General features: G+C 33.5%; 4 protein-coding genes and 1 long non-coding RNA gene across 7 annotated transcripts; 4 read left to right on the plus strand and 1 right to left on the minus strand.

Annotated features, from left to right (window-relative positions):
* The first annotated feature begins 336 nt into the window (after positions 1–336).
* On the plus strand, positions 337–6,937 carry LOC122294509 (putative disease resistance RPP13-like protein 1). Of its 3 annotated transcripts, XR_006237664.1 has the most exons (5): positions 344–3,777; positions 4,123–5,031; positions 5,366–5,505; positions 6,161–6,416; positions 6,675–6,937. XR_006237664.1 is itself a non-coding variant. In XM_043103298.1 (4 exons), the coding sequence occupies exons 1-4, from the start codon at positions 624–626 to the stop codon at positions 6,167–6,169; spliced, it is 4,212 nt and encodes a 1,403-aa protein (XP_042959232.1). In that variant the 5' UTR covers positions 344–623; the 3' UTR covers positions 6,170–6,576. The 3 variants fall into 3 exon arrangements, 1 of the variants encoding a protein (XP_042959232.1); XR_006237665.1 differs by lacking the exons at positions 6,161–6,416; positions 6,675–6,937 and having other exon boundaries at positions 337–3,777; positions 4,123–4,829; positions 4,906–5,031; XM_043103298.1 differs by lacking the exon at positions 6,675–6,937 and having other exon boundaries at positions 6,161–6,576.
* A 6,190-nt stretch (positions 6,938–13,127) lies between these two features.
* On the minus strand, positions 13,128–24,380 carry LOC122294639. The gene is made up of 10 exons (XM_043103542.1): positions 23,922–24,380; positions 23,782–23,842; positions 22,727–23,641; positions 19,341–22,633; positions 18,494–18,764; positions 18,329–18,425; positions 18,110–18,234; positions 17,959–18,037; positions 17,269–17,389; positions 13,128–13,403 (listed from the first exon to the last, which is right to left on the minus strand). Exons 1-10 carry the CDS (start codon positions 24,378–24,380, stop codon positions 13,128–13,130), a joined length of 5,697 nt encoding a protein of 1,898 aa, XP_042959476.1.
* Positions 24,381–50,899: 26,519 nt separating this feature from the next.
* Positions 50,900–56,562, plus strand: LOC122294640 (protein FAR1-RELATED SEQUENCE 5-like). The gene is made up of 5 exons (XM_043103544.1): positions 50,900–51,642; positions 51,820–52,934; positions 53,082–53,269; positions 53,561–53,639; positions 56,243–56,562. The coding sequence occupies exons 1-5, from the start codon at positions 50,900–50,902 to the stop codon at positions 56,560–56,562; spliced, it is 2,445 nt and encodes an 814-aa protein (XP_042959478.1).
* Positions 56,563–59,334: 2,772 nt separating this feature from the next.
* Positions 59,335–61,775, plus strand: LOC122294519. Its single transcript, XR_006237668.1, has 4 exons — positions 59,335–59,587; positions 59,698–59,764; positions 61,047–61,062; positions 61,147–61,775. It is a non-coding gene; the product is annotated as an uncharacterized LOC122294519 (long non-coding RNA).
* Positions 61,776–64,660: 2,885 nt separating this feature from the next.
* Positions 64,661–68,865, plus strand: LOC122294641 (putative disease resistance RPP13-like protein 1). Its single transcript, XM_043103545.1, has one exon. It carries the CDS (start codon positions 65,143–65,145, stop codon positions 68,863–68,865), a length of 3,723 nt encoding a protein of 1,240 aa, XP_042959479.1. The 5' UTR covers positions 64,661–65,142.
* The last annotated feature ends 375 nt before the right edge of the window (positions 68,866–69,240 follow it).

Consider the following 69,240-nt stretch of genomic DNA (forward strand, 5'->3'; position numbering starts at 1 on the left):
TTATTTATGCATCCATTATCTACAGCTCATCATGTATTTCAATTTTCCTAATTCTTGTCTCCTCAATATGATAGCTGCTCATTTCTTTCATCCAAGAAAATATGATATGGCTGAGGTTGGACTAGCATTGCTCTTTTCCTCCCTTAATTGGAGCGTTAATAGACAAAATGGCATGTCACAAGGTCATTCACAGAAAGAAAATTTGGTTGGTTGGATTGCCATCTCTCTCATTTTCAAAAGCAATGTTAAGTGGAAGCCAGTAGGCCATCTCATGAGTGTCAGGACACGCATTTTTCAACTTTCTGGTTGGCTACTCTGCATCGAGACAGGGTACCTTAGAATTGATGAGTCTTGTGAAAGAGTAATGATCTACACATAATATATTTTCACAATATACTTCATAATAAAATTATAAAATGAAGATGTTTTTATAAATTAATATTACTTTTATAAGGTATTTTATAAAAATACCCTTCATTTAACACATTATTGTAAAAAATATTGTGTCTAAATCATTTCTCTTTTATTATAGTAAGAATTTTCTTGCAACCTGAGCTTGCTTTGCTGTCTGCAAAAACCTTCCTTCATTTCCCTTGATTTCTTTCATTCCAAAGAAGAAAAACATGGCTGAGGTGAGCTTGGCATTTCTCTCTGCTTCACTCGGCGTGTTGTTTGAAAGAATGACATCTCGTGAGGTGCTTCACTTCATGAAGGGAAGAAAACCAACCAAAGTGCTCTTATGGAAATTGAACAATGCTATGCTGTCTGTGAAGGCTGTGCTTGAAGACGCGGAGGAAAAGCAACTTACGGATTCTGTTGTGAAAGTCTGGGTTGATGAGTTGAAGAATGTTATATACGACGCGGAGGACATCTTCGATGAGATTGCTACTGAAGACCTGCAAAGAAAGCTGCAGGACGCTGAATCTCCTACCTTGGGAGGAAATTTACGAAACTCCTTCTCTGCTTTGCTTGAGCCTTTTTTCAAAAAGGTAGATAAAAAAGTTGAAGAGGTACTTGATAGACTTGAAGATCTAACAAAGCAAAAGGATTGTATGGGTCTACATGAAGTAGTAGGAGTTGGAGGAAAACAATATCCAGAAAGGTTGTCCACTTCTTACGTCTCACAGTCCGACACTTTCGGTAGGGATGAGGACAAGAAAAAAGTCATTGACTTATTGCTCTCGTCTGATGCGAGTGGCAATGAAAGGTGCGTGATTACCATCATTGGCATGGGGGGAATCGGCAAGACTACCCTTGCTCAACTGGCATACAATGATGGTAGGGTGAAAGAACACTTCAACCTTAAAATATGGTTTTGTGTTTCAGAAGAATTTGTGGTACCCAATGTAATGAAATCCATTATAGACCAGTCTGCAACTTCGTCAGCTCCTTCTACTGAGGATCCAGAGCAGCTTCAAGTTATTCTAAAGAAGAATTTGCAGGGGAAGAAATTTCTCCTTGTTTTGGATGATGTTTGGAGTGAGAAACCCTGTCATCACGAGTTCCTAAGCCAACTCTTGTACTATGGGACTCGAGGAAGTAAGATCATTGTCACCACAAGGAATGAAAGCGTTGCATTGGCCATGAAGGCAACTGCAACTCATCGTCTAAAGTTCTTAACAGATGATGATTGCCGGTTCCTTTTTGAAAAACATGCATTTCGTGATGGTAGCTCCAACGCAGATCCAAAGATAAAAGATATAGGTGAACAAATTGTGAAAAAGTGCAAAGGTCTACCTTTAGCAATCAAAGCCATTGGCGATCTCTTGTGGTCTGAATCAAATGTCGAGAGATGGACGAATATATTGAAGAGCAATTTATGGGATCTTCACATGGAGGGGACAAACATTCTTCCGGCTTTGAGGTTAAGTTATAAGTATCTCCCCTCATATTTAAAAAGATGCTTTGCTTATTGTTCGATATTCCCAAAAGATCATATTTTTAAAAAAGATCAATTAGTTTTATTCTGGATGGCGGAAGGTTTCTTGCAACAAACCGAAAAAGAAACTATGGAAGAAGTTGGAAATCGTTATTTCGATGCTCTTGTATCAAGATCATTATTTCAATATGAATCACCTGAAACTAAGTCAAGTTTTGTAATGCATGATCTTGTAAACGACTTGGCAAATTTCGTGACTGGGCAATTTGGCTTTATGCGGTTGGAGGGTGATAGTTCAAAAGAAATTGGGAAGATGACTCGCTATTTATTGTATTTCGGTGGAAGTTCAGATAACTCTGAGAAGATTGAAAATGATCTTTACAAGGCCAAGCAATTGCGCACTTTCCTAGCATTAGATTGTAAACTAGGGAGTGAAATCGAAATGCCAAGGGCACGGTGCTTATCCGGGTTAACTAAGTTCTCTGATTCAATTAGCAAAATGAAACATCTACGTTATTTGGATTTTTCTAATTGCAATATTAGCAGATTGCCCAACTCCATATGTATGTTGTGCAATTTGCAGACGTTGAAGTTATCACGGTGTAAGGAGTTGGAAAGATTGCCAAGAGATACGTGTAAACTCATTAATTTACATCATCTTGAGATTGATGAAACTGTCAAATTAAAGGAGATGCCGATACAAATGGGTAAACTTAAATGCCTTCAGACGTTATCCAAATTCATCGTCAGCAAACATGACAGTGGGTCTAGCAATATTGGAGAATTGGAAAAACTAATAGATCTTCGGGGAAAGCTTTTAATTCAAAAACTCCAAAATGTTAGATCAGCCAATGATGCTTTGGATGCAAGCTTGAAGGATAAGCGTTATCTCGAGGAGTTGGTGTTAGAATGGAATCCTCCAGAAGAAGTACTTGGTATTTCGGAAAGTCAAAAAGGTGTTCTTGAAAATCTGCAGTCACATGAAAAATTGAAAAGTCTCACCATTAACCACTACGGTGGGGAAGGTTTGGATTGGATAGGACTGGGGCTTCATTCATTGTCTAGGTTGAACTTAATTGATTGCAAATATTGTAGTGCCTTGCCATCTCTTGGGCAGCTACCTTCTCTTAATGAACTCTACATTGCTGGGTTTGATAGAGTTGTTACTGTGGATCAAGAGTTTTATATAAATAATTGTTCTTTTCGGAATCCATTTGGAAGACTGAAACTTCTAAGGTTGGAGCGTATGTCGAATTGGGAAAATTGGTTTCATTTGAATGTCCAAAATGAAGTCAAAACTTATTCTCAACTCGAAGAGTTGTATATTAAGAAGTGCCCCAAGCTAAGAGGAATGTTGCCTATACATCTTCCTTCGTTAAAAAAACTTGGGATTTCTGAATGTCGACGTCTCAAGGCTTCGCTCTCCATAGAATCTTTCCAAGTACTTACCCCTAAGGGAATAACAGAGTGTGGTAATTGGGAATTATTTGCACTTCCTGAACAACATAAACATGATGGAATAGTGGATTTTAATAATTGTCTTCAAGAATTACGAATCCGTAGGTGTTCCTCACTTGTGTCCCTTCTCAAGGAAGGTTTACTCTCTCCATTGGAAGTACTTGAGATCGATGATTGTGATTCTCTAGTGTCCTTTCCATTATACCTATTCTCAAATCTGAAGTATATTCAAATCAAGGGGTGCAGTAATTTGAAATCTTTGGACAAGCACATGCCAGAAGAGAGGTTCCCAGCCTCCCTTCGTTTTTTAGAGATAAGGAATTGTCTTTTGTTGGAAGAAAAGTTGAAAAGGAAAGAAGGAAAAGAATGGCTCAAGGTGGCTCGCATCCCCAACATAATCGTTAGTTACGAACGAATTCAAGGAGATGAACGGTTTCCAGGTGAGAGCCCCATGCATGCAACCTCATGAAGGCTTTTAATTGAAGTTATAAAATAAAATTTTGTTAAAAATTAATAAAAATAAAAGTAAAAGAAATATGAATTGGCATTATATATAATGTGTAAGTTGATGTGAGCATTGGGAATTGTTTTGCTGATCATCATCATGACTTAACTCTTTATTTTGTATCCAAATATAATCAAATGCATTTTTTGATTTGTTTTTAATATATAATATATAGATCCAATAATATCCCTCTCATTTCTTTTCGATACATATTATATATACTCAAATTAAGTCTCTTTCTTAATTTGTTTTGTAACTCCCTCATTGTTTTCATTCACAGCTTCCAGAAGTCCGGATGATCAATTTAGTTCAATGGACACGGAGTCCTCCCATGTGGTACCGGACCAATATGATCGTGAGTGGGACAATTGTATTGTCAAGTTGGTGGATGATGGAATAGTGGACTTTAATAAATGTCTTCAAGAACTACGAATCTATAGTTGTTCCTCGCTCATGTCCCTTCTCAAGAATGATTTACGCTCTTCATTGAAAGTACTTGAGATCAATGATTGTGATTCTCTAGTGTCCTTTCCATTAGACCTATTCCAAAATCTGAAGAGTATTCAAATCAAGAGGTGCAGGAAATTGAAATCTTTTGATTTGAATACTCCAGAACAACATGGTGATCATCATTTAGTGAAAGGTGGGATGCGCATATTCCTTCAATCTCTTTGTTATTTGGAATTAGTAGATTGTCCAGAAGTTGAGTCGTTTCCAGAAGGGGATCTGCCTTCCAATTTGAAGCAAATTGTGATCTGTCGGTGTAAGAAACTCATTGCAAACTGGAAGGAACGGGATTTGCAAATACTCCCGTCTCTTGAATGGTTGGAAATAATTTGGGACGACAAATTAGAAGATGATGTGAAGTCCTTTCCTGAGAGATTGTTGCTGCCCACTACTTTGACCAATCTTAAGATCTCTTCATTTGGAAATTTGGAATCTTTGGACAATAAGGGGTTTGAACGCCTGGCCTCCCTTGTACAATTGGTAATCCATTATTGTCCAAAGCTCAGGTGCATGCCAAAAGAGGGGTTCCTTACCTCCCTTCGTTTTTTACATATAGGGAACTGTGGTCCTATATTGACGAAAGAGTTGCAAATGAAAGAAGGAGAAGAATGGCTCAAGGTGGCTTCCATCCCCAACATAAGAATTGATTTTGAAAGAATTCAAGGAGATGATGAATGGCCAGGTGAGAGTCCCATGCAACCTCATGAAAGCTTTTAACTGAAGTTATAAAATAAAATTTTGTTAAAAATTAATAGTAAAAGTAAAAGAAATATAAATTGGCATTATATATATATATTAATGTGTAAGTTGATGTGATCAGCATTGGGAATTGTTTTGCTGATCATGACTTAATTACTCTTTATTTTGTATCCAACTATAATGAAATGCATTTTTTGATTTGTTTTTAATATATAATATATAGATCCAATAATATCCCTCTCATTTCTTCTCCGTGTACTCAAATTAATTCTCTTTCTTAATTTGTTTTGTAACTTTCTCATTGTTTTCATTCACAGCTTGGAAAAGTCCGTATGAATCAAATGGTTTAACGAACACGGAGTACTCCTCCCATATGGTACCGGGCCAATATGATCGTGAGGGGCTGGACAACTCTATTATTGGCGGGATTGTGGATGCATTAGATAAAATCATATCCGTACGTACGACTTATCTTAATAGAGGGTCTCTTCTATCATCTTAGTTACTTAAAATTCACATGACTAATGAATTACTTTTATTTTTCAAAAACAAATGCAATATTATATATATATGACTTTTCTTCTTGATTTTGGAAAAATCGTGTCACTCATGATTTGGTTGCTTTTTTTTTTTTTTTGCAATCTAGTATTGATCATGATCATGATCATATTGATATTATAATCTGATGTTATCATAGAATCCCCATATATAAATGTTAATATTTGTGTACGTATGTTGTCAAAATTAAGTTCTTTCACTAATAAAACAATTTATCTGCATGCAAGCAGCCACTACTCATTTTTCTTTAAATTGCACCATAAACTATTAAAATTGGCAATTTGCATCATAAACCTGACGTGCAATTTGTACTACTCTCAGCACTAAACATATATAATATTGCGCGCCTATACCTATACCTATATGATCATGAATATGTTTATCACGTACGTAATTGATGCATGTTACTAATTAGTGATTATTGGACTATATAACTCTTGAGTACTTTTAAATTATTTATATATATATATATATATATATATATGTATAATTGAATTGGGGTAATTCGTATTTGAATCTGAATTGATATTAATTGAATTGTTTTTATTTAGCAGGGTGCGTAAATTAGATTTGATTCATGAGAAGTGAAGATATTTGGCATTTTGAGATCAATCAAGTTTTCCGTGAAGAGAATGGTTTGGTAAATTTGGGAGCTGCTAGCTGCTAGATCATGTGAAACCTCCCTTGCTTCTGTTGCACAACTTCCGGCTAAATGCTTGCTAATTCCATTACATTGATAAATGGGACTTCAAAAGTGAATCATGGCCGCATGGCTAGCTAGTTTTGGATGTGTCATTAGAAATCATGATGGTAAGTAATTTGTTTATGGTTTTTCTTGCCATATGATTCTGTTTTGAAATATGGACGTTTATCATTATGCTTTCATTTGTAAACTTAATTTAGAATTAATAAAGGAGACAGATTAATCATACTTACAAAGAATAGAATAGTTTGGTTGATGCTATAGCAACTTAAGAGTTATTGCTATATATAGATGCTTCTTTTTACTCAGTTTTTCACTTACCAAAACGTACACTTATATTGCATTTTATGTTTTGGATCATGCAGGACTCCCTCTCTTTAAACACTAGTTTTATGCTTTTCTGTTATGATAAATAGTTCGAAAAAGAAGTATTAATGTATGAATTAGTTTCTAAGACTATATAGTTCTTGCAAGACCTTGGGTTTTAGATTAATATAACCGGCCCCCAAAGTTCTTCTCTCGATTGTAAAAAGTATTCATCCGCCATAAGTGAGGGTTATCAATAAAATTGGAGATACCGTCTCTCTTATGGAAAAAAAAAATCATGTTTATTGACCTCAATTTTGACATTAGATTTTATTATTTAATTAAGAATAATACTTATTTTTCCATGTAGCTACTGCTCTGTAATGGTATCAAGCAAAAAGAATAGTTATAATTTTAGAAGGTTTTAATTTTTAGGACTTAGTAATCTCTCTCTCTCTCTCTCTTTCTTTTTAAATAATTTATGGCATTCTTTTGTCGCAAATAAAAAATATCAACAAAATTTCTTTTATAATATCTATTGTAGTTCTACACTAAAAGAGGTTATAGCCTCATGAATTGTGGATTTTGTTTGTTTTTACACTATGCCTAATTACATTTTTATCCTCTTAGGTCATCATTAAAAATATAGGGGCCGAAACATGCATAGGCTTTTTCTCTTGACTTTTGTTGCAATTCTTTCAATTTCAAAACTCATGATTAAACCAAATTTTTGCAATAAAGATATTCATATCCTAAGTTTAAAACATTCTTAAAACATCCACTAAAATATGCAAATCATCAACACCCAACTTTTTAGAAAAATGATCCAAACTTTTTATCTAAAAGGCCAAACTCTTGAATCATATGGTTTGATCTATTTGAAAGCATCTCCAAGAACTTCAAAAAATCCAAATCTTTCTTCTAATATATTCATAACATATTTCTAAGAATAATCATATTTTGAATCATCAACAAAAGTTATCAAAATCACTAAAACAATACTTGAAATTTTCGGTTTCATCCTAAGTCCAAAAATAGATTTTGTTTCTAACTTGTTTTGATCAACCTTTTGATTTATGACTTATAAAAATGTGATTTTCAAACCAAAACATCACATGGTTTTAAATTAAAAGGTGTCCTAAAACAGATTTAAGCTTCAAACTCAAGACCACATGATCAAAAATCAACAAAAACATAATTTTAGTCAAGAACATCAACACTTTGGCTTATCCGAATATCTCATTGCATAAAAATTCTTATCTTTGAATCTAATATTAAATATTTTCAAACTAATATTCTAACATGTATATAAGAGGTTTAGGATCCTTCAATAAAATTATCAAAGCCATTGAAATATTTTTAAACCACAAAAGATTTAAACTTTCTCATATCAAAACAGAAACTGTTTTTCCTTTTATAGTTTCTAAGTTTCTAGATATAAGAAACTCTTTTATCAAAACATTTAATCATGCAACAAATCCTCAACCAATAATCATATATACATGTTAACAATACTCCATAAAAATTTTGGATCAAGATGTATCCATTAGCTCGGTCAAAAACTCCAAAATATAACATACTCTCCAGTTTATCGCTCAGAATGACCTTTCTGAGGTTTAAACAATATTTGACTGATCAAACGATCTTCAAATAGAACAAATAAGATATCCACGTAAACTAGACTAAAAAATGAATAACTTTAATATAAAAACTTTGTGAGAAAACACTTGCATAAGTTTTGAAACGGGCGTGCAAAAGAACTTTGAAAAGCTGTCCAAGATAGTCTTTTATTTTCTTTCTATGGAATGTGGGACTGTAGCTAGAAAGAGAAACCCTGACTGCAGCTAATGCCATCACTTTTAAACTTGCATGTGACATGGCAAATTGAACTTTTAAGTATGAAATCCGTTTTTTTGCAATGACCTATTTCTCAATTAGAAATGTATTTGCAATATATGTGCGACACGATTGTCTCAAATTGACATGCAGTATCAAGCATCTATTATATGATAGTAACATCTTTCACTTTTGGTGTCTATCAGCATATAATTTCTCTAGGGCATTCTCATAGCACAAAAAAGTTTTGTTTGCAATGGCATACTGTGACCCTTTAACCTTAGAGTTCAGATTAAGTGAGATAACACTTCTCTTTTTGATAGGTAAGATTAAAGTGTGATAAAACTCTGAAGTTCTTTCCTTCTGCAAAAAGATGTTACCAACATGAATTGAATAATAATCTATCCTCAACAAATCCCTCATTCAGGCCATAAACTGACATAATAGGAAGCAGTCACCCTGATTGTTCAACTGAAAATGATACGACTAAACAACTGCAGTCTCCCCCTTTGGGAGATGCTTCCATCTCATCTCAATATCCAAACACCACAAACACAAACACAAACACTTTTCAATTTCAAATCTTCAACTTTTTTATTTAATCATTACCTAATTACACCACAAACACAAACACAAACACTTTTCAATTTCAAATCTTCAACTTTTTCATTTAATCATTACTTAATTATTATAACCTTTTCAAATCTCATAACAAAAATAATATTAAAAAATAATATTCTAACAATATTTTAACTTTATAATATTTTTATTCAATTTTTTCTCTTTTCTTTCCCAAAACCCCATAAAACATTTTACCTCAAACCATTTCTAACTCATCTAATCTCAACTCAAATATCTCACTACTATTTACAAACCATCTCAACTCGCTATCCAAACCAAGCAGTGCAGCGAGTTAACCATGGGACACAATTTTCCATAACAACGACATAACTAGGGTTAATCAACTCATCTTTCTCTTTACAGGAGAATGGGCCTCATTCCCATAAAATCTGCATTCTGATGAAGGTGGTATTTGATGCCAAGCCTCCATGTTAACAAGCTGCCAAGCCTCCATGTTAATAAGCTGTAGACTTCACTAACAAGTTACTCGCTCCATTTTGGTCTCATCTTTTCAATATTACTGTACAAAGCTTAACAAACGCTATAATCTTCCAGTTAAATCATAGAACACCAAAGCTAATGGCTCCACTTAGAGCAGTAGTCCATAGTGGAAGTATTTTTATATGACTAATAAGACTTTGCATATCAGAATAGCACTTTCAAAAATTCTATTTGCCCAGTCCAGCCCCGTCCGTATTTCTTCATGTCGCTTTCTTTCACTCCATCCATGAACTATTCCTTGCACCACACAAACTAACTTCAACTCCTATTTTTCACATTGAAGTACCATTTGAATCTGAAAAAAAAGTCGTGAATACTTTTAAACTCAAGTGAAATTGGGATTCTATTTCCAAGAGAGAGAACAATTCCACTTCAAGTCGATCTTTCCTGATTCCCTATTCCTTTGGAACGCGTCCCACATTCAGCCTGTTCTACGAAAACTACCGCCTAAGAGGGCACTTAAGTTTAAATTACAACTACATATAGAATAGAATAGAATTTGAACATGAAAGAAACCCATTGGATTTTCGCGCTGTTGCTAGTCAAAATTTTCAGCAGCAGTAAGGAGAAATTAAAAAAAAGGGATATTTTTTCGATTAATTTCCTAATTGTTTCAGCAAACAGTGAGCTTTTTGATAAAACATCAAGACATGTTTTATAGCTTTGACCAAATAGATTACAGCATTTTGTTACCAAATATATGACCAAAGACAATTCCACAAAAAGTCTACACATAGAAAAAAAAAAAAAAAAATCCTTCCACGACTTGAGCAGAACAATCTAAACATACCCAGAAAGCAAGTTTTCATCTTTAAGCTCAAATTCTCGTACACAAAAAGCAAGTTTACATCTTTAAGTCAACATCACCAAACTATTAATTGCCAAACTTCAATCTTACCGCCGGATAGAATAACATAATTTAAGACAAAAAATTGAGGAAAATTGAGAATTGGGTTACCTCATCATCGTTCCAATCAAACATCTCTGAAAAACCGGGAATAAATCTCTACGCAGAAACCCAAATCATAGCCGCGCACGTAGATTGACTCGCACATTTACCAAATTCCCTGTAGGAGAATCAATCTAAAATCATCCGATTACTCAAGAAGTTTAAGAAACTCAAGAAAAGTTCAAGAACACAGATCGAGAGAAAAGCTAATCTTTTGTGAAAGTAAAATGTATAACTAAAGAATGTACAGAGTAGTTCAACTATACATACAAGGAATGAAATACATGTACAGCGTATGTGCAATAAAGTAAATTGACAATTAAAGGTTTTGTAAAACTAGCTATTTACAATAACTGTTTATATACTTCAATATTCCCCCTCAAGATGGAGTGTGAATGCATATGCTAGTTGATGTTGAGAGCTGACATGTAGAGTTCTAAACACACCAGATTGTATCTTCTCTCGAATCAAGTGGCAGTCAATTTCTATGTGCTTAGTTCTCTTGTGAAAAACAAGGTTTGCTGCTATGTGAATTGCAGCTTTACTATCACAAAATAGCAAGGCTGGAAAATCATGAGTAATCCCAAAATCTTGAAGTAAAGCAATTAGCTAAGTTAGTTCACAAGCAGTGGAAGCCAAGGCTCTATATTCAACTTCAGCTGAAGATCTGGAAATAGTATTTTGCTTCTTTGATTTCCAAGAAATCAAATAATCACCCAAAAACACACAAAATCCAATCACTGATTTTCTAGTGTCTGGACAGGTCGCCCAGTCAGAATCTGAAAAAGCCTTCAGTTCTAGCGAAGAAGAAGATGGCAAAAAAATTTCCTGACCAGGTGTACCTTTGAGATACCGTAAAACATGATATGCTGCATCCAAGTATGTTTGAGCAGGTTTATCCATGAATTACCTCATCATCGTTACAATTTGTAACATTTGACACCAAAAGGATAGCCCAGAAAAATACATTTCCTAGCTCTAGAATCAAATTTTGATATTTGAAAAGCAAGAGTGCTAACATAGCATAAACAACCAAACACTTTTAAACTAGAATAATTGGGCTTTTGAGAAAAAATGGGCTTATAAGGAGATTTGTTAGACAGAATAAGAGTTGGTAACTTATTTATTATGAAAGCTGCTGCAACTTCTAGTAAATGCCTATGTTTTCTTTATACTACCACATTCTGTTGAGAAGTGGCTACACAACTCTTTTGATGAATGATGCTTTTAGCAGAAAAATATGAAGACATATCAAACTCTAAACCATTATAACTTCTAAGAATTTTAACCTTAGAACTAAATTGTGTTTCTACAAGAGCAATGTAAGAAATGAATTTGGTTCTAGTTTCAGATTTGGTTTTCATTAGATACACCCAACTAGCTCTTGTAAAATCATCAACAATAGTAAGAAAATATTGAAAACCATCTAGAGTAGGAGTAGAGAATGGGCCCATATATCACAATGGATTATTTCAAAGGAACAAGAAGTACGAGATTCACTATGTGGAAAAACCAATCTTGATTGTTTTGAATAATGACATATATCACAATTTGTATGTCTAGAAGGAGTTACATCATAAAAGGATCTATGTATCAGACTTTGTTTCAGAAAAGAAGCATCAGATGTAGATGCTTTATGGTGCAGCAAATAGTAAAGTCCACTTCTTTCTTCACCTAGACCAATTGTCTTCCATGCATACAGGTCCTGAATGAAGCAAAATTTGTTTAAGAAGATTAGACAACAATTAAAAGAGTGGGTAAGTTTACTAGCTGAGAGGAGATTAAAGGAAAATGAGGGAATACATAGGACATTGTTAAGAACCAAAGAATATGGTCAATAGCTCCAGTGTCAATAATCCATTGAATATCAAGATATGAATGATACTTCTTAGCAGAAAACAAGTAAGGATTGAAAGTCAGATTGGAAAGTGATTTACCTGATTGATTGAAAAAGGACTAAGGATTTTGTCGAGATGTGGTATCTACTAAATGAACTGAAGAAGATTTGTCAGCTGAGTTATGCATTTCAAGCAAAGAAAATAACTGTCGACATTGTTCTTGAGTAAATGGTAAGGAAGGTATCTCACTAACTTGTATGTCCTGTGAAATATTACCAGACAAATTACCATCAACAGAATTGATTCTAGGTTTATTGTTCTTGTAGCTAGGAGGATACCCATGTAGTTTGTAATACTTTTCTTTTGTGTGTCCTATCAGTCCACAATGACTACAAATGGGCTTCGATTTTTTAAAAGACTTGAATCTTGTACCAGATCTATGAGAATCATGTGTTGTAGAAGCCAAAACAGTGGGGTCCAGATTAGAAGATTTTGGAACATGAAGACTACGATGACGTTCCTCTTGTAAAACTAAAGAGAAAACTCTGTTTATGGGTGGCAAAGGGTCTAGCAATAGAATTTGGGCTCTAACATTAGAATATTATCATTAAGCCCCATCAAAAACCGCATCACAGATTCTTGTTGTTGGTATTCTAATACTACTTTCAATATACCACAATTGCAATTAGGACCACAACCATAATTCAACAATGGTCTAAAACTCGACAATTCATCCCATAAAGTTTTCAACCGAGTGTAATAGTCACTTACAGACATATCCTCTTGAAGCAAAGAGGAAATTTCTTTCTGAAGTTGAAAGATCCGTGGTCCATTTGACTGTGAGAACCGTTCTTGAGATCAACCCATAGTGCAGCAGCCATATCAATGTAGATACAACTTACTACAATATTCTTGGAAACAAAATTCAAAATCCAAGAAAACACCATATCATTGCAGCAGAGCCAAGCATCACGCGTAGGGTTAGGCGAATTTGGAGCCAAATTCAAGCTACCGTCAATAAACCCTAACTTGTTCTTTTGGATCTGCTCCAAGAATTGTAATTATCACCAGTGAGCAATTGAGAAACAAGGAGAAGGCCTGGATTGTCACCATGATGAAGAAAATACAGACTAGCAAAATTGTCTGTGAGGTTAACACTTGGAGGAGAAACAGATGACTCAGTGATTGAAAAAATAATCAAAAATGAAGAGAAAAATTCTTCTAATACCATGTAGGAGAATCAATCTAAAATCATTCGATTACTAACGAAGTTCAAGAAACTCAAGAAAAGTTTAAGAACACAGATGGAGAGAAAAGCTAATCTTTTGTGAAAGTAAAATGCGCAATTAAACAATGTACAGAGTAGTTCAACTATATATACAAAGAATGAAATACATGTACACCACACGTGCAATAAAGTAAATTGACAATTAAAGGTTTCATAAAACTAACTATTTATAATAACTGTTTATATATTTCAATATTCCCCGGGAAAAGAAGAAGCTTACAAAGAGAGCATCAAACTCCCAAAGAACAAAAACAACATGCAAAGAGATTGTCTTTTTAACTTCTATTGCTGATGTTGTTGTTGTTGAAGTTGTAAGGGCAAGCTCAGCACCAACGGAGTAAAGCGGAGTTTCGTAGAGTTGGGGAGCACGTGACGTCAAGTGGGGTTTGTGATTTGCGGAGTTGGGGAGCGAGTTGAGCGACACGTGTACCGGCATATCTGAACTTGTGGCCAGGAGAGAACGATCTAATGCTGGAACGTGATTGGCCGGAGCAAGATTTGAATTTTCATTTGGGTTTGGATTCATTTTGGGTGGGTGGATCTAGTTCGTGATGGAGGTTTCTTTCAGTTGGGCCTCCGTGGGCCTGGTGCATGGCTGTTGCGTTTCTCTCTTGTTTATATCCCAATTTTTATTTTTCCTTTTTCGGGGGCGACAAAAAGGCCATTTTTGGGATTAATTAGTTGAGGTGGGGGCCCAATGAGGAACATGAAATGATTATTTATCAGAGGTCTGTATAGTCACTTTTAACAAAGTGCAGCCAATTGCATCTAGAGTTTTTAATTTTCCAGTAGCTTATAATTAGAGATTTCGTTTGATAAATAACGTTTGTTTGGTCATGTTGGGTATGAGATTAAGTATGGGCAGTAAAGAAAGTTTGAAAGGCAAACAAAACTAAACGACTCCACCGGAGATCGAACCCGGAAGCTCTGGTTCAGTAGACCAGCGCCTTGGGCCATGGAGTCCTTGATGAAAGTTTCCCTCACAAATGTCTTATCAAACTTCTTGAATTGCTCCCCGGAGACTTTAGGGTTAAATTATTATTATTATAATTATTTGTTATTTCTTTCTGTAATAAATGAATATTTCTTTATGGGTGAAGTGCAGAATTAATTGGTGTTCAAAGGATTCTATAATGAATAATACTAACTGTATCTAATAAAAATAAGTTTGTACTTAAAACTATAAGCAAAATTGTTCCTACTATAAGAGAAGGCCGGCTTAGTCCCAAAAAAGCTCATTTTCACATAGCTGGATTGGAAGTGTTTTCAAGCTATAAACATCATGATTGCAGTCTGTTTTCCTAGCTTGATATTACGGTGGCCATGTATACTTGAGGGGAGGAATGAGATATATGGGTAGTTTGGAGTTTAATGTTGTTGTATTATCGTACGTGGTCCTCTTTGTTGGACCTTTTTTTTACTAGGTATCCTTATTTTCCCGCATGGTCTCGTCTTGAATTTATATATATGGTACTATGCACACCTACTATATATGTATGTAAATGTTTTTTTTTTTTTTTTTTGGCTAGTTGATCTTTTTATAATGAATTTGTTAGGACATTTATTTAAGGTTGCATGTAGGGGTGAAACTTTAAACTAGAAAATCAAAAAACTGGCCCGGCCCAGACCCATTGGTCTGGTTTTGAAGTGGTCCAATTTGGACTGGTTCCTCCATTTTAAAAACAAGTTAAATCTAGTCCAGTTTTGATTTTTGGCTTTTCAAGACCGGACCGAACTGATTTATAAAATATATAATTAATTTTTAATATTATATCAAATATTATATATATATAATTTTTATATATAATATATATAATTATATATGAAATAATTTTATATTACAATTTATAACATAAAAGTTAAATCTTAAATATGAATATTTATTTGATCATATGTTATTAATATACAATATATATTAATTATATTTTATGTCCTAATGCTTTAACAAACTTAAGAGTTATATATATATATATATATGGATGCTTCTTTTTACTCAGTTTTTCACTTACCAAAACACTTATATTGCATTTATGTTTTGGATCATGCAGGACTCCCTCTCTTTAAACACTAGTTTTATATTTTTCTATGATGATAAATAGTTCGAAATAAGTATTGTATGGATTATGATGCAAAGAAAAAGAAGTATTGTATGGATTAGTTTCTAAGAATATTATATGGTTTTTGCAAGACGTTTGGTTTTGGGATTTATATAACCTCCAAAGTTCTTCCCTCATTTGTAAAATATATTCTTCTGTCATAACTGGGAGTTATTAATAAAATTAAGAATACTGACCCTCTTATGTGAAAAAAAAAACAATTAGATTTATTGACCTCAATTTTGACATTAAATTTTATATTTAGTTAAAATAATACTTATTTTTTCATGTAGCTACTGCTTTGTAACGGTGTTGAGCATTTTAGAATGGTTATAATTTTAGAAGGTTACAGCCTCATGAATAGTAGATTTTGTTTGTTTTTACACTATGCATAGTTACATTTTTATCCTCTAATTCATCATTCAACATATAATAAAATTTTTTATTATTATAATATTTGTTATAATAATAATAATAATAATGAACTTACAAATAATCTAAATTGAAAGATTTTTGTTTCTTTTATATATGAATATATATTTTATTTCTTTTATTAATGTTATGAGATCTTTTTATATCAGTAAAACTTCTCTTAAAATATAAACTATATATCTATATTTTATCTTTAATGTCTTTATATATAAAAAGTATCTATTTAACAGAAAATTGTTGTTTAATAGTTTTTCTTATTTTTCTGTTAAAATTAACACCATTCATTTAAATCCACGTGAATGTATCAATATATCGGACGAATGGAACGAAGGCATAAATATTAAGAGAGATAATATCCAATCTTTATATAAGACAAAAGATTACGTGGAGGGATAAATATATTACTCGATTGGAACAAAGAGCTTTGAGAGTCGTGCGATGGAAAGTCAAAGGGCTAAAATCAAAAGGCTAGAAAAGTAAGGTATTCAAATAGATATGGATGGCTGGGTGACCACGTGGTATGGGCAGCCGTACACAAATTTTTAATGAAAGACATAAACAAATTTTATATTGATCATAAATTTTATATTAAAAAGCTGCATAATTTTTATTTATTTAATGTTAGTTTAAAGCCTAGAATAATAACAATAGAAATATATATATATATATACTAGTCGAGGTGTAACGTGCGATGCACGTTTGCTTCGTTGCATTGTTTGATTAATTTATAGAAATTTGTCAGCAAAAATATTATACAGATATACACAACAAAATAAGTTTGTTTTTTTGTTTTGCTGTTATTCTAACTCAGGGCCGTATTGGATGGGACTGATTGAAATAACATTGAAGTTTTTATGTCTTTGTTGGTTGAACACTTCTGGGTCTACAGCAACTTGAATCATCTATTGATTTTCTGAACACTCTGCTGCCATTTTTTCTATAAATGGTAAATGTTCCTGTGTATTAAAACAGTATTATTTGTTATTGTTATATATAGTTGAATTATTTTAGGTATAATAAAAGATATATTTTAAAGGAGAAATAATATTTTTTTGTTTAAAATGAAAATATAGTAAAAATAAAAAAAGTTACCTCTCCAGTATGATTCATGAAATCAATGGCTGAATGACCTAATGCTTCTTCTGCAAGTTCACCGAACATAACAGCTGGTAATTTTCCTGTCTCATCGTCAACTTCAATATATGCTCGACAACTATAAAGAGTCAGAGTATCATTTTTTGTAAGTATTGATAAAATTAATATATGAGAAAATTTTGAAATGAATTATAAATTGTTGAAATGTAAAGAATGTGTACCGTGGTTCAGCAATACTTTGATGTTTGCAGTGATAACAAAGGAAGTTTTCATTTTGCTTATGGCCAGTTCCTTTGTTACAATTGGTGCATGACATATAGAAGAAGATTTGTTGCAAATTTATGATATTTATCTTTCCTTTGATCCAGAATTTTGCTTTCTATATGATATTAAAAATGATATTTTATATGATAAGAAGGAATATAAATTTAAAGATAATGTTAGGAAAAGTTATTTACCTCCATTGGTTGTAAACTTTTTAATAATGCAGCAACGTCGCAATTTTTTGTTATTTGTCGAATGCCAACCGAGGATAAAGGTACAGGTGGATATTTTAATGATCTTGCAATTATAGTTTCAAGTCTTGAATCATTAATTGCAACCCTTAAGAAAGAAAAAAAAAATTATGATTGGAATGTTTATAGTAGAGATGTATGAATGAAAAATTTTGTAAGTAATATGAATTACCATCTTTGCAGTGGTTTTGCCTCGGGAATAACAGGGTTGATTGTAAATGCACTTGTTGGTCGAGATGAAAGAGACAGTCCTGTTTCATCAACATAGATAATTATTAATTAAAAAATATAAGATTTAAAACAGTTTGAATTATTAAAATTACCATTGTAAGAGCGAACTTTTAGTTTTGTTGCAAGTATAATCGGTTTTGTTTCGATTATATCTGAAATTTTTTGGCATTCATCTTGAACGAAACGACCCCACATAGTCAATGAGATTGGATTGAAGCTATGACATAAAAATGAGGAAAATCAGTAAAAAATATATAAAATGAAAATTATAAAGTAATTATAAAAGATTAAAGATGGAAATAATTTTTTACCTTTGATCTATGACATACATTTCTTGAAGAGTAGCTGGTCCATTTGTTAATGTTATTTCTTTAGGGGCTTTTATATGAAGGGCAACTGCTAAGAGATCTGATTAAAAACATTTAAATTATTAGTTATTGATGAAAAAAAGATTTTAAAATAAAATAGTAAATTACCTATTTCTGCAATTGAATCTTTATAAGCATCCAATTCATCAATGGGAATCAGGTTGTACTTTGGTATTTGAACCTGATCTTCATTTTCTGGTATTTCTTCAATTATTGTTTTTGCGTTTATAACCCATTGATATTGATGTGAGTCCATTCTATATTTAGGATCCAGTAGCTTTACATATGCATTAATAATATAGTAAGATTGAAAAATATGCAAAGTGTCTTCCCTTGAATCAACATCATTTCCAAATATTGTTGCTTGCAGACGATTTCCCTGTGCCATATAAGAAAGTGTAAGTTGTTAGTATTTATAATAAGCAAGAAATTTGTTTTTTAAAAAAGTAACAAAAAAATTTATGATGAAATATAATTATATCAAAAATGTAAGAAATGGTATATAAAATGTGTGTATATATGGTAAATAGGTAAAAAAGTGTTGTACCTGTTCATCAACCAACATTAAATTTTGGTACTTGACTGATGAGTGTTGGCTAGTTCGTTTGGGAGATTTTTCAACTACAAGCATTTTGATTTTCCAATCCCTTGTCTTTGGAGTAATATCTTTGATTGATGTATAAGTGGTCCGCATTTTGAAAGCTAATAAATTAGAAATAAATGAAATTTATAAGTATAAAGAACAAGGAATGTAATTAAGTAAACAATGGAATAAAAAGTAAAAAAAAAAATTGATATGTATTAATTACTTAATAACAATGGAGTAGTAAAAGATTCAAAATTCAAAATTGAAATTATAACAAATATTTAATTTATTTATAATAGTTAAAATTAAATTTTAATATTTTATTTTTTTACCTGTGTAACATCAATCAGAGGAGGCTAATGTTAATACTTCTGTGTAGACAATATTTTTTGTGTAGTTTTTTTCTGGTTGATCAGTTGAGATTGGTCGTATCAAAATCTTGACTGCAGAAATAGTCTTAGCTCTTGATAAAGCTACATATAATTGTCCATGTGAAAAGACTGGATGAGGTAAGTATATTCCAACAAAATCCAATGTCTGTCCTTGTGATTTGTTTATACTCATTGCAAAGCTTAGTTTAACAGGGAATTGAGTTCGCTTGAATGGAAAACCGCTGTTTTCATCAGGACTTGGTAAAAATGGAATTCTTGGAATAAAAACTTTTTTCCGACTGTGATGACCAACTGCAATTTCTGCGTGAATAACATTACGATCAAAATTGCGACAGATTAGCCGTGTTCCATTGCATAGTCCTTCTGAAGGATTGATGTTTCTTAATAACATGATTGGGCAATTTTCTTTCAATAGTAACTCATGTGGAGGAAGTCCATTTGGTGTTAAAGTATGTAAGAAGTCTTCCATGATTGCCTGCTCAGATGCATCAATTGATTCATCAAAACTGTAATATTGTTTTAACTCCCCAGGAAATCTTTGGATCAGCAAAGTGTTTATTTCTTCAACATAATTGTTCTTTGGTGTCAATATAGCTCGATTCATCATGTTTGAAATATTTGTTGAATAGTCAGAAATATCATGAAACACAGCATCTATTAAACGATCCAAAGAAGCAGCATCATTTTCATGTGGAATTAACATGGCTGTAGGAATCTTGACATGTTCATTAATTGTAATTGGTGGTAGCCCATTCCCTAAATCCAATATGTATCTTGAAAAGTTTGGATCTAGTCTTGCTCGCATATTTTCAGTCAAATAAATTTTTGTCAATTTAGGCCATATGTAGGAAGAAACCAAGCTAGCATCAATTTGTTGTTGTCTTGTTCCTTTTGGGACCACAGGTAGAATTTGACGAAAATCTCCACCAAAGACAATAACTTTTCCACCAAAAGATAATTCTGAATCATTAATATCTTTTAGCATTTTATCTAATGCTTCTATGGATTCTTTTTTAGACATTGGAGCTTCATCCCATATGATCAACTTCGCTGTTTGTAGTAATCTTGCAAGTCCACTTTGTTTACTGACACTGCATGTTGAATTTTTGTCGACATTTAATGGAATTTTGAATCGTGAATGTGCAGTTCGACCGCCAGGTAAGATTGATGCTGCAACACCAGATGAAGCAGTTGCAACAGCAATTAGTTGTTTTTTTCTTATTGTAGCAAGGAGTGCCTTGTATAAAAATGTTTTTCCTGTTCCACCAGGACCATCAATAAAGAATGCAGCAGCTTGATTTGATAAAACTTTTTGCAAGATTGAATTGTAAGCATGTTGTTGTTCGCTGTTAAGCAGTGTTGATGCATGAAGATCTTCTTCTGGTATTGGAATAGCCAATTCGTCGTCAATTTCTCTAGATAGAAATCCATCTTCATCAAAATCAATGTTTTGGTCAATAAGATGGAAGGAATTAATGTCTTTACCCATTGATTCAAGGATTGTGGAGATAGAGTGTAAAGTTTCAGTTCTAACATTTGATGAAGAACATCCAATTAATTGGAAATCAGCAGACATATCTCGTTCAAAGCGTTCCCAAAGATCTCTTGGATTTGTTGGATTGCAATAAACCAAAATTGTTGCGAATAGTCTTCTTAAACTGAAAGGCATTTGATAAAAAGAGGCTTCATATAAGCATTCTTCCAAGCTATTATCTCTTTCCAATAAACCATGCATGGTTGCTGCCTCTCGAAATGTGGGAGCCAAAATACTATTTACAGTCTTAAGATGTTGAAATGATAGAGGACCTCTTATATGATTTAATAATATTCGCAGATAATACCTTTCTCCTTCAAAAGGATTTGCTGTAACAATTCGGCCTATCACAATTTGTTTCTTTCGAACAGTCCACATTTTGTATTGCTGACTCCAAACATAGAATTCAGGGAATTCTCTATATAATAATTTTCTTGCATTTTGATCAACTTGATTTGTTGCGAAGAATTCTGTTAGCATTGATTTTGCTGAAAGATCAGAGTTCATCACATTTGTTAAGTTTTCATGAGCACGGAAAGTCACCTGGTGTTGATTTTCAAGATGTAAATGTAGACTATAAACTGCAGGATGAACTTCATTGACAATAAATCCAAATATTCTCCACATTGCCTCTGGTGGGGCAATCCATCGAGCTGATTGAAATCGTTCAATTTCGTCAATTTGATGAATGCTTTGTTCAGGAACTAAATTGAATGCAACACGATCATGGCCTTTATAAATGTATTTGTAGAGATACTTGACAGCTTTAATTGTAGAACATATCTCGACATTGATATGGCAATCAAACATTGCAACTAAATAAGGGTTATATGGAACAACCCAACGATTATCCAAATCATGGCCTCTAATTCTGGCTGTTCTTCCATTGTTGGAGCGTCTGTATATCGGAAAGCAATCATTTCCAATAACAGTGTTTGAAACAAAATGTTTTGGGTAATTATTTTTGCAACAACCATTTTTTTTCATGCATATATTTGCTGGATTTAGATCTCCGCATGGTCCATGCATCATATGTTTGATAACAGCTGTATAAAGATGTAAGTTGTTGTCTTTGTCAGGTAATTCAGCAGATACGATCTCATCAAAAGATTCTGGTGTATATAATTTCCAATCTTGACGCAATATAATCAGAAAATGAGCATGTGGAAGTCCTCTCTTTTGGTGTTCAATAACATATACATATGCTGAGATTTTTCCAAATATTTCTTGCTTGAATAATTGATACTTCAGGTCTTCTAATTTTGCTTTAAAAACTCGAGCAATTAAGTCAGGCCGATTTTGAGTTTCTTCATGTGGTTGCAATTCATTTGAAATCTCTTTCCAGTTCGGATTGCAGGTCATTGTCAAAAAAATATCTGGTTTGCCATATCGTTGAACTAAAGTCATTGCTTCCATATATCTTTTCTTCATATCTCTTGGGCCTCCGATAAAAGATGAAGGCAAAATTATACGCTTGCCAATTCTAGAAGCATTTGTTTCTCCAAGATCGATGCTATCAACAATACCTTGATATAATTCAGATCGAATGTGTTGTTGATTGCAGCGAAAATAATCTAGTCTTGAAGTTTCTATCTTCACGTACATATCAACAACAAATTGTTGAAGAAGTCGACCAGAGATTAGAAGAATAGATTTCAACTTTTCTCTGATTTGTAACTTGTAACAATAATATTCACGGCAAGAAACAGTTGGATCTTTTCTTTTTCGGTTTAAAACTACAGGAGTGATAAGAAATTATTTAAAAAATTGTATAATAAATATGCTAATAATAAGTTTTAACACAAAAAAGATAGTGTAAAAAATTTAACCTTGTTGTTCTCTTCTGAGTAATTGTTCTGCTGATGTTGATTGGTGAGGATTGAGTAATTCAGCTGTGGAATTATTGGTAGATACAGATGCACTTCTTTTGTTGATTCTTTGTATGCCTTGGTGCCATCCAATATCACCAAAAGGAAATAGCAATGGATATTGAAGCGGATCATAGCAACCAAAATAATATTGAACTAAATGACTCCCACCAATATGGTTAAATACAAAGATGTCACGAGGTGTTGAATGTTCTGAATCATCGTTTTCAACCCAAATTGCTGCAACTTCTGATGATGTTGGGGCGTTAAACACCCGTTGATCCAAACCAGGATTTGATTTTATACAGATTTTTTGATACTCTAAATTTGGTAAATCACCAATAGATCGGAAAAATGTAGAATATGGATTTACACGAAGGATATCCATAAGTTGAGCAATAATAGAAGGATTCATTCTGATTGAATCAACAATGCGATTCTCAAATTCATGTTCAGTGTCATAAAAATATAGCTGCAAGTTAGAAGGTTGACCATCTGAAGGAACTAAATTGGGAAGATAATGATAAATCTGGCCTTGAGCTCGAAATGTATAGATTCCTCTATTTCTTTGGCATAGATTTCTGTCAAACTTAACTCCAAAAGATGTGAAAGCAAATTTGTTGTTATACGTCCGAACATATGTCCAAAATTGTATAGATTCAGCAGTATTTGAAACGAACAAGTTATAAAGTTGATCTGGAACATCATTTGTTGCCAAAGAAATTGATCCGTCGGCACAGCAGAAACTATTTGTTTCATGAAAGAATCTCTTTGCTTTGCAATGTTTACAAGGTGGCACATTTGGTAAAAAATTAGCTTCAACTGGAACATTTTGTAATATTTGTCTATGCACAACATTATGACGATGTGATCTGCCTATTAAGTTGGGGTAAAAAAAAAAACATAAAAAATTTCAATAAAAATAATTGAATTACTAAATTTCAATCAATATTATATGTGTACATAAAATTGAAATGTAACATTATTAAGAAATTAATTATATTTTAACTTCTTACCAAAAACAGATCTTGGTCGAACTCTTTGAGAACTTGATTCTGATTGATCAACAAGAACTGCCTATTTTGTAAAAAAACTAATTATTTAATAAAAACAGTAAAATAAAATATATAAGGAAAAATAAATAAAGTTTATAAACCTGTTGCAGTGTAACTTGTTTGAAAAGTTGAATTGTCTCTATTGGTGCATTTGTTGATGTTTCTTGCAATAAATCTACAGAGCAGTTTGACGTTGCTGAAGAATTGAATAAGATATTTGATTCTGCAGATTCTTCGGGACTTCCACCAACGATATTAACGTTTGAATATACGCTAGTTTCTTGGGAAGAGGTCATTCTAACAATGTTAAAATTACGGCCAGAAAGTCTGGGTCTTTTTCCATGAACTTGTTGAACATTAGAATTTTGAATATCACGAATAGATTGGAGATGATCATCTAATGTATCATCAACTGATATAATCATTTGATCAGCATCAGATGGTATTGAATCTTCTAGACGAATGATATTTCTTTTACAACTTTGTTTCTGAATACATTTTTCTTTTGTTCTTTGTATGAATTCAGCATTTTTGTCTTCTGGAAAATCTTCAGATGACATTTTTGTTTGTTGATTGTTTCTGAAAAAGAATTTTATTTAATTATTTGTTTAAGTAAAGATTTTATAATTAACAAGTATAATTTCATGATAAATTATGTTAACAAAGCAAATCATAAATTGAAAATTTTATATTGCTACAAAGTAAATAGTAAATTAACGAATAATTAGAATTTAATCTAAAATATTTACAAAGTGATCTAATTTAAATTTTCCTAAATATTTGTTAAATAAAAAATAAAAGAATATATAATAAATATGTTTATGTGTATATATTTTATATCAATAATTATTATGCAAAATAACAAACAGTTAAAAAAAAAGACGTAGTTTAAAGCATGAATTAAACAAAATAAAGAATTTTTAATATGCATAACAATAAATACTTACAGTTTCTTTAGCTAGCACAAAATAAGATTTGCTGAATTTGTATCTTTCAGTTGATAATGTAATCCCTATGTTTGATAAGAAAAAGAAAAAGTTATGTTATTTTTTTGAAATCATCACTTTTTATAAAATTTATAAAGGGAACAAAATGTTTTAATTTGTTGTGATTTATTTTGATGAAAAACAATATAATAAGTGTTTTTAAACATAAATATACAATAATTAATAAAAATTATTGCTAACAAATTCTTGATAATTTCATCTGTAATTTTAGACTATTGAATTATATGAAATAAGTTATGGAAATTTCTATTGTGTATTGACTTTGTATTTATTTTAATTTATTTTTTTAATTGGTAGATTTGTTTTAGATGGTTAAATTGAATAAATGTAAAATTTAAAGAATTTGTTTCATAAAGAACATAAATATATAATATTTTATTTTACAAACATTAACCATTAAACAATTGGCCATAAATATTTTTTTGAATTTATGGCTATATATTTTTAAGCCTGATAAATTCAAGTTTGGATAGAAATTAATGTCTAAATGTGGTAATATATTTAAAATTACTATTTTTTATAGTAATTTGCAAACACCATCATTTAGATTAAAGTCTATATCAAAATTTTTGTTGGCCATATGTCAAATGAAAAAATATTTGTAAAAATAAATATCTATATAATAATTAATATGATATTATCTTTGAATGAATTAAAATATTGTTGAGCGAACAAAATATTCAAATATTAATAGATAAACATAACCAAAATATTTTTTAAGAAAAAAAATAAAGAGACTTATGATTTTGTAATAAATATGTTAAAATAATTTGCAATTTATATATTATATTGAGATAATATAATATTTTATAACTGTTTGTATTTAATTCTATTATATAGAAAAACAGAATATTCACCCTTGAACAAAAATCCATCCAGAACCATAAAATTTGTACATGGAAATTTTATATTTAAATATTACAGTTTAATAAAGATGTTTGTAAAATGTAAGATATTTTAGATTTACAAAAAGCAAAAAAAAAAAATATACTTCAAATAACTTTTTATTATGAATTTTTTATGCTAAAAATTGTTTTGAAAATGAATAATATTATTAAAGTTCTAGATGGATTGATGTTCAAGGGCAAATAGATGTTTAAGAAAATACAAACAGTTAATAAGTGTAATAATTAAAAGATAAAAATGTATAAATTTAGTTTTAGCATGAAAAAAAATTTAGTAAAAGAAATATTGTGTAAATTTATTGATTAACAATATATAGAAGGTAAAAAAAAAATAGGAATAAATATGTAACATCAAATATACATTTATAGAAAAAATAAATTTCTAATATTTCTAGAACAAATAAATACTTATAAATTTCTTAACAAAAGATTACAATATGAGTTGAATTTTGATCTTACTGTTGATTAAATTGCCCTTATTTTTTATAACAAATAGTACATTACATTTTTTTGATAAAAATATAGTTAATAGGCAATAATATATTATTCATTTATGTAAATTACAATAAAGAAGTATAAAAAAATTGTGGTAAATTTTAAATTAGATGCCAGTGATTTATTAAAAATAAAAAGTAAAAATATGATAAATGAGTTTTTGGTGTTTTTTAACAAGAAACAAGATATAGCCAAAACAAAAAATTATTAGAAATAAACATGTTTGATCAAAAAGGTGTTTATAGAAAAATTAAATTTATAACATTTATAAAATAAATTGTTACTTACAAATTTGTTGTCAGAACGTCACAATGATATTTGATTTTTGATGCTCCTGCTGATAAGAGAGGCCCTAATTTTTATAACAAACAGTACATTAGATGTTTTAAATAAAAATAGATTTATTTTAAATAGGCAAATAGTATATGATTCTTTTACACAAATGATAATAAACAATTATTAAAAGAAATGTCTTAAGTTTTATTTTAAATTAATTGAAACTTTTTAAGTAGCAAAAAATTGTTGTTATATTGCTCATAATAAATTTTTTTAATTAAATTTTTTATGTTTTTGTAAAAGTTTATAAATTTATTTCAATTTTAATAAATCATAAAATTTTTATGAAATTGTTATATATTATAATAATTTTAAGTACAGATTTTTATTATCAATTAGAAGCATTTTTTTCTTGTGTAAAATTTTTTTGTTTGACATACTTTGAAATGGAAAATAGCATATTATTTTTTATAGTTTAGTTTTTAATGTTTTATACCATTAAAGAGAGATTATTAATTAGATAATGAAATAAATATACTTTTTTATATAATTTCATTTCAATAAATATATTTCAATTCAAAAAAAAATTTACTTTTTGAGCTAAACACAATTTAAGGTAACAATTAAATAAATTAAAAATACTCCTAATCATAAATTTGAATAAAATCAAACTGAAATTGGTAAAAGACTTAAATATTAACTTTGTTATATTATTTTTTTGAAAAATGGAAATTAATAAATATATATTTAAATACATAAATAAAATATCTTGTTTTTAAATATATTTCAATAAAAAAAATTAAAAAACATTGAAATTCAAAAGACAAAATACAAAAACAAAATTTCAAATTTTCGTTAAGAAAATGTGATTTTTAATAATGTAAAATTAAAAACTTTGGAATTTAACTTGATTAAAAGAAAAAATTAAGATATTTAATATTATAATTATTTATATATACAAATATAAAAATCAAAATATTTGTTAAAATTTGAAAGAATTTCTGTAGTTAATGCTTAAATTTTTATTTATTATTATTTACTTTTAGACTTTTACTTGTTATTATTTATATCTACACTTTTAGTCATAAATGTCATTTTTTATGCTTTTTTATTTTCTTAATAACTGAAATTTGTTAATTTTTATTTATTTATTTTTTAATTCTTTTATTTTTTGTTAGCAAAAAAAAAAAAAGATTTGCTTAAATGAATTTCCAATTAGAGCTAATTTAAAAATATTGTTAAAATTTTTCAAATGTTAATTCTATGAATAAATCAATTTATATTTAATTATTAACTGCTAATCATATACACAAATTTTAATTTTTTTTATTAATTCATATTATATAAAACATTCATGACATTATACCTACCTCACATAAAATAATATTTTAAGTGATATTTAAGTTAAAAAATTATTTAATAAAATTGTATTTAATTAAAAGTTTGTTTGTAACAAGAAGATAAAAATATAAAATTTTGTTTTTGCTGTTTTTGTGATTATCCATTTTTTTATATTTTTCGATAATTAAAATATAGCTTAATAGTTAAACAAAGAAAACGGGAAAAAAAAAGACAGAATTATTGTTTATGGTTGGTAACAAAATAGGATTTAATATAAAAATTATATGAGTTTGTAGATAATTCTAACAAAATTTTTTGTTATCAGAAAAACATTAAATATTCTTTATGTCATTTAAACAATAAATTGTTTTTTTTGATATTTTTACATAATAAAATTAAAATTTTATAATGTAATGAAAATAATAGCTATATTATAATAAGAAGTCAATTTAATTAACAAATTTTTTTTAATGTATTTTTTTGTCAAAAATCATTTTAGATAAGACTGACTCTTAAAACATTGATTTGTTGCTAACAAGAGGTTGTTTTTTAATTTATTTGAAGAAAAAATATCTTTAATTGTCAGCTTTTAATTAAGTTGTTTTTGTCCTTATTTGAGAAAAAAAAACTTTAGTTCTTAGTATTTTTGATTACTTTTATATGTTTTTGTGAATTTTTGGGTTTTGCTTTTCAAATTACCATTCTTTGTATGTTTAACAGGGTATTAATTTTGGATTTTTGCTTTATTTCTGTCGTAGGGGTTGCGGTAGTTGAAAAAAATTAAAAATAATATTTCAATTTTATTCTTACATGGAAAGAACGGTCTAATATGTTTTACACATTTACATTATAATTTAGCTTTTTAGATTATAAAGTAAATTTTGTTTAACTAAAAAAGTTAAATATATTTTTAATACCAAAAAAAATTATTTTTTATTACAAAATAGTTAAATTTAGTTTCAAAACAAAATAAAAAGATTATTAAGTAAAATCTTAAACATGAATCGGAAACAAGTAGATATGTAAATATTTAGAATGAAGATTTTGTTCTATTGTATCTAAAGACAGCTAAATAATAACAAAATAAATTACAAAAATATTACATGAAGATAACGTTACTAAAACTAATTTACAAAAATATCACTAAAATTACAACGCTTCCACTGATCTGTACAAAATAATGCCCTGAAGAAATATGGCCCACCTAAACAATTAAAATAAGAATAACAAAACAAATAAAAAATTTAAATATATTTCTTCCGTAAATAATACACATAAAATACAAAAACAATAAAAATTGAAAAACAATTAAAATTTAGATGTCAAAAAATAATGCCCAAAAAATTTACACCGTACTTAAACATTTAAAATATGAACAACAAAAGAAATAAAAAAATTAAAATTTAAACATATGAGTTCAATAATTTTACTCTTTTGATTACAAATAAAATTTTAAATATTACAAAAGATTAATTTGAAATAAAATATATATCTTAAAAGATTTGGAACTAAGATTTTTTTCCATGGTATTCAATGAGACAGAGCAAAATAATAACAAAAGAATTATTACAAAAATATTATATAATCGGAAAGCCACTACAGCCAAAAGAATTATGTTTTATTGAGTTATTTACAAGATGAATAACAATAGATATAAAAAATTTAAACATATGGCCTCCATAAATATTATACATATAAAACAAAAACAACAAAAAGTGGTCAAGTACAACTGTTGCTTTTATGTACAGATCATTGAAGCTTAACATGCAAGTCAAAAAGTTAAAATTGAAATTAGAATAAAAAAGATAAACAATAATATGCAAACTTAGATGTATTAACAATAGTATGCATACTAATTATATTTCACACTATATAGTTTAAACAAATTACATTTGTAGTATTAAGGTATTGAAGTTTACTATATTTTACGTATAAAAGAAATAAGGCATATCACGGAAATCCTTTACTGTTAACAAAACTTGTGTTTTTTCCATTTTTTTATTTGTACTATAAAGGTATGGAAGTTTAGTACATTTTATGTATAAAAGAAATAACCCTTGCCAATAAAATAATTATTTTATTTTTATATATACATAAGTATGCTTTCAAGTTTTTTAGTTTGAAGAAATGAAATATTTAATTTTTGACTATATACATTTAGCTTAATGTATGTAAAAAAACGAATTTACTATCAAAAAATTAATAAGTTTTTTTTTTTTATATATATTTGTAACAAATTTATTTACTTTTTTAAAAACAAGCATACAACTTGTAAAACAAGCTGGAAGTTTTACAAAAGTAACAACATATTTAAGCAAACAATAATCTTAAGTTTTACAAAAGTATATAAAACAAAGAATATAATTTGTGTGAAATTATTTAACATTAATAAACCATTTTTAAAGAAATGAATGTTAATTACAAAACAAGCTGAAAATGAACATGGAACATAATAAGCTATAAAATATAAACAAACAATAAAAAATGACTAAACAATTTAACATTAACAAATGAATTAAAAGTAAAAAATAAAATTTTCAGAAGAAACAAATTTAATATGAACATGTAATACAATAACCTCAATATAACAACAACATATAAGCTCTTTAGATTGCAAACTAACTTTAGAATCAATAAATGAAAACATATAATATAACTGTAAATCAAAAAATACATTAAATAAACTCACCAAAAAAATAGTAATTTTAGCTTACCTGTAACAAACATAAACAAATTACAACAAATAAAAGCATATAAACAAGGAAACAAATTCTCACACAAAAACAGCATCAAAACATGCAACTTAAGAAAAAATTAAACAAGCATTCAAAAACATATTAAACAAATAAAAAAACAATAAAAATTTAAATAACTTATAAATTGTCACATAACAAATAAGTCAACGTTAAAAAAAAAAAAAAAAAAAAAAAAAGCTGTGGTCTCAGACAGAAGTGATATCATAAAAAAATGCAGATAAACTACGGTTTTAGATATCACAAATTCAGATGCAACAAATTAACTCAACTGTAAAAAAATAAACAAAAAAAATAAATTAAAAAATATAACTAATTTAAAACAGTAAAACTTTTATCTTATAAGGCATGAAAATAAAACAATAAGTCAAAAAAATAGTCACTTTTAAACCATTGTGTCACAATAACATAAATAAATCTAATACACTGTGTCAGACCATGCTGTTATCCTAACCAAAATCTCACACCAAACGTTTAGATGATTTTAATTTTATTTAAAAAGGCAAAAAAATCTCTGACACGCTTCTAAATCAAAAAGTAAATACAACCTCAAAGATTAAAAAAATTTAATGGAACAAAGAAATCTGTAAAGAAGGTCAAAAAAATATCTGACACAGTGATGCAAGGAACGTCAAATACAACATGTATCCCCTCAACATCACAGACTCATATAAAGTAATAAACATACTATATATAATAAATAAAAAAATATAAGCATAGATATAAAACAAAACTCAAATTGAATTCAAACAAACAAAGTTAGCAATAAAAAAAAAAAAAAAAACACAAATCGACCAAATCTCAAAAAAACACCAAATAAAAATTCATAAACTCATTTTTAGGAAAACCAAGTTCATCATTGACCACAGCATTAAAATGGAAAATAAAAAAAACCAAATATTTAGGAAAACAAAATGCATCATCATCAACCATAACACTATTAAAAAAAAGACAAACAGATGTTACGCTTAAATTAACACCAAAATTGTCACTTATAGAAAACAAGCTACATAAAGATAATGTTACTAAAACTAATTTACAAAAATATTACTAAAATTACAACACTTCCACTGATTTGTACAAAATAATGCCCCGAAGAATTATCGCCCACCTAAACAATTAAAATAAGAATAACAGAACAAATAAAAAATTTAAATATATTTCTTCCGTAAATAATACACATAAAATACAAAAACAATAAAAATTGAACAACAATTAAAATTTAGATGTCAAAAAATAATGCCCAGAAAATTTACACCGTACTTAAACATTTAAAATATGAACAACAAAAGAAATAAAAAAATTAAAATTTAAACATATGAGTTCCATAATTTTACTCTTTTGATTACAAATAAAATTTTAAATACTACTAAAGATTAATTTGAAATAAAATATATATCTTAAAAGATTTGAAACCAAGATTTTTTTCCATGGTATTCAATGAGACAGAGCAAAATAATAACAAAAGAATTATTACAAAAATATTATATAATCGAAAAGCCACTACAGCCAAAAGAATTATGTTTTATTGAGTTATTTACAAGATAAATAACAATACAAATAAAAAATTTAAACATATGGCCTCTATAAATATTATACATATAAAACAAAAACAACAAAAAGTGGTCGAGTACAACTGTTGCTTTTATGTACAGATCTCTCATTGAAACTTAACATGCAAGTCAAAAATTTAAAATTGAAATTAGAATAAAAAAGATAAACAATAGTATGCAAACTTAAAAAGTTTGTTCAGATGTATTAAAAGAGTTAAAATGATATTTGTTTTTTGTTCTTGAAGTGCAATAATTTTAAGTTTGAAAAAGATTATTAGAGTAAGCAACTTTCAAAATGCATGTTAAGAAATTAAATCTTGAAAAAGAAAGCCACATTAATTAAAAACAGAATCTTAATTTTTATAAAATAGAAATATATAAAGCAAATAAAAATTATATAACATCTTTATATGTATTTAAAATTAATAAAATATAAAGATACAATAAAAACAAATCAAACCAAACAAAGCAAATGTAGCTTTGAAAATTAAATGTGTGTATGTGGTTCTTTAATAATAAAACTGTTTAAACATTTTTTAAAAATAAATAAAAATTCACATTCATTTAAAAACAGAATTAATTAATAATTAAGTAAAATGAAAAATATTTTCAGTAAACATTTTCTGTAGAATTAATATTTCCCACAAATATAATACTAATTATATTTCACACTACATAGTTTAAACAAAATACATTTGTAATATTAAGGTATTAAAGTTTACTATATTTTACGTATAAAATAAATAAAGCATATCACAGAAATCCTTTACTGTTAACAAAACTTGTGTTTTTTCCATTTTTTTATTTGTACTATAAAGGTATGGAAGTTTAGTACATTTTATGTATAAAAGAAATAACCTTTGCCAATAAAATAATTATTTTATTTTTATATATACATAAGTATGCTTTCAAGTTTTTTAGTTTGAAGAAATGAAATATCTAATTTTTAACTATATACATTTAGCTTAATGTATGTAAAAAAACAAATTTACTATCAAAAAATTAATAAGTTTTTTTTTTTTTTATATATATATTTGTATCAAATTTATTTACTTTTTTAAAAACAAACATACAACTTGTAAAACAAGCTGGAAGTTTTACAAAAGTAACAACATATTTAAGCAAACAATAATCTTAAGTTTTACAAAAGTATATAAAACAAGAAATATAATTTGTGTGAAATTATTTAACATTAATAAACTATTTTTAAAGAAATGAATGTTAATTACAAAACAAGCTGAAAATAAACATGGAACATAATAAGCTATAAAATATAAACAAACAATAAAAAATGACTAAACAATTTAACATTAACAAATCAATTAAAAGTAAAAAATAAAATTTTCAGAAGAAACAAATTTAATATGAACATGTAATATAATAACCTCAATATAACAACAACATATAAACTCTTTAGATTGCAAACTAACTTTAGAATCAACAAATGAAAACATATAATATAACTATAAATAAAAAAATACATTAAATAAACTCACCAAAAAAACAGTAATTTTAGCTTACCTGTAACAAACATAAACAAATTACAACAAATAAAAGCATATAAACAAGGAAACAAATTCTCACACAAAAACAGCATCAAAACATGCAACTTAAGAAAAAATTAAACAAGCATTCAAAAATATATTAAACAAATAAAAAAACAATAAAAATTTAAATAACTTATAAATTGTCACATAACAAATAAGTTAACATTGAAAAAAAAAAAAGCTGTGGTCTCAGACAGAAGTGATATCATAAAAGAATGCAGATAAACTACAGTTTCAGATATCACAAATTTAGATGCAACAAATTAACTCAACTGTAAAAAAATAAACAAAAAAAAATAAATTAAAAAATATAACTAATTTAAAATAGTAGAACTTTTATCTTATAAGACATGAAAATAAAACAATAAATAAAAAAAATAGTCACTTTTAAACCATTGTGTCACGATAACATAAATAAATCTAACACACTGTGTCAAACCATGCTGTTATCCTAACCAAAATCTCACACAAGACGTTTAGATGATTTTAATCTTATTCAAAAAAGCAAAAAAATCTCTGACACGCCTCTAAATCAGAAAGTAAATACAAGCTCAAAGATTAAAAAAATTTAATTGAACAAAGAAATCTATAAAGAAGGTCAAAAAAATATCTGACACGGTGACGCAAGGAACATCAAATACAACATGTATCCCCTCAACGTCACAGACTCATATAAAGTAATAAACATACTATATATAATAAATAAAAAAATATAAGCATAGATATAAAACAAAACTCGAATTGAATTCAAACAAACCAAATGTGACGCCCCCAAATCCCCACGCCCGAACACGGGGAAATCGAGACGTCCGGATGGTGACAACCCGGACCACCATCCAAACGACGGGTGCCAAGTGTGTGCAAGAGCGACAGAGTGCACAAGACAAACGTAGCGAGAAGTAAGTCAATAATTAAATACCAGAATTTTTTTTCTTAATGTAATACAAGCTGTTTAAAAACATACATAAATAAAATATTATGGCAACACAAATACATGTTTAAAAACAGATAAAAACACAGCATCAGCAACCCGGCGGAGCCGCATCCTCGGGCTCAGCCTCCTCCTCCTCTTCCTCGAACTCTGCACCAAAAGCTACGGAACCAAAAATGGTTCCGCAGGTAAGTATAACCCAAACACTACCAGATAAAAACACATATAGCTCAAACAACATGCATGCAAGAACAACCTAAACACATGCCCCGCAAAACCACATTTTTCCACGCACGCCAAAAACCCATATGGCCCACAAAACATCTAAGAAGTCAAACCTCGCCATTATCCCCGATAATGGCCCAAACCACCATTTTCCCAGAAAATGGATCATAACCGAAAACCATACCACACCCACACTGTATGCACCATGATCTCCCCTAGGGATCATCCGCACACCCTGGCTCAGTGCCACACCGTAGAGAATGGCTACGCGTGTGACACCTAAACAAGTGATGCCCAGACTCACGTCACACGCGTGAACCATCTGGGCCATCCTCTAGCCCTCACCAGCGAAAGGCCACGGAGTCGGTGAGTAGGGCGATGCCCGGTTCCGCGCCCGGCGCGTTCGTAGCCAAGCCTCCCCTAGCCCCGCTCCAGTCATCGCTCTCGACAACACAGGGGACGTCACTCAGTATTAACCACTCCCGAGTGACCAGAGGAGTTCCGATTACGCATACACCATAATCTCCCCTAGGGATCATCCGTATACATGGCTCTGTACCACACCGCAGGTAACGACTGCGCATGTGGCACCTAAACGAGTGATGCCCAGACTCACGACACGAGCGCGAACCATCTGGGCCATCCTCTAGTCCCCGCCACTAGAAGGACCACGGAGTCGACACGACATCGTCACCCTATCGTGCGATCCGGTCGTCGCCCTGCGACAACCCAGGGGATGTCACTCAGTATTATCCGCTCCCGAGTGACCAGAGGAGCTCCACCGTGATAATAACCCATCCCGGCTTGGGCTCGTGAGACACACGCAACCAAAGACCAAAAACGCCGATAAACATGAATTACTCAAATAAAGCAAAAAGCACATGCACGCAAATAAAATGCAACACACGCCACACGGTCCAATCGAATCAACCAATCACAACCAACCAAACAAACACTCCATCCTCAATCCATCCGACCCCCGAAACTCCTCGGACTCAGTCCGGAATCAACAACCAACAACAGATAAAATAAATAAATAAATAAATAATAAAACAATTGAATGAGCAATATATATTAAAATCTGAAAATAGGGTTTGGAAAATACTTACAGCGCTAAACGGCAATTTTAGAAAACACGAGGCGTTGCGAACGGCGGAAAAACAGCAACGTCACAGTGAAAATTCACTGTGGCCGTGGGTCTGAAAAACCCACTTTTAAACGGGGACAAACTAGGACACGAGATTGGTAGGGAATGGTCTAGAGGTGGTTGTGAAGCTATTGGAAGTGACGGACGGCCGTGGGTGGCGGCGGAATGGCCGGAAATGGCCGGATTACCCAAAACGGAAACTAAGCTCGTAGGAGCTGTTCCGGTGGTCGTTGGAGGCCGGAAATAGGTGGGTTAGGACGGCAAGGAGTCGGTGATGAAGTGGTGAAGAAATGGTGGCCGGAGGTGGAGCGACGGCGGCGGATCGGAGCAAAATCCGTGCGCCTTTGCTGAGCTTTTTCCGGCCAAATGGCCGGCCGGTTGGGGGTGGGTTTTGGAGGGATGGTACACCGGAAGGAGAGGAAGAGAATGGGACCGGTGGGAGGCCGAACGGTGGCCGGACGGCGGCGGTAGGAGCTGGGGAAGGTGACGCCGGCGTGAGGGAGAGGGAGAAGAGAGAGAGAGCACGGGGGGGTCCGAATCGGGGAGAGAGGAGAGAGAAAAGAAAGAGAAAAAAGAAAAAGAAGGAAAAAAAAGAAAAGAAGGGAAAAAGAAAAAAAGGAAAAAGAGAAAAAGAAAAAGATGTGAAAAGAAATGAGGTCCAGTCCTCACTCCGGGAAAAAGAAACAAACCGCCAAAAAGATTAAAATCGCAAAACAACTAAAAGAAATAAAACACAACCTCAAATAAAATAAATTAAATTAAAAACCAACTTTAAAAACGCAAATAAATTAAAATAAATAGCTAATATATTAATTAAAATAAAAACAAATATTTCAGCGAAAATACACTTAAAAGCGGGTCATCACATCCTCCCCTCCTTAAAAACAATTTCGTCCTCGAAATTGCAAGATCACCACCAACTTAAACCAAGCCACACAAACGCACATGAACCAACTGAGACCAAGATTAAATTACATACCTTCATCATTCAAACAAATATGGATATAGCTCCCTCATGTCCGCCACTCGCTCCCAGGAAAAGTCTTGTGCTAACGGATCTCCCCAAGCCACTTTAACCAACGGTATCGTCTTGGACCTCAACTGCTGCTCCTTCCAATCCATAATCCGCGACGGAACAACTTCATAAGTGAGATCCGGCTGTAACTGAATACTTGCTGGGTCGACGAAGCGTGGCTCTTGCTGTCCAAAGCTCTTCTTCAGGGATGATACGTGGAAGACGTCATGAACATCCCCAAAATAATCTGGCAAAGCAACTCTGTAGGCGACGGACCCTACTCTCTCCAGAACCTGAAAAGGGCCGACATACCTCGGATCTAGCTTCCTCTTCTTACCAAAACGCTTAACACCTCTCATGGGAGAGACTTTAAGGTACACCCAATCACCAACTTCAAATGACAATTCTCTCCTCCTGGTATCAGCGTAGCTTTTCTGGCGACTCTGAGCTGCCGCCATTTTATCTCTGATGATCCGGATTTGGCTTTGCATCTCTTGAATTATTTCGGGTCCAATAATTCTACTCTCCCCAACTTCATCCCAACACAAGGGCGACCTGCACTTTCTCCCATAAAGAGCTTCATAGGGAGCCATCTGAATGGTCGCATGGAAGCTGTTATTGTAGGCAAACTCAATGAGCGGCAAATGGTTTTCCCAACTCCCTTGGAATTCCATGACACACGCTCGCAGCATGTCTTCCAGAGTCTGAATGGTGCGTTCTGACTGGCCGTCTGTCTGCGGGTGATAAGCAGTACTGAACTTCAATTTAGTACCCAAAGCTGCCTGCAAACTCTTCCAGAACTGCGATGTGAACCTCGGGTCCCGATCCGACACTATACTCTTTGGTATGCCGTGTAGCCGCACTATCTCCTTAACATACAAACGGGTCAACTTACCCAAAGAGTCGGTGTTATTAACAGGCAGAAAATGAGCACTCTTCGTTAACCGATCCACAATCACCCAAACAGAATTCTTCCCACTAGGCGTTCTCGGCAAACCCACAACAAAGTCCATCGTGATGTCATCCCATTTCCACTCAGGAATTGGGAGGGGTTGGAGCATACCTGCAGGTCTCTGATGTTCGGCCTTTACCTGTCGGCATGTGTGGCATTTCTCCACATGTAAGGCAATGTCCCTCTTCATTCCATCCCACCAGTAATTTTTCTTCAAGTCCCGATACATTTTTGTACTGCCGGGATGAACAGAATAAGGGGCCGCATGAGCCTCCGCCATGATCCGCTCTTTGAAATCTGAGTCCTTTGGAACCACTCTGCGATCTCGGAACCGTAATATCCCATCACTATCCATGCTATAGTGCAACGGCCCTCGAGACTTTCGAACCCTTTTCCTGATGTTCAGCAGCTTCGGATCCTTTCTTTGGAGAGCTTTCAATTCTTCAAAATCGGTTACCCGAATATCAAGAACTGATGATAAAATCTCTACCTGCTGCGAACTCTCTATAAGGAGCTTTCTCATTCCACAAAGCAACGAATCCACTTCCGACGGCTCAGCTTCATCTTCCAAATGTGACTTCCGGCTTAAAGCATCAGCAACTATATTAGCCTTCCCCGGGTGGTACTTGATCTCACACTGATAGTCACTGATTAGCTCCAGCCACCGCCTTTGCCTCATATTCAGGTTTTTCTGGGAAAACAAATGTTTCAAACTCTTGTGGTCAGTAAATACCTCACAAGCTTCCCCATACAGGAAATGCCGCCAGATCTTGAGTGCAAAAACAATCGCAGCCAATTCTAGATCGTGCGTCGGGTAATTCCTTTCATGGTCCTTTAGCTGACGAGATGCATAGGCTACAACCCGTCCCTCCTGCATAAGGACACAACCCAACCCAAACTTGGACGCATCACTGAAGACTACGAAAGGCTTATGCGGTTCTGGGAGTGCTAACACTGGTGCCGTCGTCAACCGGTTCTTTAATTCCTGGAAGCTTCTCTCACATTTATCTGACCATACAAATTCTGTATTTTTCCGAGTCAAGGCTGTGAGAGGTCCGGATAGGCGAGCAAAACCTTCAACAAATCTTCGATAGTAACCCGCGAGCCCCAAGAAACTCCTGATCTCCCGTACTGTAGTCGGGCGTGGCCATGACAAAATGGCTTCTATTTTACTAGGATCAACTGCCACCCCGCCCCGGGAAATTACATGCCCGAGAAATTTAACTTCTTCCAACCAGAACTCACACTTGCTAAGCTTGGCATATAGCCGGTGTTCTCTCAATCTTTCAAGTACCAGACTAAGATGATACACATGCTCTTCAACATCTCGAGAATAAATCAGTATATCATCAATAAATACCACCACAAAAGAATCCAGATAAGGTTGGAACACCCGATTCATTAAATCCATGAAAGCAGCAGGGGCATTAGCTAACCCAAACGGCATCACCTTAAATTCATAGTGTCCATACCTCGACCTGAAGGCAGTTTTTGGCACATCCTGCTCTCTGATTCTCAACTGGTAGTATCCCGACCTCAGATCAATTTTAGAGAACACGACTGCTCCCTGAAGCTGGTCAAATAAATCATCTATCCGCGGGAGAGGATATTTATTTTTGATGGTCACCTTGTTCAACTCCCGATAGTCAATGCACATACGAAGGGTTCCATCTTTCTTTTTAACAAATAAAACTGGAGCACCCCACGGCGACGTACTAGGCTGAATAAACCCCTTCTCTACTAATTCTTGCAACTGAGTCTTCAACTCTTTCAATTCAGCCGGTGCCATGCGGTAAGGAGCCTTATGCACAGGAGCTGCTCCAGGTTCCAAGTCTATAACAAACTCCATCTCTCGCACGGGGGGTAGTCCGGGCAAGTCATCCACAAACACATCGGGAAACTCTTCCACAATTGGAATGTCTGCCAAGGACTTCTTCTCAGACGGCGTGGACACCATCTGAATCAAGAATGCATCCGCTCCCCATGCAATCTCTCTTCTTGCCTGTATCGCCGATATAATCATCGGTATTTCTTTTAATCTACTCCCCGCAAATTCCAGACAATCTCCATCCGGAAGCTGAAAGCTAACTATCCGACTTCTGCAATTAATAGTCGCAGAATATCGGTATAGCCAATCCATCCCGAGGATGATATCAAAACCCAACAGCTTGAACACCACCAGATCAGCATCCAAAAACCTTCCCTCAAAATTTAACGGGCATTCCAAAGCAACCTTGGAACACCACACCCTCTCACCATCGGGTAGCGCCACTACCATGGCCTTCGGCAACGGTTCCGTAATCAAGTTACACACCCGAGCAAACGTGGAAGACACAAACGATTGTGAAGCACCGGAATCAAACAAAGTACAAGCATAAAACTCATACAAACGGACCCTTCCTGAACCAAACACACAACCCATGAAATCCAAAAAAAGCAAAGAAAGACCAATTACACCAAAAATTAAATCCAACTTGAAATTAATTTAATCCATACCTGTGATTACTCCAGCATCATGGGTCGCTGGTGCCTCATCATCCACCTCTCCGGGTGTGACAGCATAAACCCGAGCTTGCACTGTTTGCCTCGGGTTGGTCCTTCCACCGCGCCTACCTCCACGGCTCCCTTGGGCTATTCGTGTACATTCTCGGGCAATGTGACCCAGCTGGCCACAACTATAACATCGAACCCCACCAGAAGTGCACTCGCCCACATGGGCTCTATTACAAACTCCACAAACAGGTACACGTCCTCCCATGCGAACACTTGAGGATGCTTGCGGTCGTGTCCCGGACCGCTGAACAAACTTCTGGGGCGAACCCGAGCTGCTTCCTTCACCAGAAAAACTCCGCCTCTTTTGCCCTGGAGGGGAGCCCATACTCAGATTATTTTCCCGCTCTATAAGGGTGGCCACATCCACTAACTCCTGGAAAGTGGATATCCGATGGCTGACCACCAAACGGCGTATATCAGGGCGTAGTCCCTCCTGAAAACGCTCAGCTCGCAGCTCCTCTGTGGCAACAAGATGAGGAGCAAATCGCTCAAGTTCTATGAACCTCCGGGCGTATTGTTCCACTGTTGCGCCCCCTTGGACCAGGTTGGAGAACTCTCTTGCCTTTTGCTTTCTTACCGATGCGGGAAAGAAGCGGTCATTAAACTCCTTCTTGAAACGCTGCCAGGTCACTGCATCGAAAGATCCCAATTCAGATTCCAGCATCACCCTCCTGGTATCCCACCAATCAGAAGCGATACCCTGCAAAAGATAGCTGGCGTAGAGTACTTGCTGAGCTTCAGTGCATCCACACACCTCAAAGGTTTTCTCCAGATCTTTGATCCATTTTCCAGCCTGAAGAGGATCCTCATTTCCAGTAAAGTGTGGAGTCCGATGCGCTAGGAAGCGCTCATAGGTGCATCCGGCTTGCACCATGCTACTGGACCCTCCTGGATACATCCAAGGTCCTCCCTGATATGGCCAAGGACCTCCTGGTTGGGGCCAATACCCTCCTTGTTGTGGACAGGGTCCTCCTGGTGGTGGATAAGGCCCTCCTGGTGGTGGATAAGGCCCTCCTTGTGGTGGCCAAGGACCCCCTTGTTGTGGCCAAGGTTCTTGTGGTGGCCAAGGCCCTGTCTGTTGCGGCCTAATATTCTGTTGCATGAACTCCGTCATCTGCCGTATTGCTTCGGCTATGGAGTCATCTCTGGAGGTATTGTCTTGAGGTTCCTGAGTATTTTTCCTTGGTCTTCCTGGTCTCCCCATATTCCTGTCTCAACACTACTCTTGACCCTCCTTTAAGAAAACAAAAAAAAAAAAAAAAACATCATAAAACCAACAAAACAAAACAGCACCACGCAGCAAGAAACAAAAGAAGCCAGCATGTTAAAACATAACTAAATAAATAAAAACAAGCAAACAAGCTCAAACAAATAAACAAATAAAACAACTATACTTAACATAATTTTTTTTTTTTTTTTTAAAACACAACCTTTAAAAACATTCTGGTACCACCTACGGGACATGTGGTTTTACCCAGAGCCAAACCGCTCTGATACCACCTGTGACGCCCCCAAATCCCCACGTCCGAACACGGGGAAATCGAGACGTCCGGATGGTGACAACCCGGACCACCATCCAAACGTCGGGTGCCAAGTGTGTGCAAGAGCGACAGAGTGCACAAGACAAACGCAGCGAGAAGTAAGTCAATAATTAAATACCAGAATTTTTTTTCTTAATGTAATACAAGCTGTTTAAAAACATACATAAATAAAATATTATGGCAACACAAATACATGTTTAAAAACAGATAAAAACACAGCATCAGCAACCCGGCGGAGCCGCATCCTCGGGCTCAGCCTCCTCCTCCTCTTCCTCGAACTCTGCACCAAAAGCTACGGAACCAAAAATGGTTCCGCAGGTAAGTATAACCCAAACACTACCAGATAAAAACACATATAGCTCAAACAACATGCATGCAAGAACAACCTAAACACATGCCCCGCAAAACCACATTTTTCCACGCACGCCAAAAACCCATATGGCCCACAAAACATCCAAGAAGTCAAACCTCGCCATTATCCCCGATAATGGCCCAAACCACCATTTTCCCAGAAAATGGATCATAACCGAAAACCATACCACACCCATACTGTATGCACCATGATCTCCCCTAGGGATCATCCGCACACCCTGGCTCAGTGCCACACCGTAGAGAACGGCTACGCGTGTGACACCTAAACAAGTGATGCCCAGACTCACGTCACACGCGCGAACCATCTGGGCCATCCTCTAGCCCTCACCAGCGAAAGGCCACGGAGTCGGTGAGTAGGGCGATGCCCGGTTCCGCGCCCGGCGCGTTCGTAGCCAAGCCTCCCCTAGCCCCGCTCCAGTCATCGCTCTCGACAACACAGGGGACGTCACTCAGTATTAACCACTCCCGAGTGACCAGAGGAGTTCCGATTACGCATACACCATGATCTCCCCTAGGGATCATCCGTATACATGGCTCTGTACCACACCGCAGGTAACGACTGCGCATGTGGCACCTAAACGAGTAATGCCCAGACTCACGACACGAGCGCGAACCATCTGGGCCATCCTCTAGTCCCCGCCACTAGAAGGACCACGGAGTCGACACGACATCGTCACCCTATCGTGCGATCCGGTCGTCGCCCTGCGACAACCCAGGGGATGTCACTCAGTATTATCCGCTCCCGAGTGACCAGAGGAGCTCCACCGTGATAATAACCCATCCCGGCTTGGGCTCGTGAGACACACGCAACCAAAGACCAAAAACGCCGATAAACATGAATTACTCAAATAAAGCAAAAAGCACATGCACGCAAATAAAATGCAACGCACGCCACACGGTCCAATCGAATCAACCAATCACAACCAACCAAACAAACACTCCATCCTCAATCCATCCGACCCCCGAAACTCCTCGGACTCAGTCCGGAATCAACAACCAACAACAGATAAAATAAATAAATAAATAAATAATAAAACAATTGAATGAGCAATATATATTAAAATCTGAAAATAGGGTTTGGAAAATACTTACAGCGCTAAACGGCAATTTTAGAAAACACGAGGCTTTGCGAACGGCGGAAAAACAGCAACGTCACAGTGAAAATTCACTGTGGCCGTGGGTCCGAAAAACCCACTTTTAAACGGGGACAAACTAGGACACGAGATTGGTAGGGAATGGTCTAGAGGTGGTTGTGAAGCTATTGGAAGCGACGGACGGCCGTGGGTGGCGGCGGAATGGCCGGAAATGGCCGGATTACCCAAAATGGAAACTAAGCTCGTAGGAGCTGTTCCGGTGGTCGTTGGAGGCCGGAAATAGGTGGGTTAGGACGGCAAGGAGTCGGTGATGAAGTGGTGAAGAAATGGTGGCCGGAGGTGGAGCGACGGCGGCGGATCGGAGCAAAATCCGTGCGCCTTTGCTGAGCTTTTTCCGGCCAAATGGCTGGCCGGTTGGGGGTGGGTTTTGGAGGGATGGTACACCGGAAGGAGAGGAAGAGAATGGGACCGGTGGGAGGCCGAACGGTGGCCGGACGGCGGCGGTAGGAGCTGGGGAAGGTGACGCCGGCGTGAGGGAGAGGGAGAAGAGAGAGAGAGCACGGGGGGGTCCGAATCGGGGAGAGAGGAGAGAGAAAAGAAAGAGAAAAAAGAAAAAGAAGGAAAAAAAAGAAAAGAAGGGAAAAAGAAAAAAAGGAAAAAGAGAAAAAGAAAAAGATGTGAAAAGAAATGAGGTCCAGTCCTCACTCCGGGAAAAAGAAACAAACCGCCAAAAAGATTAAAATCGCAAAACAACTAAAAGAAATAAAACACAACCTCAAATAAAATAAATTAAATTAAAAACCAACTTTAAAAATGCAAATAAATTAAAATAAATAGCTAATATATTAATTAAAATAAAAACAAATATTTCAGCGAAAATACACTTAAAAGCGGGTCATCACACCAAATCTCAAAAAAACACCAAATAAAAATTCATAAGCTTATTTTCAGGAAAACCAAGTTCATCATTGACCACAGCATTAAAATGAAAACTAAAAAAACCAAATATTTAGGAAAACAAAATGCATCATCATCAACCATAACACTAATAGTAAAATGTACAAAATGAAGAAAGTAAATATAAAATTAATCTTATACTAATATTATGTGGTCTAAATTCTTTTGAAAAAATATCTCTGACACATTTTCACTAAAAACCAAAACATCCTCATACAAACCGATACAAAGCAAGAACAAAAGGTTAAATAAGTAACTATGTAATAATACAAAAGCAAAAAACAAGTGAGAAAATTACTGTTTCTAATATTGTAGCTTATTACTGTCCTTAACACTGCAGTACGCTAATCCCCACTTTTAATATATAAAAGACTAAAAACCAAAACATCCTCATACAAATCGATGCAAAGCAAGAACAAAAAGTTAAATAAGTAACTATGTAATAACACAGAAACAAAAAATGAGTGAAAAAATTACTGTTTTTAATACTGTAGCTTATTACTGTTCTTAACACTGTTCGTGAAACTGTAGCACACCAATCCCCACTTTTAATATATGAGAGAGATATAGGTGGTATAAATGATAAGGGGAAAAAACCAGAATCTAATAAAAAAATAAATAAACAAATTTGAGACAATAATAGAAAATTAATATTATAAAAGTATTAAAATTAAATTTCCCATAAAATTATCTTTAATTTAGCAAAATATGACATTTTCCAAATTTTTTTTGGAAAATTTTACCTATTTTTCTTTAGTGAATATTTTAAACAAAAAATTAGATATGATAAATTTTTTATATTTTCATAATTATTTAAAATATTTTTAAAATTATAATAAATATCAGTATAATAAAAACTGTAAATAATTTGAAGTAAATAAATATAATAAAAAGATTAAATGATTAGAAGGAAATATTAATATGAAAGTAATATTTAAAATTAATCTTATGCTAACATATAAATGGTGTAAATGGAGAAAAAAAAAAACCACAATCTAATAGAAAGTAAAATAGACAAATTTGAAAAAATAACAAAAAAGTAATTTAATAAGGGCATTCACTTTAAAATTCCCATAAACTTGTTTATAATTTAGTTAAAAATGAGATTATCTAATTTTTTTTTTCAAATTATACTTAGTTTTTAAAAACCTACAACATTTGATTTGCCATTGTTTATCTAATCTATTAAAATAATATTTTTCAATTGTTTTTTTTTTATTATCTTAGTTTGTTTATCTAATCTATTAAAATATTATTTTTTTTATTTTTTTTGTTATTATCTTAGTTGTATTTACAATTTTAACAACTTAATATATTTTCGTATGGTTTGAAATGTTACTTTATTAAATATTTTAAACAAAAAATTCAACCATTTTTATTGGGTATGATAATACTTTTATAATTAAATTTTTTATATTTCCATAATTATTTAAACTATTTTTAAAATTATTATTTAAAAAAAATAAATATGGTCATGAAAAAAAGTGTAAATAATTGGAAGTAAATAAATATAACAAAAAGTTTACATGATTAGAAAAAAATATTAATAAAAAAATAATATTCAAAACTAATTTTATACTAATATATAAGCTGTATAAGTGATAGAGAAAAAAACAAAAATCTAACAAAAACCAAAATAGACAAATTTGAAAAAATAATAAAAAACTGATGTTATAAAGCCATTCACATTAACTTTTCCGTGAAATTATTTATAATTTAGTTAAAAATGATAATTTCAAAAAATTTTCTCTAAATTTTACTCAATTTTCAAAAACCTCCAATATGTCAATATTTATGATTTCTTTATTATATTAAAATAATATTTTTGTTTTTTAGTGAATATTCTGTAATGAATATTTTAACAAAAGTTTAAATAATTTTTTTGTGAGTATGATAATATTTATATAATTAAATTTTTTATATTTCCATAACTATTTAAATCATTTTTAAAATCATTATTTAAATCTATATTAAATATGAGTAAGATTAAAAGTGTAGATAATTGAAAGTAAATAAATATAATATAAAGTTTAAATGATTATAAATATATAAATCTATTTATATAATATAACTATATATACATATAAATATATAAATATTTATATGTATAATTGAAAGGTGGTCCGTATCTATGTAGAGATATATGTTAACAGATATATAAAAATATAAATATAAATATATAACTAAATAATCCGGTAATAAACAAATGATACGAGGGCAGAAAAGTAATTTGACCCTAACCCTAGGAAACCCTATAAAAGCATCTCTAAACCAAACCCTACATTTTGGCCGCCCCCCCTTTCTTCTTCCGTCGCCTCTCTCTCTCTCTCTCTCTCTCTCTCTCTCTCTCTCTCTCTCTCTCTCTCTCTCTCTCTCTCTCTCTCTCTCTCTCTCTCTCTCTCCAGTCCTCTAAACCTAACCCTAGATTTTGGCCGCCCCTCCTTTCTTCTTCCGTCGCCTCTCTCCCTCCCTCTCTCTCTCTCTCTCTGTCCGGTCCTTTTGGTTTCATCTTCCGTTGTCTCTTTCTCTCACAGCTTTCATCTTCTTGTTTGATTTATGTTTATATTTTGTTCTTCTTTTAATGTTTTACAGTTTTGTATTCCGTTTATTTCGAATGTTTATATATATTTTTTTGTGCGTTTACATCCAGATTGTTCTTTAGAATATATTTGTTATTTGGTATATTTTTTGTTGTTTTTTCATACTTTCAGATGAACATTGCTTTTAGATCTCAAGATATTTGTTTTTGTTTCATTTTTTTTTGTTGTGTTTTGTTCTTTTAATATTTTGCAGCTTCGTTCGCAGCACTCGTTTTTCTCCGGTCCTTCTCGTTTCATCTTCCGTTGCCTCTCTCTCTCTCACAGCTTTCATGTTCTTGTTTGATTTATGTTTGTATTTTGTTTTTCTTTTAATGTTTTACAGTTTTGTATTCCGTTTATTTCAGTTGTTTTTGTTTTTTTTTTCTATGTTTTTTTCCTCTTAGATCTGAACAGATTTGTTTTTGTTTTATTTTCTTTCTCCTCTTTTGTTATTTTCCAGCTTCGTTCGCAGCACTCATCTTTACAGTATAAATTAAATTTTTTTATTTTTAACATTTAGATCTGTACAACAGATTTGTTCATGTTTTTACGGTTTTTCAATTTTTTTTCTTTTTCCTCTTAGATCTGAACGGTCTTTTTCCTCTCTCTCTCTCTCTCTCTCTCTCTCTCTCTCTCTCTCTCTCTCTCTCTCTCTCTCTCTCTCTCTCTCTCTCTCTCTCTCCGGTCCTTCTCGTTTCATCTTCCGTTGCCTCTCTCTCTCACAGCTTTCATCTTGTTGTTTGATTTATGTTTGTATTTTGTTCTTCTTTTAATGTTTTACAGTTTTGTATTCCGTTCATTTCAGTTGTTTTTGTTTTTTTTTTCTATGTTTTTTTCCTCTTAGATCTGAACAGATTTGTTTTTGTTTTATTTTCTTTCTCAGGGTCGTGACTATGGCCGCGCGCAGCAGGCCACGACCACCGCAGCGCTGCAAATGGCTACTGATGGGAGCGCACGGCCACGCCGGAAGGTCAAATTTTTTTCATTTGTGTATTTTTTTGGTGTATTGATGTATATTATCACTATACATATACTTTACATGTAGAGCAAAAATTTTCAATCCGATAGTTTTTTTTTTCAACAATTTACGAACTGGGTTTTGTATTTTTGACTAACTACGGTTTTGTTTTCCTATTCTCAGCACACAACAACAAACCAGAAGATGAAATTTCAGAAAATCGAAATTGTATATCAATCATTAAATTTTTTTGTTCGGTGTACTCTCTGTAAATAAAGATGTAAATATGCAAACACAGTTTTTATCTTTCCATTTTTTTTTTGCTGTAATACATATACATGTCATCTAATTACATAATGTAAGAAATTCATTCATTCATACAACACAATTAAATTTTACAATAAATATACTGAGGAAAACAATAAAAGCGTACCTAAAATTCAATCGCTGAGAGTGTAGAACGCAGTAGAGCCACAACGAAATGAAAGAAATCTTAATATTTAAACTGTAGTTCAATTCACTTTATCAGATGAAGAGATCAGAAATAACCGTAAAAAGACAATAACACCAAGCCGGCAAAGCAAAACGACATTGAGGACAACGAAGCAAACAATAAAAGTAAGGGCAAAATCGGCAAAAAAAAAAAAAAAAAAAATTCTGTCGGTGGGAAGTTAAAAAGACAAAAACATCTGTCGGTGGAATACAACTGAAACGTAAACCACCGTAAATGCCAAATAAACTGAAGGGTAAAATGGGAAAATAAACGTTGGACGAAAAAAAAAAAAAAAACCGGAAAAAAGATTAACTGTTCCTAACACTGTTCCTAACACTGTAGCACGCCCATCCGCACTTTTAATATATAAGAGATACTGAATTTATTTTATAATATAATTTATTAATCACAATAATTATAATATTGAATAGTTTATATAATAATAAGTAACTAAAAATTAATTTTTTTTCTAAGTATAATACACGTGTATTATATGTGTCATTAACTCATATTATTGAGCATTCTAAACTTAAAAATCCCATATAATACAAGTGGGTTTAATCAAAGTTTTTTTTTAATTTTTTATATATATGTTATATATATAAATTATTGTAGCACAAGTTTCACAAAAAGAATAGATGATTCAACTTTATGTTGACCCTGACCGACTCAATCAACAGCAACACAAGAATTTCAACGTCGTCTCTATTGATCCTGTATAGGATGACACAAATTAATAAATCATAGTACAAACATCAAATGATACATATTTTAAACTACCGTTTGTGTTAGACTTTTATTAAACTTTTCGCAGGAATCTTTGTTAAAATTATGGATGTTATAAACATGTATTGAATTATATGATATATTAAACTAATATTTTTATCTTCTCCAATATGCCTTTAAATTATTAAGTGAAATCAATAATTTTTATAAAATATATATATTATTTTTTACAAATAATCATATCATAAAATTAGGTTACTCTCACCTAGTATATATATACAGTAGTTCTATACACAGTCGCCGGATGTAATCGGGATGTAGTCGGCTGACGTGGTGTTACGCCACGTCAGCCTCTATTTAAAAAAAAAAAAAAACAAAAAATGAAATACGAAATACGAATGAAAACCAAAACCGGTGCAGATTGAAAGCATTTCCGAAAGGAGTGATTTCCCGCTTCTTCCATTCGCGAGCCCCCAGAACTGAAAGGAGGAAGACTACCTCGGCGTGGGTGCAGAGAGCTGTTGCCGTTGGGTGGGTTGATTTCGGGCTGGTCCGGTCTGCGTTGGAGTGGGTCAAAAGGCCGATCGTTGTTTGGGTCAGGTTTGTTTCAGTTGAGATTGGGTCAGATCCGTGGGCCATCTGCTCGGGTCCGGTCCGTGGGCCATCACTCGGGTTAGCTTCGTGGGCCATAAGCTCGGGTCAGCTGAGTGGGGCATCTGCTCAGGTCAGATTCGCGGGCCAGCAGTTCAGCCCAGCATCTCGGGTCAGGGACGTGGGTGGTCAGTTTTGTGGGTCAGCACCACCACGGCCAGGTTCTGGTTCTGAGATGGATCTATATCTGCATGCTTCAAAAAACCTGAAACAGATTTTCATAATTTTTTTGATATATATGTGGCTCTGTTTTGTGGGATTTAAATGAACATGGTAAATATATATTGTTGAACGTGAATCCATAGAGGACTTTGAAAATGTTGTATACAAATGTGGTTTGGTTTTGCTCGGGTTTGTGTCGTGTAGGAGGCCAATGATATTGGTTTGATGTTGTTTTTTACGTTGGTTGATGACTACAAAATGTAAAGGTGTGATTCAAGTACAACACAGTGGCTTTAATATTCGGTTATTGATGGCTTTAATATTTGGTTAATGATTTGAATATATATAAATATTTTTCATGAAATCTTTGCACCATTTTTTATTGGCACTTTTCTGTTGGATATGATTTGGTTTAATGAACTTGTTATGCAACTACTTGGTTAAAGGAGTTTATGTTACTTTTTTTACTTGCTGAACGCCATAAGAAAAGAAATTTTTGAATGGAACAATGCAGATATTTAATCAACCAAGATATAGCTTATTTCATAGGAAAGTTACTAATTCCTCATCGTTTACTTCCACTACCTAAATTATAAACCATTAGCTTCAATATGTAGATTTGATTACCTCAAAAGTGGGCTGAATACATCAATCGCTGGTAATGAGTTTAATGAGTTTCTATTGTGGTGAAGCTTACATACAAAAATTTTATTTATTTGGTAGTGCCGTAAAATGATACAAGATTTATTATTTTGTTATGGTCAATTTTGGTTTTTTTAATTTAGTATGCCATTACCAAGTGTTTTTTCGTAATGTGGAGATAAAAGTAAACAACTTTTACAGGGCATGGGAGAAGGGGAAGAACATGCATTTGATAGACCAGAAGAACGGGAAACTGAAGATGGCAGTCCAGGTGAACGGGAAATCGACGATTGCACTCCAGGTAAATCACACGTAGTGCCATCGTCGAAAGGTGATGATATGATTGAGGAGCCAAAGTCGGGCATGGAGTTCAATTCGTTTGAAGATTTGTTTAGCTATTATAAGCAGTATGCTAAGAAATACGGGTTTGGGGTGATGACACAAAGGAGTGAGAGGTCAGAGGATCAAAGTGTTAGATATGTTACTCTTGGTTGTGCACGGGGAGGGAAGGCATGGATTAAGACATCCAATGTTGCCAACCCACGTCCGACGGGAAAGACAGACTGCAAGGCAAGGATAAATGCGTTGAGAGTCGATGGAAAGATGCGGTTGACAACAGTCAATAATTCACATAATCATGTTATCAGCCCACAGAAATCTCGCTTCTATCGATGTAACAGAGAAGTGAGTGAGACAGTTAAAAGAGTCCTTGACACCAACGATTTAGCTGGTATCCGACTGAACAAGAGTTACGGATCTCTTGTAGTTGGCGCAGGTGGCTTTGAGAACTTGTCATTTCTGGAAAAGGATTGTCGCAATTACATTGACAAAATCCGTCATCTACGACTTGGTGCAGGTGGTGCTGGAGCACTTCGTGATTATTTCTTAAGGATGCAGTACAAGAATAACGGATTTTTTGCATTGATGGATTTAGACGATGACGGGAGGTTAAAAAATATTTTTTGGGCAGATCCACGTAGTCGGGCAGCCTATAAGTATTTTGGTGATGTCGTGACATTCGACACCACATACCTGACTAATAGGTATGGGATGCCCTTTGCACCATTTGTTGGTGTAAACCACCACGGGCAGTCGATTCTTTTGGGAGCTGGGTTGATTTCCAGTGAGGACACGGAGACCTTTACGTGGCTATTCCAAACCTGGTTGCAATGTATGGACGGAGTAGCTCCAAAGGCGATTATTACTGATCAAGACAGAATAATGAAAAATGCAATTGCTATTGTCTTCCCGGAAACTCGACATAGATTTTGCCTATGGCATATATTGAAGAAGGCACCTGAGAAGCTTGGGGCATATGCTGCATATAAAAGTGGGTTGAAAACTGAGTTGATGAAATGTGTATACGACACACAAACTATTGAGGAGTTTGAAAAATGTTGGTTCGTGTTTATTAATACATACGACTTACATGAGAATGTGTGGTTGAAAAGTTTATATTTGGAGCGTGCACATTGGGTACCGGTTTTTCTGAAAGAGCACTTTTGGGCGGGAATGAGTGCCACTCAGCGTAGCGAGAGTATGAATGCTTTCTTTGATGGTTATGTCCATTCAAAGACAAACCTGAAAGAGTTTTTCGACCAGTTCGACAATGAGCTAAAAAGGAAAATTGAGAATGAAAATCAAGCAGAGTTTCTTTCCTTTAGTGGCACCATTCCCTGCGTATCTAGATCGCCAATTGAAAAGAAATTTCAGGTGTTGTACACGAACGCAAAATTTAAGGAAGTTCAACAACAAGTAATCGGTGTGCTTGATTTGGATCTATCTTTACAGACAATGGATGGTGTAATGAAGAGTTATTTGGTAGAAGATGAAGTTCGTATTCAGGAGTTCACAAAACAGGTTACATATTTTGTGGATTTTAATGTCGATGACTGCAATGCAAAGTGTTCATGTGGTTTATTTCAGATGAGGGGGATACTGTGTAGGCATATTTTGGCTGTATTCAAATCAAACGGTATAAAATCATTGCCAGATCGGTACATTTTAGACCGATGGCGGAAGGACATCAAGAGAAGATACACGTTAATCCGATCTAGCTACGATGCAGGGGATGAGAGGCCAAATGGTAATAGACAATCAATTCTTCTGAATATGTGTTATGAGATGATAGATTATGCGGTGGAATCTGATAAGGACTTTGAAGATGCCAAGAAGAGGATACATGAGATGATTGGATTATATCGTCAGAACCAACGACCCTTATCTAGCGGCCAAACAGGTTTCAAGGCCACCAATACAATTTATTTTTGTATTTATTTTTTTATTTTGTATTTTGTATTTACAATTTTGGGTTTACAATTGCTATTTATTTTGTATTGACACCAAGTGTCACTTACTTTTTTTATTATATTTTTGCAATGCAAAGTTTCGGAACCTGGGGTTACAATACTAGATGGGGCTGTAGTTGGTAGCTCACAACAAGTCAAGAGTCCACTTGTTGTCAGAGGAAAAGGAAGACATCCATCTCTTAGAAGAGCATCCAGGATGGAGACAGAAATGCGGAAGGTTAAAGCCAAACAGAAGAAAGCACAAGTGGGAGGAAAACGCAAACAGGTGCGTATTTTAGCAGGGGATAATAAAAACTGAAATATTTTCGTAATGTGTCATTATGATAAAGTTTCACTTATTTCTAATGACGAGTTATAACTATTTACTTCACTTTTAGCGAGATGAAGCAGATACAGTAGCTATGGGCACATATAGGAATTAATTTGGGCCATCAGAAGCAGATATAACCAATGACGGACAATTTACGGTATCATGTTTGGATATAAGCAGGATTGGCATATTTTTTGAAGGAGGTTAATATTTGTATTGTGATAAAATTCACTTATTTATTAACAGGTCATGGACAGTAGTGGGACCACGCAAAGTGTTCAGCCTATGTTTTTTGGTAGTGAAGAAAATGTTCATCCTATGGTTGGTAGTCAAGAAAGTGTAAGATTTCTCACTTATCTAGGCCATTTTTGTAATATTATTTATTATTTGATAAAGATTTGTTTATTTGGATGGAAATAGATTTTTTATGATTGGATGACATACAACCAAAGCTCCCTGGGTGGAGATGGGTCAAACGCATGGATGTAATGATTTTGTATATTTCATGTGAGAATTGTATTTACAAGAAGGAGGCAAGCTGATCAATATTTTGTACACCACATGATGTGGTCTATTTTTCCCCTTCTGAATTATTTGGGCAAGTTGCCTGTAATTTGTATAAGATGAAATCCTATTTTATATATTTGATCTGAGAATTTAAGTGGATGAAAGGAGGAGGCAAGCTGAAAAATGTTTGATGTCAGATTCAAAGGCGAATATATATAGATGACAGGAGAATTTGTGTTTTCTAGGAGGACATTATTTGATGCCAAACAGAATATAAGCAGTTATTTTTTTGTGTATGTGATGTGAGGTTAAAAAACTGATTCTTCACGTCTTTTGACTTGGTGCAACGTATGGACTAATGGGTATCCAACAGGTGCTTATATTTGGTGTTCTTTGTTAGGTGATGCCTAGTAATTATTGTGGTGGAAGACATATGATTATTAGGATTTGTCTTATAAGACCTGAAGATGGAATCTGTTTCAAGCTTGGGGCATATGCGTTGGTCTATTTTCAGTGTTATACGAGTTAATACACAATTATGTGGTAACGTGTAGCATTGTAGTTTCTTGTAATCTTCTGTTGCCAGCCGATATTGACTACTAAGTATTCAATTGCTATCAAAAGCTGGTATCCAATAATTCACTGCCAAATGGGATTTGGATTTTGCAATATGCTGATTTGAAACCCAAATAATCATGCTAAGGATACTGAAACCACATAAAGAAATGGTAATAAAGCCGATCATACAAAAAAAATATATACACAGTGGTCTATATACATACAAAAGTGGTTAAAGTTCCAGAAAATTCACCTGAAATTTCAAATACATACAAAAGTCCCAGGAAATTCACCTTGAATTTTAAATACATACAAAAGTCCCAGGAAATTGGCTAGAAATTTTAAATACATACAAAAGTCCCAGGATGAAGAAATTACATATGACACATCTAATACATTAATTGATCAAAGTGTCAAATACATCAAAAGGGGTTGAGTTACATGAGCTGAAGCATTGGCCGAGAGACATTACAACCACTTCGATACGCAAAAAATACAGCACAAACTATTACAAAAAAAAAAAACCATGAGACTTTTAATACTTTCAACGCTCCCTTGTACTTCTTCTCCAATGCGGTAAATTTGGCTTCCTCCATGCGCAGCCGCTCATGAAGTAACATTTCGTGCCTCCGTTCAGCTAACTCCAACATCATCTTACAGCAAGTGTTTTGCTCACTTTGAAGATCAATCCACTCAAAAAAGCCACATTGTTTATTCATCTTATAGTTTGGACAATTGAAAAATCTTCTACCAAAAGATTTTGCTTTTCCAGAAATCCGTAGTTTCGCTTGGGAGCCATAATAGCAAAGTGGTCTCTCCAAGCTTGACCCGGAATGAGAAGCAGAACTCATTTTCTATCATAATATTGAAGTTAAAACAGCCCCCAGTCAAGAGTATATATTAAACAGTGTATATATGCATGGGAGAAGAAATATATACGGGAGGTATGGCATAATATTTTGCAAAGAGATAAATTGTCTAACAAAAATATGTATATAAGATTTTGCAATTGGGTGATAATTTTACACGGGAGGATATGGCATATTATCCTGCAATGAAGATATATAGTAACTGATATTTCCATCCTAAACAGAAAATAATATATAACATTGAGCATCTATTACACCAACATTCAGAAAATACACAATATATATGGCACCCAATTTAATGTGCTCATAAACCCATACACTTCAGCCAGTTCGACAATGCACCACATACCAATTACCCACCAACTTAACCAAAGTGTCACAATAGACCACATAGCAGAGCACATAAACTAAAATTCACAAAATAAAAATAGAAATAAGATTCAACGCATCTACTGGGCAATTCAATAACACAAGATGAACAAAAATATTAAAAAATTATAGATCTAGTAACTGAACAAGACTCATTATACGCAAAAAAATTAAAGAACCATACAGTATTATGATGAACTAGTGGACAGAGAAATCTTACCTTAATGTGAACAGACCGAACAGAGAAATGAATTTAGGGTTTCCACTTCTGAGGAGTGAATTGAGAGAGAAGCAGAGAGGGAGGGAAATGTGAATCCATACCAACAGATTCCCGTTCGACAACCAGCAAAAATAAATGACAACCAAAAAAATGACAACCAAACAAAAATGAAAATTAAGGTAGCGAAGGGATTTAGGGTTTGGAGTTCTCGGGATGAATCGAGAGGGAGTTTTGAGGGAGGAATCGAGAGAGAACCAGACCAATCGCAGTGAGTGAGAGAGGGAATCGAAAGTGGTTCGAGAGAGGAGAAGCAGTCTAGGGTTCGAGAGACTTAGGGTTCCAATCGCAGAGAGTGAGAGAGGAGAACCAGAAACTGGTTCTCTAGATCTAGGGTTCCAATCGCAGAGGAGAACCAACCAGAAACTGGTTCTCTAGATCTAGGGTTCCAATCGCAGAGGAGAACCAGAAACTGGTTCTCTCGATCTAGGGTTCCAATCGCAGAGGAGAACCAACCAGAAACTGGTTCTCTAGATCTAGGGTTCCAATCGCAGAGAGGAAGAGAGGGTCTCGACCAGAAACTAGTTCGAGAGGATTTGGGGTTCCAATCGCAGAGAGGGAGAGAGGGTCTCGTGATGAAACTGGTTCGAGAGGATTTGGGGTTCCAATCGAAGAGAGGGAGAGAGGGTCTCGACCAGAAACTGGTTCGAGAGGATTTGGGGTTCTAATCGCAGAGAGGGAGAGAGGGTCTTGAAAGTGGTTCGAGAGAGAAGCAGAGAGTGAGAGAGACTTAGGATTCCAATCAAAACGGTGAGTTCTGGTTACAATCAAAACGGTGAGTTTTGATTTCTCATCCACGTCAGCAGCCGACTACACGCCGTTTACACTAGGCGACTGCACTCAGCATTTTTCATATATATATATACATACTAGTAGCGGAGCAAACGTCCCTTGAACCTTTGCTCTAGTTGTGAGAAAATAACCTAATAATAAAATAATATACATGCCAAAATAAAGTAGCATATACATCATAATAACATACATGCCAAAATAAAATTATTTTCATTTGGTTGTATTTTCATGTATTTTAATTAAATGATTATTTTATTTAATATAATTAGTGGCTTTGTTGTTTTAATTTTAACGTGTTTTTCAATGTATTATTTTATAATTTATAAGTTATGAAATTTATTTTAATGTTCTTTCTTGATATTAATTATTATTTTGCATTTAAAGTATCCTTTACTTTAAATTATTTTATTTTATTAATATTGAGCTGTAGTTTTTTTATTTAGTTTTTATTGTACTTTTTTACCTTTTTAGACTTCTATTTTTGGGTAGGCTTTGCTTTAGTGGATTTTTTCTTTATTTTTGGGTCAAACCCTTTCAATTTTCGGGTCCAGCCCGTATACCTTAAGCCTAGGCCCCTTATTCCCTTAAATGGCGCCGTTTTGGTCCATGCCCTTAGAGTTTAATTCTTTCTTCTTCCTCCTGTTGGCGCCGACTATTTCTCCTCCATTTTCATTTTTTCTTCCTCTGTTTTCTGTTCGGTTATTCTTCCTCTCATTTTCATGTTTTTCCTCTGCATATCTGGACTGCGGAAGCTCCATTTTCATCTGGTTAGCTTGCTTTGTATTCCTATGTTTTGGTTTCTTTTTTTGAACAAACTAAGTGTTTCTTCTCATCTCTTTCGGTCCCAGACCAAGAGAGCAAAGCCACTAACCTCACCATGAAAACTACTGTCAAGCAACCAGTCGTGCCCAGCTACCCAACCCCCACTGAAAGCCACAGCAGCCCAGCAACGCCGTACAACTCTTCCCCACACGGCAACAAACAACTTGAAGCCTCTGTTTTGCTTCCTAAAAATAGAGCAAATGCTCCACTGTGGCCAACCAATGAGGGCACAAAGTTGCGAAGCCAACAGGACCTTCCCCATTCGGATGCTGTCCTGGTTAATGCTCACCCATTTTCTATCATTTCCAGCTACTGCCATATTCATCCATCTCCTCGATGAGCAGTTCTCCCTCATACTGATCTCTAAGGATCCAACGTTTCCGCCGTCGCGTGCACCACCCTCAACATCGCATCTCTCTTTCTCTCGACGTCGTTGTGTTTTGTACGGACTGTAAATGGAGTAATGTAAAAACTAAACATACAAATATATGGCAACGGAAACGGAATGAAAATTTATTGTTCATTACTATAGCAATGGGATAGACACTTATTATTATAAAAAAATATATATAACTACATTGGGACGTCTACATCTATGTTGTCTTTGGACTTCTCAACAATCGGCCCAAATCTAGCGTATAGCTACTTCTTGTACCCTACAATGTTATTTTCACACAATTAATTAATTTAACTTTTTGTAAATTCAAAAGCTTTTTTATTCCCTTTGGTTTTCAACAGCCTATTGAAATATTATTTTTTAATGTTATTATTATTTTAAAATTTGAAAAAATTGAATTGAGATTTAAAAATGTTAAATTATTTATTATATTTTACGTGTGAATTTAAAAAAGTTATAATGATAAAATGAGATGAGAATTTTATATCTCATCTTACTTCCAAACCTATCCTAATCTAAAATACACCTTCCTCTAGATTTTCTCCAAATCTCAATCTGCTTTTTCTTTCCCCTTAATCTCATTCATTCTTCCTCATATTTCTTCCCTCTTGATCTGTATCTCTCTCTTTCTAAATTATTTATCATATGCTTGTACTATATTTATATCACTTTCCTTCTATGGAAAGGAATCAGGATGACCTCGTTTTCATTTGTGTGAGGACTTTCAAATTTTCTAAGTGTCCCCAAGCGACCAGTGCATAAATGCTTGCTTGCTTTTGTTACATGACTGCCTCTTACAAGTGCCAATATCACTGGATGAAAGCAGTCGATCGTTTTCATACGCATCCCTTGTATAGAGGCTAATGAAGTAAAAAGCTGAGTCTATGCGCACCAATCTTAAGAGAAAAATCCAGAAATATCGTATAATAAGTGTATGAAAAAGTTGATTACACTGCTCCGAGCTCACAATTTAGGTGCCTTTGTAAAATCCTTGGTTAATTGTCAGACTGCTGATCATGAAAAAAAGTAAAAAAAGAATATGGTTCTGAGATTGTATTGGTTGTTTATCATGATCTTGGCTAGGGGTGGTAATTTGTGACACGACCCGTTAACCCAACACGAACACGACACGATAAAAGCGGGTTTGGGTTTAGCCTTATCGGGTTCGGGTCAAAACGGGTTGACCCGTTAAGACACGATTTCTTAACGGGTCATTAATGGGTCAACCCGTTTTGACCCGTTAAGTTTAAATTGATTTTTTTTTTCTTTTTCAAATAAAATTAGGGGATCGGCGGGATTTTAAAATTTTTAAAGAATATTAATTAAATTTACTAATTTAGCCTTTAGCTTTAGGCATTCGGTCGAAATTGTCCCTTGAAAGTTGAATCCCTTCTTTTAGTTTTACCTCTATTATTCGGATTCCATCTAAAAACATAAAAAAAAAAAAGAAAACCCTAAACTGAGTTACTGAATCAGCACTCAGCAGCTCCTGCGCCGCAAGCCCGAAGTGCCGCACTCCATCTCCAGATTCACGGACTGAATCAGTGCTACACTGCTACAGGCTGCTACTCACCTCATGGCTCACGGATCATGGTCTCAGTGGCTCACAGCCTCACACGAGGATTTCGGATTTCCGGCGTTAACCTAGCTGGCCAGCTCACCTCACGTCGCCGTCGGACTCGGTATGTGTTTTCACTTTTCGGTTTTCCTTTTCCCTCTTCGGCGAATCAACTCTTCCCAATTCTCATTTTTGGCTTCTCATTTTGACATTTTCGGTATTCTCACTTCACAGTTCCCAGTTCTCACTTCTCATTTCGGGGTTCTCTATTTTCTGGTGGAAATCTGCAATATATATTTCAGTAAGCACCTTGTAGATTATGATGTATATATGGGAAACTTGCAGATTGTTGGTAGTATATTTCCTTTCGGTATCGATCGATTTTGATGTATATATTGGCTTGTTGGCAGTATATTTTTTTCCCATATATCTCACGGTTTGTCTATTCGAAATATATATCTCAGTCAGTAATACTGAAGCCACCTCGGGTCTAATTCTAATTTGTCTATTCGAAAGTGAAGTCAACACCTGTTTTCCAGATCTGTAATTGACAAGCTATCTGTTTTGCTGTTGTTTTTGCTTTGTCTTGGGTGCAACATTTTGCTAAATTGCAGGATGATCTTTTCCATACCTTAAAACACTTCCATGAACTAGACTTGTGTTATTATCTCTACTGTTAAACAGTTACGTCAATAGGTAAGCTTGTAATAGAATTGTTGCACGGAAAACTAAGATTAAGCTTGGGAGTGTAGCTAACACAGCCCCAAAACTAATAAGTCTGGACTGAATTCTTCACAAATATGTTCTCAAACTTTTCATAGTTCTAATAAAAAGGTGAATTTGCATATATATATATATATATAATTCATATATTATTTTTGGGGAGAGAGGGCCAAGTGATTTTTTGTATACAAAAAGGTAAATTTGCTACCTTTCCAAATCATTGATTCACGTAGGATTAAACTATTATGGGTTGGGTTACCAGCTTGTGTAAACAACTGGCTTTGATTTTGAATGTGAAGGAAGAAAATAAGATGGGGGGGTCGGCAGCTTTAGCCTTTATGATAGACTTTTGTGAGGGGCCACATGTTTAGGATTAGTGTGTAGATTAGCTAAGGATTGAATGAAATTTCAGCGGCTAGTTGGTGAAGCTTCCTCCTAAAAGTCCACAAAACAACAAAAGTGATTTACTTATGGGTTATGATGAGTACCAATTTGTCAGCTTGAAATGACCCGCTTGGATATAATAAGTGATTTTCCTATGCATAATTGCAATAAACAATGAGTATCAGAATGTCTATGGCCAATTAACAACAACAACAGCTTTGGTCATTATTGAAGCAACAACTTTCTTATTAACAAGACTACATTCTTAGCAACACTTTTGATGGCCTGTTTGTTGTTATTCGGAGATGGGATTATTAGAATTGAAAACCCAACTAACCAGCTTTAATTGTTGACACTAGGTATGCTTTTTAATATACTCATACAGTCATACTATAATCTCATTTAATATATTCATACAAGTCATACTATAATATCATTTAATATACTCATACAGTTATATTGTTGTTTCTTTTCAGATGAGTTCGGCAGCAGGTAATAATTGTATAATATTTTTTGTTTAATGATTTATATTATATTGTTATTCAATGATTTATAATATTTTATTTTTGTGTACAGGAATTTGATTCATTTAGACATGATGACCTTGCTGCCCATATGCAAAAAAGTCAATTGGATCTTTACTTGGATGAACCTAAGGCAGACAGAAATGCAAAGATTGACATTCTTTCTTTTTGGAAAGGAAATGAGTTTCGTTATCCTGATCTTGCTTGTATAGCTCGTGATATTTTGAGTGTTCCAGTTTCTACAGTAGCATCTGAATTTACTTTTAGTGTTGGTGGGCGTATCATTGATCAGTTTAGGAGTGCACTAAAAGTAGATATTGTTGAAGCATTAGTCTACACTAGAGATTGGCTATATGGCGAGGAGCAATGTAACATTATTTTTACCTTATTGAATAAATAATTGTAATTTTTCAATACAATAATATTATTTGATATAAAATTTTACTGATATCTTTTTTTTAATAGAAACACAAGAGGTTAAATTGGACGAGTTAACCGAAGATGTAATGGAGTTGGAGAAAAACAAGGACAAGGAGGACGCTCCACCTTATTCTTGAAGCTCTAAATTTGTTTAGATCTGTGTTTTTATTGTATTTGGGATTGTAAAATTAATATATTTTCTGTGTGTTTTGTTTATTATTTTGGGATGTAATATTAATATATTAGTACAATGTGTGTGGAATGGATCTATTTGTATTATAATTCTAAACTTGTGGTTAATTTTTAATTTTTTAATTTTTATAAATAATATTTATATTTAAATATTTATATTTAAATATTTATATAAAATTTCAATCAGGTCAAACGGGTCGTGTCATGTCGTGTCGTGTCTGTTCAACTCATTAACGTAAACGGGGTTGAAACAGATCGAGTCGTGTCGTGTCGTTTCATGTCAATTTATTTTTTATTCATTAACGGGTCATAACGGGTCGTGTCGTGTCAATCCGTTATCTTATCGTGTCGTGTTCATGTCTAGAATTTTGACACAAAATCCTTAACGGGTCATGTTCGTGTTGACCCATCCAAAGAGCATTTTGACCCGGCTCGATGTTTGTACACGACGAAACTAACCTAGTATTTAAAGAGTTAAAAAAAATATTTGAGAAAAAAGTCTTACATGAACGGCTGTTGTCTACGAGGAATGATCCTATTGACTCTTGAGTTAGTTGTTTTATTCCTACTCGATTGTTATTTTATAAAGTTCGTGTTTCTCTTCCTTCTCTATATATAATGGTACATGGATTTTGAGGACATTTTAAAAATTCGAAAAGAAAAACTAAATAATAAATTCATATATATATATATATATAAAATAATAATACGTTTTCATCCTTAAAAACATAGTCCCAAGTACTCCATTTGGCCTCTCGGATAAGTTAATTCAATTCTTATTTTCAAATATCGCAATTTTTTTTATAATTTTTAATTTTGTGACATAATATAAAAATTCCAAGAGAATTCCTGATTACATCATTTCCTACAGTACTATTACTCTCCTTGCCTTTGGATGAAGTATAGGCTGTACTATAGCTATTAACTTTGTATTAATGTGGCCAACCTTTTTTTCGTAATTAGTTCTAAATTAAAGAAGAAAGACATCTCTCTCATTTTATGAGTGTGAATTGCTACCTACCTGGCCACATGGATGAGTTGTCTTGAAAGGAATCTAAATTCAATTTTCTTGACTATTCTTTGGCAATATCTACCGCATTTAATAGTTATCTATTAAATAATATTTTATTATTATTATTTATGCATCCATCATCTACAGCTCATCATGTACTTCAATTTTCTTAATTCTTGTCTCCAAATATTGTAACTGTTCATTTTTTCATCCAAGAAAACATGATATGGCTGAGGTTGGACTAGCATTGCTCTTTGCCTTCCTTAATTGGAGCGTTAATTGACAAAATGGCATCTCACAAGGTCATTCACTTCTTGCAAGAAAGAAAATTTGGTTGGTTGGATTGCCATCTATCTCATTTTCAAAGGCAATGTTAAGTGGTAGGCCATTTCATCAGAGTTAGGACACGCATTTTTCAACTTTCTGGCTGGCTACTCTGCATCAAGACAGGATACCGTAGAATTGATGGGTATTGTGAAATTATCAAAGCTCACCACCAATAAATGATCAATGACTAGAGTTTATGCCATTTGACGGATAAAATAATAAAAAAACACAAAAATAATAAGTCATTATTTTTTATTTTTCCATTTGTAAATATTGAAATATTAGCCGCGTTCACTTTACGGACAACGGGATAGTCACCAATTATAATGCCAACCACCAACACAATTTGTGATTTTATATTTATTTAATAGTTAAGAAAGAATTTTTTTAATAAATTTGTGATTTTTTTTATATTTTTTAAAATGTTGAAAAAAATTTACCGGATTGTAATCTCCTGTGAGTATAATAGTATCACCGAATATGAATTATATTAAAGATTTATATTTTAATAATATTTTAGTATTAGCCAGTCAAACTGTGATAAGTAAGGATATAAGAATAAACCGACAAACTGGAAAATCGTCCCGGACTAGACCGGACCGATTGGTTCGGTCCGGTTTTTGACCGGTTCGGTTCGGAATCGGTTCTTTTGTTTTAAAAACTGGTCAAATCTGGTCCAGAATCGGTTTTATCTTTTCCAACACCAAATCGGACCAGACCGGACTGATTCACATATTATATATATTTTATTAATTTTTAATATTATATATAATATATATAATTATGTATGAAATAATATATTATAATTTATATCATAACATTTTAATCTTAAACATGAATATTTATTTGATCATATGTTTTAAATATAAAATATATTTTATTGTCTAATAAATTCTCAATATATTTCTTTTGATAAATATATTAGTAATAATATATTAAAACCGAAAAACCAGATCGAAACTGATAAAACCGGACGTATCGATTTAAGAGGTAATCTATTTTTAAAAATATAAAACTGATACATACCGGTTTGATTCTAGATTTTAGACCAAACCAGACTGGTTAGACCTCTAAAACTGAGAATCATAGTTGGCGGCTCTGTTACTCTGTACTCGGCGGAGACAGAAAATGAAAGTAGAAAAAGACAATGACTGAACATTGTAAGGGGGTTGGGGGAACTCATTTTGCAACTTCTGGCCGGTTACTCTGTATCAAGACAGGATAGAATTCAAAAAGTCTTACATGACCGGCAGCCATCTATTCTTTTTTTGAAATTATCAACATTGCATAAATATTATGGATGGGGTTTTTCTTCAATGAAATGTATATGATATGGATTCAAAATTCATGACCAATCAATAAGACGTTATTTGAATTAAAAAATTATCTCATTTTATCTATTTATTATAAGTTTCTTAAACATTCAAATAAAATAAAATAAACAATTTATTTTTTTAAATCTCAAATAAAAATAATATTAAAAAATTATATTCTAAAAATATTTTATTCAACTTTTAAATCTTTATCTTTTTTAATCTCAAACTTTTTTAAAATAATGAAAGAGAGAACCGTTTGAAATATTGGTATGCTTTCCTCGAATTAGCTCCAAATTAATATCGCCAACCTTTTTTTGTAATTAGCTCCAAATTAAAGAAGAAAGACATCTTATTTACCATCTTAAAAGGAAAACAGGCCAGGAGAGGATAGTGAAATAAATGAGACACAGAAACAATGATAAATGTTTAATTTCTTTGAGAGCTGCCGGCCAGATGAGGAAAGGTTATGAGTTATCTTGACAATATGACAGACTACCCAATTAAACCGCGTCAGCCATTTCCTTATTTAATTTTATTATAGTAAGATATTTTAATTTCTCACTATCATTTTCTTATTCACCATTTTCTCACACCAACTTTCTCATAAATTCAATCAATGACCAATCAGTCAATGACCCATGACCAGAGCATGTGCCACTGACATTTCTCCTATTTCATTTTATTGTAGTAAGAATTTTCTTGCAACCTGAGCTTGTTTTGCTGTTTGCGAAAAAACCTTCCTTCATTTCCCTTGATTTCTTTCATTCCGAAGAAGAAAAACATGGCTGAGGTGGGCTTGGCATTTCTCTCTGCTTCACTCAGCGTGTTGTTTCACAAAATGGCATCTCCAGAGGTGGCTGATTTCATGCAGGGAAGAAAACAAACCGAAAAGCTCTCAAGGAAATTGAAGACAGCAATGCGGTCTGTGAATTCTGTGCTTGCAGACGCGGAAGAAAAGCAACTTACGGACCCTTTGGTGAAAGACTGGGTTGACGATTTGAAGGATGTTCTCTTCGACGCGGAGGACATCTTGGAAGAGATTGCTACTGAAGCCTTGCAAAGAAAGCTGGACGCTGAATCTAGTACTACTGTAGAAAAGGCACTAGACTGCATCTCTAATACTTTCCTTGATACTTTTGTCAATGAAGTAGAGCCAAAAATAGAAGAGGTACTTGATAGACTTGAAGATCTAACAAAGCAAAAGGATTGTATGGGTCTAAAAGTAGGAGTTGGAGGAAAACAACATCCAGAACAGGTGCTCACTTCTTACGTCTCAGAGTCTGACACTTTTGGTAGGAATGAGGACAAGAAAAAAATTATCGACTTATTGCTCTCGTCTGATGAGAGTGGCAATGAAAGGTGCGTGATTGCCATCGTTGGCATGGGGGGAATCGGCAAGACTAACCTTGCTCAACTGGCATACAACGACAGTCGGGTGAAGCAACATTTCAACCTTAAAATATGGTTTTGTGTTTCAGAAGAATTTGTTGTGCCCAATGTAATGAAATCAATTATAGATCAGTCTGCAACTTCATCAGCTCCTTCTACTGAGGATCCAGAGCAGCTTCAAGTTATACTAGAGGATAATTTGACACGGAAGAAATTTCTCCTTGTTTTGGATGATGTTTGGAGTGAGAAATCCCGTCATCAGGAGTTCCTAAGCCAACTCTTGCGCTATGGGACTCAAGGAAGTAAGATCCTTGTCACCACAAGGAATGAAAGCGTTGCATTGGCCATGAAGGCAACTGCAACTCATCATCTAAAGCTATTATCAAATGATGATTGCTGGTCCCTTTTTGAAAAACATGCATTTCGTGATGGTAGCTCCAATGCAGATCCAGAAATAAAAGATATAGGTAGACAAATTGTGGAAAAGTGCAAAGGTCTACCTTTAGCAATCAAAGCCATTGGCGATCTCTTGTGGTCTGAATCAAATGTCGAGAGATGGACGAATATATTGAAGAGCAATTTATGGGATCTTCACATGAAGGGGACAGACATTCTTCCGGCTTTGAGGTTAAGTTATAAGTATCTGCCCTCATACTTAAAAAGATGTTTTGCTTATTGTTCGATATTTCCAAAAGATTATATTTTTAAAAAAGATCAATTGGTTTTATTATGGATGGCGGAAGGTTTCTTGCAACAATCTGAAATAGAAACTATGGAAGAAGTTGGCAATTGTTACTTCGATGCTCTTGTATCAAGATCATTATTTCAAAAATCACTTGGAACTTATGAGTCAGGTTTTGTAATGCATGATCTTGTCAACGACTTGGCAAATTTCGTGACTGGGCAATTTGGCTTTACGCGGTTGAAGGGTGATAATTCAAAAGAAATTAGGAAGATGACTCGCTATTTATCGTATTTCCATTTCCATGGAAGTTCGGATAACTTTGTTAAGGATATTGAAGAGGATCTTTACAAGGCCAAGCAGTTGCGCACTTTCCTAGTATTAGATTGTAAGGAATGGAATGATATCAAAATGCCAAGGGCACAGTGCTTAAAAGTTCTTTCTCTATCCGGGAGAAGGCAGCTAACTGAGTTGTTTGATTCAATTGGCAAAATGAAACATTTACGTTATTTGGATGTTTCTTACTCACTTATTAAAGAGTTGCCCAATTCCATATGTATGTTGTACAATTTGCAAACTTTGAAGTTATCAGGGTGTGGGAAGTTGGAAAGATTGCCAAGAGATATGTGGAAACTCATTAATTTACGTCATCTTGAAATTGATCAAACTTACAAATTAAAGGAGATACCGATACAAATGGGTAGATTAAAATGTCTCCAGACGCTATCCAAATTCATCGTCAGTAAATATGATAATGGGTCTAGCAATATTGGAGAATTGGGAAACCTAATAAATCTTCGGGGAAAGCTTTTAATTGAACAGCTCCAAAATGTTAGATCAGCCAAGGATGCTTTGGATGCAAGGTTGAAGGATAAGCGTTACTTTGAGGAGTTGGTGTTAAAATGGAATCCTCTAGAAGAAGTACTTGGTATTTGGGAAAGTCAAAGAGGTGTAATTGAAAATCTACAGTCCCATGAAAAATTGAAAAGTCTCACCATCAAGTACTACGGCGGGAGAGGTTTTCCTGATTGGATAGGATCGGGGCTTCATTCATTGTGTAGGTTGAAGTTAATGAATTGCATGTATTGTAGTGCTTTGCCACCCCTTGGGCAGCTACCTTTTCTTAATGAGCTCTACATTGATGGGTTGAATGGAGTTGTTACTGTGGATCAAGAGTTTTATCGAAATAGTGGTTCTTTAATGAAGGCATTTGGAAGTTTGAAATTGCTAGAGTTCAAGAATATGTCTAATTGGGAAACTTGGGAAAATTTGGGTGCCCAAAATGAAGTTGAAACTTTTTCTCAACTTGAATATTTATATATTGAGAATTGCCCCAAGCTGAGGGGAAGGTTGCCTGTATATCTTCATTCGTTAGACAAACTTGTGATTTGTAATTGTCAACATCTTGAGGGTTTGCTCCCCATAGACTCTTTCCCAATACTTACCCATACGAAAATAACCGGGTGTGATAATTTGGAATCAGTTGTGCTTCCAGAACAACATGAACATGATGGTTTACTCTCAAAATTGAAAATACTTGAAATCAATGATTGTGAGAAGTGTGAGCTCCCCATGCACCAAGAATTTTCATCCCTTGAAGAATTGTACTTGACAGATTGCTGTGATTCTCTAGTGTCCTTTCCATTAGACCTATTCCCAAATCTGAAGCATATTCTAATCAAGGGGTGCAAGAATTTGCAACTTTTAGAACAACATGGAGTTGATTCAGCGATATCATATATAAAAATCTCTGAATGTCCTAAGTTTGTAGATTTTCCAAGAGGATTGTGTGCCCCTAACCTTGCAACGTTTTCCCTCAACAATTGTGAGAGCTTGAGGTCAATGCCGGATAAGATGCACATATCCCTTCTGTCTCTTCGTTATTTGGAGTTAAAAAATTGTCCAGAAGTTGATTCATTTCCAGAAGGGAGGTTGCCTTCCAATCTAAAGCAAATTGTGATCAGGAGGTGTAAGAAACTCATTGCAAACTGGAAGGGATGGGATTTGCAAATACTCCCCTCTCTTGAATGGTTGGAAATTGACGGTGGATCAGAAAATGTGGAGTCCTCTCCTTGGGGATTGTTGCTGTCCACCACTCTGACCAATCTTAAGATCTCTTCATTTAGAAATTTGAAATCTTTGGATAATGAGGGGTTTCAACACCTCACCTCCATTAAAGAATTGCACCTCAGTTGCTGTCCCAATCTCAGGTACATGCCAGAAGAGGGGTTTCCTACCTCCCTTAATTTTTTACATATACATAACTGTGATCCTGTGTTGGAGGAAGAGCTAGAAAGGAAAGAAGGAGAAGAATGGCTCAAGGTGGCTCGCGTCCTCGAGATATGGCTTAATGTCTTACGAATTCAAGGAGTTGAACGGTTTCCAGGTGAGAGTCCCATGCATGCATTAATGCAACCTCATGAAAGCTTTTAATTGAAGTTATAAAATAAAATTTTGTTAAAAATTAATAAAAGTAAAAGTAAAAGAAATATGAATTGGCATTATATATATATAATGTGTAATTAAGTTGATGTGAGCATTGCATTGGGAATATTTGTTTTGCTGATCATCATGATTGACTTAACACTTTTATTTTGTATCCAAATATAATGAAATGCATTTTTTGATTTGTTTTTAATATATAATATATAATAGATCCAATAAGATCCCTCTCATTTGATCTTTTCCATACATATTATATATACTCAAATTAATTCTCTTTCTTAATTTGTTTTGTAAATCTCTCATATTTGTTTTCATTCACAGATAGGTTCAGTCCGTATGCACCACCACCGTCTAGGGACCAGT

This window comes from Carya illinoinensis, chromosome 14 (genome assembly GCF_018687715.1).
Source record: "Carya illinoinensis cultivar Pawnee chromosome 14, C.illinoinensisPawnee_v1, whole genome shotgun sequence".
Lineage (NCBI taxonomy): Eukaryota > Viridiplantae > Streptophyta > Magnoliopsida > Fagales > Juglandaceae > Carya > Carya illinoinensis.

Coding starts and splice junctions, on each gene's coding strand:
- LOC122294509 (XM_043103298.1), top strand. CDS start 624: ATGGCTGAGGTGAGCTTGGCATTTCTCTCTGCTTCACTCGGCGTGTTG. Junction 3,778..4,122: donor AGGAGATGAACGGTTTCCAG/GTGAGAGCCCCA, acceptor TTTCATTCACAG/CTTCCAGAAGTCCGGATGAT. Junction 5,032..5,365: donor AGGAGATGATGAATGGCCAG/GTGAGAGTCCCA, acceptor TTTCATTCACAG/CTTGGAAAAGTCCGTATGAA.
- LOC122294639 (XM_043103542.1), bottom strand. CDS start 24,380: ATGTCATCTGAAGATTTTCCAGAAGACAAAAATGCTGAATTCATACAA. Junction 23,843..23,921: donor AACAAGTTACACTGCAACAG/GTTTATAAACTT, acceptor TTTACAAAATAG/GCAGTTCTTGTTGATCAATC. Junction 13,404..17,268: donor TCATGAATCATACTGGAGAG/GTAACTTTTTTT, acceptor TTCTTGGAGCAG/ATCCAAAAGAACAAGTTAGG.
- LOC122294640 (XM_043103544.1), top strand. CDS start 50,900: ATGGGAGAAGGGGAAGAACATGCATTTGATAGACCAGAAGAACGGGAA. Junction 53,270..53,560: donor TGGGAGGAAAACGCAAACAG/GTGCGTATTTTA, acceptor ATTTATTAACAG/GTCATGGACAGTAGTGGGAC. Junction 53,640..56,242: donor AAATGTTCATCCTATGGTTG/GTAGTCAAGAAA, acceptor TTCCAATCGCAG/AGGAGAACCAACCAGAAACT.
- LOC122294641 (XM_043103545.1), top strand. CDS start 65,143: ATGGCTGAGGTGGGCTTGGCATTTCTCTCTGCTTCACTCAGCGTGTTG.